This window comes from Martes martes, assembly GCF_963455335.1.
Source record: "Martes martes genome assembly, chromosome: X".
Taxonomy (NCBI): Eukaryota; Metazoa; Chordata; class Mammalia; order Carnivora; family Mustelidae; genus Martes; species Martes martes.
The window spans coordinates 91056592-91128680 of NC_137897.1; the positions used below are offsets into that span (position 1 = coordinate 91056592).

Below are 72089 nucleotides of genomic sequence, written 5' to 3' on the forward strand. Positions count from 1 at the left end.
TTCTCTCAAATAAATAAATAAAATCTTAAAAAAAAAAAAATCCAGAAGTAAAATCGTGTTCTACAAATTCACTATTCAAAGGAACTAGTAGATCACAGTTACTCACTTAATGATGTACACATGTTCTGAATTAATGTTCAATTGGAAAACCTGATTTCGAGGAGAGTTCAATGGGATTAGCTCTGTGTGGCTAAGACAAAGCTTATTGAGAGGCAATATAGCAGATTTTAAGAATTAAAAATTTAACACAGAAAATCACACAAAATGAGTAAAGGCAGTGGCCTCAGAAAAAGGTTAGCAAAATATTACATTTAATACTAACATACAATGATTATTTTTCCATTATTCTCACCTGATTACCCTTGCTAACTCTTTCAAAATGCCAAGTGCAAAAATACTTTCCTCCATATGGCTTCATTAAAAAGACAGATAATTAGTACTTGGGACACCTTACAAGCAGCAGAGTGATATTCTAAAAAGTCTGAATCCTGGGGGCCCCTGCGTGGCTCAGTCAGTACAGCACATGGCTCTTGATCTTGGGGTCATAAGTTCAAGCCCCATTGGGCATAGAGCTTACTTCAAAATAAAATAAAATAAAATAAAAGGTTTGAGTCCTACTAGGGAAAGAAAATGTTCAAATGGTGAACCCATGACAGCCTTCTCCCACCAGAAGTACCATTTGGGGGAGATACTGAAAACATACCTTACAACCACCAAGCATCCTCCCTTGAAGAATTCAGCACTTCCTATGCTCAAAGGTCCACGTATGGTTTGTGGATCAGTGTTTTCAAGCATATTTTCCTCCTTTACAAAATGCAGTGGTCATGAAGCACCTGGGTGGCTCCGTCAGTTAAGCGTCTGCCTTGTGGTCAGGTCATGATCCCAGGGTCCTGGGATTGAGCCCCACATCGGGCTCCCTGCTCAGCTTCCATATTGTAATATTCATTGTGTCTCTTTGCTCTTTTCCAGTCTGTAATTGTCCTTTAGTATTTGACTTTCATGATCCTGAGGCCTTTTTCTAAAGATTTTATTTGTTTGAGAGAGTCAGAGCACACAATCATGGGGGAGGGGCAGAGGCAGAGGGAAAAGCAGGCTCCCCACTGAGTGGGAGCCCGATGCGGGGCTCGATCCCAGGACCCTGAGATCATGACCTGAGCCAAAGTCAGATGCTTAACCTACTGAGCCACCCAGGTGCCCCAATCTTGACACTTTCGTTGAGTACGAGCCGGTTATTTTTTTTAATATTTTATTCATTTATTTATTTGACAGACAGAGATCACAAGTAGGCAGAGAGGCAGGCAGAGAGAGAGGAGGAAGCAGGCTCCCCGCTGAGCAGAGAGCCCGACGTGGGGCTCGATCCCAGGACCCTGGGATTATGACCTGAGCTGAAGGCAGAGGCTTTTAACCCACTGAGCCACCCAGGTGCCCCTACGAGCCAGTTATTTTGTGGACTAGCTCTCAGTTACATCAAATCACTTTTAGAGAAATCCAAATCACACGGTTCAGTAATGTGGTGCCTTCATTTTGTATCTGGGTCAGGCCCATATGTTTTACCACTCACCGCTATTTAAATAATACCTGTTTTGTTTTGGTTCGGTTATTGATTGACCACTCCCTAAATGATCAGAGTCAATTTTATCATCCCTCATTTGCCAGAATTAGACGGCCTTGTCTTCCAGTGTCTCCGGAGAATCAGCTTGTGATGCCTTATGTGTAATGAGAGGCACCGTTGGGATGAATGATGTGAAACTGATGAATGTGTGAGTCGTGAGTCTGTGCTGTTATCTGGCCCGGATTAATGAGGACGGAGGACTGTGATGAAGCAGAGCAACTGGACATAGTGGTGCAGCCAAAAGCCATGAAAAGACAATGTGTTTGTTCCATGCAAAACTCTGGAAGCACAAACCATCGGAGGACCAGGCAGTGTTAACTCAAGCCAGTCATATCCCAAGACACCAGAACCCTCAAGTTCTGGGAGATGTTGGGCATGGCAGACATCAAAAAACATGCCAAGGGCACCTGGGTGGCTCAGTCGATTAAGTGTCTGCCTTTGGCTCAGGTCATGGTCCCAGGGTCGTGGGATCGAGCCCCGTGTCGGGCTCCCTGCTCAGCGAAAAGTCTGCTTCTCCCTCTGCCTCTCTCTCTCTCTGTCACTCTTTGTCTCAAATATTGATAAAATCTTTTACAAAATATAAATAAATAAAAATTAAAAAAAAACACTCGAAAACAATGGGTATCTCTTACATTCTCATTACATTATTTGAGATCTGATATGTACCCTCTTGGAGGGGTGGTGCCCCATGAAACCCACATTTCCATCTGTTGTGTTGAGATATTGAACAGATTTCCTGGCTTACGTGGTTGAGGAAGCTGAAAGGGCCAGTCAGAGCTCCTGATCCCAATGGTGGTAGAACATAGAAGAGGTCAGTGCAGAGAGCTGATGCCTTGGTAAAAGTACCATAGATTGGGTGGCTTATAAACAGCAGAAATTCATTTTTCACGGGTCTGGAGCTGGGAAGTCAAAAATCCAGGCACTGGCAGATTTGGTATCTAGGGAGAGCCTGTCCAGGTCACAGAGAGCCATCTTTTTTCTCTGTCCTCACAGGGCCAAACAGACAAGCTAGCTCCTCGGGGTCTCTTTTATAAAGGCACTGATCCCAATTACGAGGGTTCTGCCCTCAGGCCCTCATCGTCTCCCAAAGGCCCAGCCTCCAAATACCATCACCTTGGAGATGAGGATTTCAACCTCAGAATTTTGGAGGGACACAAACATTCAGACCATAGCTGCTGGCTTGCAGGGAATCCACGAACCAAAACGATTCCTGGAGCCCCCCACCCCCACCCTCCGCCCCAGCTCAGAAGGAAAGCGTTGGAATATACCTTCTACATATTTAATGAGGTGGAAAACCCAGAAGAATCCCAAAGGGTACAGGCATCCTGAGGCCTCAGCAGCCACACCAGACTTGACGTTTCCTCCTTCTTGGGTCCTGGCGTGTGCCTCCCAGGCCCCACGTACGTTTTACTGAGGTACGTTTCTCAGGTCAAGGAGTATGAGGCAGGAGGCCTGGCGGCCGCTCAGGGTGGACCAGACACGAATTCCTCCTAACTGATATATGCTCTCTGCTTTCTAGAACTACTAGGACCAAGATCCTCCTCCCCACCTGTGGCCTTCCCTGCTCAGTTTTTCTGAGAGTTACTAGACTCGTGCACGCGAGACGGTCCAGCCCCAGGCTGCCTGGCTCCCTCTTGACGCATCTTCTACTTCATTTCTGCCATGGTCCAAACCCGCAGCATCTTCGCCCTCTCTTAAACCCTGAGGGTCAGAGGTGTTGACGGTCCCCTTGTTCTGTGTGGCCACCTTGACGGGCTTCAGGCAACTCCCTCAACTCCTTCTGTCTTTGCTCAGAGACCACACACATTCTGCCTTGGACTCAGAGAGCGAAGGCAGACACAGATGGGATTTCATAGTTTTCTCGCCTCTCTGCGGACTCCAGGGACCGCCTATATGTTACCTCAGACAGGCCTGGAAACAGTAGTAAGAACAGCCAATATTTCCCTGTCTCTTTGCAGCCCCTTTAAGAGTGGAAGTGACCCCAGTTTTCATTTAGTCGCTATTCCCATCAGAGCCTCTATCTCTTGTGCTATGCAAGAGGTTGGGCGGAACTTCCACCACTGACCAGTCTTGAATTATGTCCTTGTTACCATGCTGGGTCCCTTGAAGGCCCTGTCACTTTCGCGGAGGCCTCCCTAGTTCTGATAATGGTCACTAACAGCCACGGGGCAGATGTTCGGTGAAAATTTCCTCAAGAGATGGCTTCCCATCTAGTGTTGCTGTTGCCCCCAAAGGTACTCTAGATGGGGCTCGTCTCAATCCTTGTGAAGGACTATGAGTCTGTGGCCAAACATTTGTCAACCTGGGGCTGATTTAACCTTTCCCCTTCCACTCTCAAGAACCCAGAACAAGGGGCGCCTGGGTGGCTCAGTGGGTTAAAGCCGCTGCCTTCGGCTCAGGTCGTGATCCCAAGGTCCTGGGATCGAGCCCCGTATCGGGCTCTCTGCTCAGCAGGGAGCCTGCTTCCTCCCTTCTCTCTCTGCCTGCCTCTCTGCCTACTTGTGATCTGTCTGTTAAATAAATAAAAAATCTTTAAAAAAAAAAAAAAAAAAAAAAAAGAACCCAGAACAAGCCTAGGTCCACTCTCACTTAACAACAGAGTCTTTTTTTTTTTTTTTCCTAAGATTTATTTATTTATTGGGGTGGGGGGAGAAGGGGCAGAGGGAGAGAGAGTCTTAAGCAGACTCTGTGCTGAGCACAGAGCCCAATGTGGGGCTCAATCTCACGACTCTGAGATCAGGACCTGAGTAGAAACCAAAGGTCAGATGCTTAACAGACTGCACCACCCAGGTGCCCTCCAAAGAGTCATTTTCCAGAGACATCCAGGTGGTGGAATGGGCTCATTGTTCTTACATCTGATTCTTAGTCCACCCCCACATTCCAGCACCCCAGGCCACACAACCGTCCTTTTCCTACATCTACTTAGAGTCTGAGCAAATTGGGTGTGGGACTCACTGGGCTCCCGGTTCTTTGTGAACCTGTCTGCTTGCTCTAGAGAGGGAAATAACAGATCGAAGGCTCCCTGCAGAATGAAAGACATGCTCAGTGGGGCACCTGGGTGGCTCAGTGGTTTCAGCCTCTGCCTTTGGCTCAGGTCATGATCTTGGGGTCCTGGGATCGAGCCCCTCATCGGGCTCTCTGCTCAGCGGGGAGCCTGCTTCCCCCCCTCTCTCTGCCTGCCTCTCTGCCTATTTGTGATCTCTCTCTGTCAAATAAATAAATGAAATTTAAAAAAAAAAAAAAAGAAACACAGGCTCAGTGGGTAGCTTCCCTACAAGACACCCGTTGCTTCCTCCCTGATACTCTGTGGGGACATTTTAATGATCTCTGGTGTTTTCTTGGATTTTTACCTATTGCAAGATAGCCCCTGGGTGTCCGAGTGGAGGCAGGAGTGGTGTGGCAGGATACCCCACATGCACGGGGGCCACAATCTTATCAGGGCCGCCCTCACAGACAGGTAAGAACAAGAGTGGTGTGTGCAAGACTCGACTTACGTCCTTAAGTATGCTGTCTGGGTCACTCAATGAAGAGGAAGGTAGCAGATCTAGGGGTGCCCTGCCCAATGTGTTATTGAGGGACTTCTCCCTGCTGCCTCACCACCTTCAGACTCCCATGAGATAGGTGGCTCCTCAGAGCCTCTCTCTACAAAGGGATCTGTTCTCCCGTCCATTTACATGCCCTGCCCGCTTGCTGAAAGCTGTCTTCTTGACCTGCGAGCACACATGATTTTTCCCTTGGAAGCAAAATTGGTGGTGCCTTCCCCACAGACGAGTGCGTGCTCTTTCGCCTTCCAAAGTCTTCCACCCTTTCCATGGATCCCCACTCAGATCTTTCTGTCAGATGGAAAAGAACAAGATCTGCTCAGACACATGACGAGGTAAGTGACTGATGGGGGTTCATAATGGGAAATCTGTCTGAGGGAAGGTGCCAGATGTCACCAATGTGCAGAGCCCTGTATTCCAGCCATGCCCCACGTGCCCGTGACACAACACTCCTTCCCCGTCCTCTTGGGATGGAACTCCAGTCGTGAAGATTTCTTGTTGGACAATAATCATGGGCCTTCTTTGAAGCATGGGCCTTGCTGGCCCAAGAGTCTCCCTCAGGCTCCAGATACCGCACTCAGACCCTTCTAGGTCAGCGGTTCAAGTCCTCTGAAGCTTCCCTATGTGACCGGCTGACCAGGACACCATGGCCATGTCCTCCTCTTGACTTCTGCTCACTGAAGGGCAGTTTGTATAACTCTCTAGGCTTCCTGGGGCCGGAAGGCTGGCCAGTGTGCTGAGGACTGGCCTGGTGTGGCCTCCCTTACCATAGGAGCTTGCCTTCTCAAGACTCCCAGCCACTGCCCCACAGAACCATCCATGCCATCGGCCAGGTTCTCCCCACCCTCTTTTCCTGACTGATCCTTCTAGAAGATTGTCCTAGCTTCTCAAAACACCCAGGCTTCTTACCTATAAGAGTTGGCACTCCTTGGGGCGCCTGGGTGGCTCAGTCAGCTGAGCATCTGCCACTGCGGGGCAAGGCGGAAGTTCTCTGAGCTCCCATGCATGGGCGCCACCATGTCAAGGAAGCCGGTCTGCAGGAGGAGGTGGTGAATCTAACCCTCAGGGCAAAGAAGAATGACAGAGGGCTGCCAGTCTCGAAGTCTTTGGGTTCTCCCTGCGCCCCAGCTGCAGCTCTGGTCTTGCTATGCTTCCGTGACTTGCCCCACCACGGCTCTAGGAGTTTTTCCCTCTTAACCTCAGCTGGTCAGAGTCTGGTTTCTTTGGCTTGCATTCGGGCCTTTTGTTCACTCCTTATTGATTCATGTCTACTACGACTACTGTTCCTTTGGGGAAATGCCTAAATTAAGAGATTTGTAGAAGGAAAACAAAAAGCCTGCTACCATGATTGTATCACCGATGCAATGTTTGGGATGTGAGTTCTCTTCTAGAGTGGCTGTTACGCCAACTCCTGTACGGCTAAGAGCGACTTAATAAGTGGTTGTGGCTGCCTGGCTTTAATTAGTGAGGGAACAGGTAGGTTTTCAGGCAAGACATGAGAATGGAGAAATCAGACCGTAGGTGATCTATCTTTCGGTGGCAGCACTTCAAGTAATCCTCAGTGATGGTGCCAAGAAGGCCTTTGTGACATGGAGCGTGGTCAGGGGCCGGCGAGCAGCCCTTTCAACCACTCTCGATCAGGTCCTACATGAATAATTTTATTTATATTGTAACCACATACACACACACACACACACTCTCTCTCTCTCTCTCACAGGCATAAGTATTGTTTTGTGAATTTTATTAATTAAAATTAATCAAATCAAATCTTTTGATATTAATCAAAAGAAACATTCACAAAACACTTGAACTAATATACGGGGCACACTATTTTTTATTGCATTTCTGTAAAAACTGCTGCTAAAATTGATTTGAGGACTGATCTAGCAGTTCTCAAGCTTTTATGTCTCAGGACCTTTAAAATTTTTTGAGGACACCAAAGAGTGTCTGTTTATGTGGGTTGTATCTATTGATACTGTATTAGAAATGAAAAATGAGTTTTTTTTTAAAACACAAAAATACACAAAGTCATACCCCATCTCTAGACAGATGCATCATCACGCATCCTTGACCCTCTGGAAATCTCCAGTGTCCACTTGGGAGGGAACGAGAGTGAAACAGGGAAATGATGTCTTGGGATTCTGATGACAACAGTTTTGACCTTGTGGGCTCTCTGAAAGGGTCTCAGGGACACCAGGTGCCTAGACCACACCTTGAGACTCTTCTGCGCTTTATAGCATGTGATCCAGACTTTGAAAAACACTCATCTAGAAGAAGGCAATTACAGATAAATTGAACCAAGTCAATCCAATTAGCTATATTTCATCCTCTGTGTTTCCCTCTTTTTCTTCTGGAGTGGGGAGGGTATTATGGTTAACTCCCCAACAACAATTTCACATCAGATAATTAATCTACGCCAATCCATGCGTGGCATAGCAACCAGTCCGGGGGCAGTCATATGTCCTGGGTTGGCTCCCTCGGTCTCGAGAGGAGGATTTAAATTCCACAGTTGAAGATTTCCTCTCTTCCTGAATGTGAACAGAATCACTACCGGCAAAACAGAATGTTGGCAATGCTATTGCAAACAGAGTGGGGAGATAAAAACCAAAATAAACAAAAAACTCCAGGTATTTGAGGACAGAGCTAATTCTAGCACATCTGGGGCCTCCTTTCCCTCCAGTGGGCTTTGCAGTTCTGTGAGTTCTTTAAGGGACAAGTTCTGTGTGACCCGACCCGGCACTACCCAGCTGGTGGTCCGGGTAATCAGTGAGACTTTGTAAGATCAAGTTGAATCTCAAGGGACGGGAGCTAGGATTTCAAGGATAGGTGGCTCCTTCCCTATGGGTACTCTTTCATTTACAGCTGTATTTATTAACACAGGCACTCTACTTTGTAGCCTCCCACTTTGTGAACTTCTACGTATGTTACTGAGCTCAGATGTTGCTTCTTTACATACCCGTCATGGCTCATGGCCATTAGCACGCTACATCTGCTAAGCTCCACGAAGCACCTTGAGGGCAGGGATTAATTTGCATTCATCTTTGTCGCCCGAGGACTTTTCATTGGCATAAATATGAAATAGGTTCACAATAAATGTTTGCTGAGAAAAATAAATGAACGATAATGAAACACGCTCTTGTAACAGTAAGAGTCAGCAAGGGAGAGACCATGGACCAAATCTGGTCTGTAGCCTGTTTTTCTTTCTTTTTCTTTAAGTTTATTTATTTATTTATTGGTAATCTCCACACCCAACGTTGGGCTTGAACTCACAATCCTGGGATCAGCAGTCACATGCTCCACCAACTGAGCCAGCCAGGCTCCCCTGCAGCCTATTTTCCTATGGCCTTTGAGCTAAGAACAGTCTTCCCATTTTTATTTTTGTTTTTCAAGATTTTATTTTTAAGTAATCTCTACGCCCAGCATGGGGCTTGAACTCGCAACCCTGAGATCAAGATTCACATGCTTTACTGATTCGGCCAGCCAGACGCTCCAGTCTTCACATTTTTAAATGGCGGAAAGAAGTCAAAAGAAGAGTGGTATGTTGTAATCCAGGAAAATTCTATGAACTTCAAATTTCATCATCCATAAAGTTTAAGTGGAACACATCCACACTCATTCATTTACGTACTGTCTACACTCTAGCACTAACATCAGCAGAGCTGAGTAGTTGCTACAAGACCATATGGCCTCCAAAGATTAAAATATTTACTGATTATTTACAGAGCAAGTCTGCCACGCTTGTTATTTCCTGGGGTTTTGGGGGAGGATGTTAATTGAGGTATGGCCATTAGTCATTTTTAAAATTTCAATCTCCATTTTATCTTAGCCACTTGGCCAAATAACACACGAAAGGGGAAGAAGCATTCAATGATTATATGGCAATACATGATTTGTGTATACACTAAGGGACACTAAATTTAAAATTAAATTTAAAATTAAACAGAGATTGAGGGACACCTGGGTGGCTCGGTCAGTTGGGCATCTGGGTCGCGATCCCAGGGTCCTGGGATCAAGCCCCACATCTGTATTGGGCTTCCTGCTGGGTGGGGAGCCTGTTTCTCCCTCCCTCTGCTGTTTCCCCTGCTTGTGCTCTCTCTGTCAAATAAATGAAAAAAATCTTTAAAAAATGTTATTTTTGTAAAGATTTTATTTATTTGAGAGAGAGAGACAGATAGCCAGAGAGCATAAGCAGGGAGGAGAGGGAGAAGCAGACTCCTTGCTGAGCAGGGAGCCTGATGTGGAGCCTGATCCCAGGACCCTGGGATCATGACCCGAGCCGAGGGCAGGCACTTAACCGACTGAGCCACCCAGAAGCCCCTAAAAAAAAACTTAAATAGAGATTGAAATATTCACTTTGAAGTCTGGATTATACAAATTACTTAGACTCACTGATTAAAATAAATATTTATAGTGTCCACGATCATTATTAATTCTGCAAACACCGGATATGACATTAATGTTTCAGTATTTCTAAACTGATGAAAGCCCAAAACATTGCCCAGTAGTTATACCTCGCTTAATAAAGGGTTTTAGAAAATCTTATTCTAGATACTGCATTGATGTATTTTGTATCAGAAATTAATGCACTGATATATCAGAACATATTTTGTATTAGAAAATGTAATTTAGTATATAAAAACGCATGGTGCATACAGAATTTTTTTTTTAAAGATTTATTTATTTGACAGACAGAGATCACAAGTAGGCAGAGAGGCAGGCAGAGAGAGAGAGGAGGAAGCAGGCTCCCTGCTGAGCAGAGAGCCCGATGCGGGGCTCTATTCCAGGACCCTGGGATCATGACCTGAACTGATGGCAGAGGCTTTAACCCACTATGCTACCCAGGTGCCCCTGAATTTTTTTAAGATTTTATTTCTTTAGGTCATCTCCACATCCTACATGGGGGTCAAACTCATGACCCCAAAATCAACAGTCTCGGGCACTACAGACTGAGCCTGCCGGGTGCCCCTATTTACTCAGATTTTAAATGACAGTGGTGGAAAAACCAATATCCTTATATTTAGCAGTAGTTATCTTGACATGGGGGAGTTAAATAACTATTTTTCTTCCTTCCTGTATTTTCCAATTTGTCTATATTTTGCATGTTATAATTACCAAAAGAGTTTTTAAATAGGGCATTACTTGACCAATTTAAAATTCCCTTAATCCTCATGAACTTGCTTTGCATTTACTTTCCTCCGGCCTAGCCAAAGAGCTATCTGATGTGGAAGGAAGTAAACCTGAGGTTTGGCAGTCTGAAGATGAAAAACAAAAGCAAGTCACAAGAGCCAAGAATAAAATTAGAGGCAGTGCCAACTTAGAAAATCTGCTCACTGTTCTTGGGGGGAAAAAAGCACAAAGGCCTTTGAAAAGGCAGGGGGAGGGGGACAGCGGGGGTGGTGGTGGAGAAAAGTTCACATGGTCAAAGTTATTAAATAAAACCCTACTTAATTGCCCTGTGGAATTCCCTGTCCGGGCTAAAGTGAGGGAATTATTTTAGCAACCTGCAAAGAAACATTACATACCTATATATTTTCCAAAATCCCTCCAGTACTATCAGACAGAAAATAGCTTTCAGGTCATAATTTTACTTTTCAGAGCAAAACCCAATTATCGGGTGCATTTGTAAAAAATTCTAGAAATAGGCAAAGTAGATTTGTTTATTCGTCTTTCTCAGCCTACCAGCACTGGCCAAGAAGGAAAATTATGAACCTTCTGAGAATTAATGTGTTCTAGAACTCCTTCTGCAAGGAGATCGAGAACCTAAGATAGACAAGTTTAAGAAAAGTTTGCGAGGCCAACTGGTGACTGGCAGGTGTTTTTTATAAAGACAAATAGTTCATTGTGAAGGAAAATGTGTAATCATTTATCAGCTGTTGGAACTATTTAATAATAGCACCATGTGACATTAATTGCTATTCCAAATAACACGTGGCATGGATGCAGAAAAGGTAAGCTGTCAAACGAAGCTGCGTGCGCTTTGCCTCATTCCCAACAGCAAACTACGAACAGGTCACCAACCGGATTCCCTTCTTTCTGGGTACGCAGCTATCTGCTAGTTCCTTGACCCGCTCTGTGCTTGCAGGTAATCCCGGGACTGACTTCCGGCTGGGAGCATGTGGGTAGACGAGATGTATGGCTCTTTCTGGCCTGACCCGTATGGGCCTCACGCCTGCCAGGCTCCGTGTTTTCTCTGCTGACTGACTGGAGAGGACTTCAAGGCCGGAAGAGGCGGAAGAGGCAACAAGGCGCAAAGACCCGTTGCTGTTCCGAGGAGAGCCACCTGCCAAGGACACCTACACTGGACTGTGACAGGACCAGGAATCTGCGCATACGCACCCCTGTCTTGAGGCTGGTGTTCACCAGGTGTGAAGGGCTAAGTGCTCGCTGCCTCTGAGCACAGGACTGAAATCACTTGACCAGTGGCTCTGAGGGGAAGGTAATCTTTTTTTTCCAAAGATTTTACTTATTTATTTGAGAGAGAGAGAGAGAGAGAGAGCGCACAAACAGAGAGGGAAAGGGAGAAGCAGGCTCCGCTGAGCAGGAAGCCCAATGCGGGGCTCCATGCCAGGACCCCGGGATCATGACCTGAGCTGAAGGCAGACGCTTAATGGACCGAGCCACCCATGTGCCCCAGGAAGGGTAATCTTTTTTTTTTTTTTTTTTAAAGATTTCATTTATTTGACAGAGAGGGAGATCACAAGTAGGCAGAGAGGCAGGCAGAGGGAGAGGGGGAAGCAGGCTCCCCGCTGAGCAGAGAGCCCAATGCGGGGCTCCATCCCAGGACCCTGAGATCATGACCTGAGCCGAAGGCAGAGGCTTTAACCCACTGAGCCACCCAGGCGCCCCCAGGAAGGGTAATCTTGACGAAGGGGGTCTTTCAAATTCATACAGGGCTTCTCCCAACATTCAAGCTACCACAGATGGAAAAATTATTTTCCTCATTATGTTTAACTCAAGAGAGATGTAGTGAGATCTGCGCTGCCAATTCCTCACTGGGGAGGAAATCCGGTGACACTCTCGTTGTTTGGGAATAGCTCAAAATTTTTAGTTCTGACTTAGTGGGGTCATTTGCAGATAAAGGCAGCAAGATCTGGCACAAGGCCCTGACAGAATCCTCATACCATCTTTCCCCAAAACATTATTCCCTTACAATCCTAGGTCAAGAACAAATCTCTTAGGTCATTTCACAGAATGTCTTCTCACTAGACAAGATGGATCTTCTCGAAGATCAGGGAACCTTGACCTCAGAAATGTAACTCCTCTTAGCGTTTCCACATGTCTAATTGCACAGAGACAACCAGCACTGAGTTTCGACCAATGAAGTTAGGCCTGGTCAAATGACTGTACTTCCTTGGATAAAAGTCATTAATAGTAATCCAAACTGTTCGGTGCTCTCAGTTCTGATCACCTGAATGTTGCCCCCCCCCAATTAATGAGAGTCAAATCAGACAGTAACAGGATGCCTCAGACCAAAATGACATTAAATGCTTTTTTATTGAACAAAAAGAGATAAAACATGGAAGTTGAAATCACTGAGCAAAAGCAGCTCCCCAGGGGAGGCTGCTACACTTTGTGCTAAATAACCTTATGAATTGAGAGTATACAGAACACGGATAATATGCAAGTTACCTCAACAGCAAAGGAGAAGGCGTAGATTACAGTTTTGGAAGGAAAAATTTGGTCAAGTGACAAATTTAGTTGCTCAACATTTCTAGCCCTTGTCCACCTAAATTCAGTAGGATTCTCAGTGTGCGCTACTGAATTCCCATTTAAACGGAAGCTGCTTTTTGGTAGAAATTTAAAAAGATCATTCATGTTTATTTGATGTGCCATTCCATTTTTAAAATTTTGTGTCTGCTCAATGTACGTGTGTGTATGTATTTATACACACTTTAGAAACCCCGAACTCTTGTTTCTAAGTAGAGGGGTCATGCTGTTTCTTTTTATTATTATTATTATTATTATTAATACTGGTGAATTTCAGTTATTATTTCTCCTGTGTGTCTAAGAAACTTCATATGTTTTCAATGCGCCCACGCAGATAGGTGGGTTGACAGATATGTCAAAAATACTTTATGAAAAGAGGGAGGTAGCTCATGCGAGTTGGCAACCTTTTGTCTATTGTTTCCTGTTGGAGCAAGCTGCCTCCCTTCGACATCTCACAGTCAACGATGAAAGGAAAACTTTTTACTTTGAAGCCGAGTTAGCACAGTTGTACACTTACTACAATCCACCTTCGAGTTGGTTCGCTGGGCTTTCTAATGTAAGATGACGAATACCTTACACCCAATACACAGCATCGAAAAAGTACTGAAGAAACATTTTATAGACAATATCTTGGGTTGTTTTTTTTTGTGTGGTTTTTTTTTTGTGTGTTTTTTTGTGTTTTTTTTTTTTTTTGTATGTTAAACATCAGCTTCAATGGGATACATTTCCAGAATGGTTTTGTTACCACTTTATAAACACTCTAAGCCAAACAAACAGCACAAATAACATCAATGTTGTCTTTTTTTTTCCAATATCTGTATCAATTACTGGAGGCTAATCCTAACATACACTACTAAAGGGGGCGCAAAAGAAGAGAATTCATGACACGCTGCAAAGATAGGACCACAGCATCTTAGTCACGGGGTGGGGATGATCTTAAGGTGCAGAAAGGGGGGACTCTCTAGAAGGTGACGGTGTGGTTTCTTCGGGTGGGAACACCGTGAGTGTACAAGCTCGGATGCCACCGAGGGACTCTGGGAGATCAAACACCTTATGCCACTCATCTTTGTCGGGGTCATATTTCTGCACTATCTCCACCATACAGCGATTATTCCAGGAATACCCACCAACCACGTAGATCTTATTTTCAAAGACCGCGACCCCAACATCGCTCTGCCCCCTTAACATGGCAGCAATTGGGGTCCACTGGTCAAGGATAGGTGAGTAGTATTCACAGCTTAGGACATCATCATAATCACTTGTGCCTCGGAAGTGATTGCCGCCAATGACGTAGAGCCTCTCGCCCACCGTACACATGCAGTGCAGGCCTCTGACCGTGGTCATCGGCGCCTTCTGGATCCATTTGTCGGTATCAGGGTCAAAGCACATGAGCTCCTTTTGGAAAGTGTCATGAGTGATTCCTCCTAGAGAATGAAGGTAGGCACAAGGGTAAACAGATTATGATAAAGATGCAAAAGTAAATAAAAGGCTCTCTATCCTAGATGGCAGATGTTGAGCCAAATGTTATGGATCTTATGGCTTATCACTAGTGTTCTTATAAATATCTGCCCTCCAGACGTACTTTCTCTGGGATTAAAAATCCAGAAGGTAACACTTTCAGCTTCTTAAAGAACAACAACAAAAAAATCTAGCTTATGTTATTGCAAGGACTTTCTCAAGTAGAGAGCCGTGGAATTTAAGAGGCTTTGTTAAAGGAAAAGAGATTTGGGCCACTTTTAGAGCTGGGTCTGCTGTAAATCTCATGTCCAAAGGATCATGCATTTCTTTTAAAAAAAAATTTATTCATTTGTCAAAGAGAGAGAGAACAAGTAAGGGGAGTAGCAAGCAGAGGGAGAAGCTGGCTTCTTGCTGAGACAAAGAGCCTGATGTGGGACTTGATCCCAGGACTCTGTGATCATGACCCAAGCCGAACTCAGATGCTTAACTGACTGAGCCACCCGGGTGCCCCCAGAATCACGTACTGCTCCTGCTTTGGGGTGGGCACACGCTGGCAGCTGAGTGCTGGGCTCAGGCATCTGAATTCCAGTTGTCCATTTCCGTACTTAACCATCCAAGAATCTCTACTCCTGTTACCTCATTAGCATTGAGACTATGAAGTCAAATCAATCAAAATGCTTGGAAAAGTTGACAATATTATGCAAATGTCCCGGCATATGAGACTACTCAGCGTTGTTTGTTTTTGTCGAGTTTCTGTTGGGTGGGTGCAGGAAGGTAATGTCATCTGCTCTCAGAACGGACAAAACTAGATGCTGAACATGTACGGAATCTATGATCATTTCTGAGAACAGTTGGTAGATCATTAGCAGTCTGCTGTTGACCCACTGAGTCCGTATCATCTACAGAGCATGTTCTGAGATCACACAGAAATCAGTCTACAAGGAAAGTACTGGACTCTATGTTTTGTGGATTGGCGAGAGAGCTACACAAATTTTCAGTCATATCAATCAAAGTGCTCCTATCTGGGGGCCAGTCGGCAATCACTGTTTCCTCTCTGCTTTTAACTCTTTTTTTTTTTTTTTTTTCCAGTTTGAGAGTCAGCTCTGGTCCTATCCTATTCTTGGCCAGGGAGGTCATTTGTGAAATGCACGTTAGCTATGGCGAAGTGTCACGAGAACAATTTCGTGTCATCCCCCACAAGGACTTGGAGCTCTCATTATTACGGCATAGCAGCTATACACATGAAATAGGTAGAGGGTGTAAGTCATTGATTAGTGGAGCATATGATTTCCTGGATGGCTCTTTCAATAGAAGACACCCCGTAGTTTCTCATAAATTTAACTCCCCAAACCTGTCAATCACCCATTCAGGGCCTTTCGCTGATCCCTCCTGATTATAGCTTTCATAAGGCAGTAGCGTTCAGAGACCCAGACCACCACCATCACCTTAATGCTTTTGCTTTCTAATAATGTAACTGCTGGCCTGGCACCGGCAAGCTCTCAGGAGAAAAATGTGTCAAAAGTAGACCACGTCAGGGCCAGATGAGAAGAAGCAGCCTAACAAAGTAAAATGTCAATAGTGGAGGTGAAGATTACATTCAAATGAGACTCCTTTCTGCATCTGATGGAAGGATTATTTCAACACTAACAGTCTGGGAATGAAAGTTGTTACTGCAACAAATGGTAGCCATTTTAGAATCTGTTATCAGAAAAATATATGCGCATGTGGCCAACACATATATAGGTAATCAGCATGGAATCATTCACACAAGGACACCACAGTCAAGTCCCCTGATAATGCTGAGGAAAAGGGAAACCCCTATAATTGGTTGCACTAAATGAGGGTGTGACCATTATTACACATTATGTATATTATCAGGAACAAGCTTACACACAGTAGAGTTTATGTGTTAAATGATGATATATTTCCTTATAGACTTTGGCTAAATGTAAGCTCAAAATGAATTAAGTGTCGCTACAGGGACTATGAATGGGGGTTGTTGGAGTACAGGGTTTATTAGATTGTAGAGCATGGGCACCAAAAGGCAAGCTGGAAAAGCTGAAGGCTTTCCAGTTTCTTCCAAGTTATGCATTCATAGCATGACTGGTTTGCTGCTAGTCTTATGAACTCTTAGAATACCAAAGGCATCTGTACGCAAATGCACATGTACAACATAGCTTCTAAAATCACCACAAATTATATTTTGATGATCCTTTTTTCTGGATTCTTTTTTTTCTGGATTATCTTTCTACTACTGTAGGAAAGATGGTACCATAGTTAAAAGTATATGTATTATATTAATCACATCTGTGTTATAATGGTTTACCTGAAATATACATGACTCCTCCATACACAGTCCCAGCATGGCCATAGTGGGGTTCACTCATTTTGGCAACATAGGTCCACTCATTTGTTCTTGGATTGTAACACTCCACTGTGGCTATTGTTTATAAAAAGAAAAAAAAAGAACAGACAAGAAAATAATTTAAAATTTCAAATTTAGCAACGAGCTATTTTTCCCTTTAGGTAAAAGAATAATATTTAAACAACGAAACCCTATCTATTACAGATATGAGATACTCTTTGGGAGGTCTCTTTTTTCACTTATTGAGATTATATTACTAAGATGAACCATTAATACACTTTACATTAGACTAGAGGCTCATGTGATAATCTAACACATCTCCGTCACTGCAGAGGTTGCTAGGATTTCTTTCTTTTCTTCTAGTATCTTGTTACATCTTTGTAATTTGACATTCCTCCCATTTCCTTGCTCTAAGTATGTGGGAAGATGAGGGTGCCTGGGTGGCTCAGTCGGTTAAGCGTCTGCCTGAAGCTCACGTCATGGTCCTGGGGCCCTGAGATCGAGTCCCGTCATCGGACTCCCTGCTCAGCGGGGAGTCTGCTTCTCCCTCCCCCCTGCCCCCGGCTCGTGCTCTCTCTTGCTCTCATAAAAATAAATAAACCGAATCTTTAAAAAAGAAAAATATGTGCGAAGATGAGAAAATCATAAGGAAGAAGAAAGGTCAGTTCTGATCCACCACCTAGGAAACTAAGGTTCATCGACAGGAAGCAAAATCTGAGGTTGAGAATGAACGTATGTATGTACACACACCACGTGGCCTATGTTCTGGCTGCCTCTTGCTTTATTTCACATCCGGACTACACAATAGACATTGGCAATAATTCTTCTACATTTATACATTAAGGCCAATATCATTGTAGCCAGTCATGCTCCTACTAGAAGATGACTGGCAGCGTGGTATGACAGGAAGATTTCTAACAGGGGCACTTCCTTTCAGTAATAAATTTATCATCTTTAACAGAAAGTATTTTGGAGAAGTGACCTCAACCTATTTAATTATCACTCTGTTATAACCTCAAGAATAGAATGACAGATAGAAAACATAATCCTTTTTTAAGAGGCAGAAAGATGTGCTCGCTTCAGCAGCACATATAATAAGAGGCAGAAAGAAATAGGGCTGTTCCGAGTACTCTGTTCAAAGACACAAAGTCTCGGGGCACCTGAGAGGCTCAGTCAGAAGAATGTGTGCATCTTGACCTTGGGGTTGTGAGTTCGAGCCCCACGTGGAATGTAGAGACTACTTAAATAAATTAAACTTTAAAGAAGAAACAAACAAAAACCCCATACAAAGTCTAGGTAGACTTGAAAAGTTTATACTATTGGCAACTTGATTTCTTATCTCCCCTAACCCTGCTTTTTTCTTAGGAATAGAACCACGACACTGCACACAGAAGCGCCCTGCTAGACTCAACACTCAAGTTTCCTTGAACCTGGAGTTGACCGTATGATGTAGTTTTAGGCGATGGAACAGAAGCAGAAATCTACTGAGTGGGGCCATCTGATCAAGCCACTGGAATGCCTAACAGACGAATCATCCCTTGAACAAGGTTTCTGATTTAAAAAAAATAATAATAACATGAGAATGAGCGATGCATTTTCTACTCTATTCAGTAATTTCATTTCTGTACGAAATTGACTACATGGAGCACTTATTTCTCACCTAACAGCTCCTACATTATACCACTTCTCATATCCCTTCACTGATTGCCTTTTGCACTGGCTTCAGCTTTACATTTTTGGGCTCATCTCAAAGGCTTTTCCTGTTCTCATTTGATCTACTTTGTTGGTTTTGTTCATTGCTTTAGGCCTGGATCCTAACCAACTCTATTTCTTCTTCTTCTTTTTTCCCCCTCCCAACTCTATTTCTTCTAAATCCTTCCATTAAGTAGCCAGATCCTGCAAAATCCACCCCCCAACAAGAGCTATTGCCACAATTCATGGCAAGCTGAAACTGATTGATACCGGTTTTGGCCATTTGTAGTCACTGGGCGTCTTCTCTAATGTTCATTTCCATTTGCCTTTAGCACGACTTTCACTTAATTGACAAGCACGATCCTAATGGACATACATTATTATCTCTTTCTCTCTCTCCCCACTTATAGAGGATCTAGTATATTGATTGGTACTTGGCATCAGCAAAGTAATTAATGGTAGGGTTTTAGCTGATAAAAAAAAAAGTACTCTAATCACACATCCTATCAGTGAAAGGGCTTTAAAAGACTTCCAGAGATCATCTTTTCCACGTATCTGATGGCAAAGACAAGTTTTACTATAGTTCTATGCTTTCCTTAATGGAAAAATTCTGCCTTGAACTTTGAAATTTCTAGAGTGTCACAGTCTCTCCTTATGTCTAATTCAATCTATTCTGATGGAGTTTCCATTACTTTCCTCCTATTCCTTTTGGAGTGGAGCTAGCAATTGAATAGCTATTCACTCTTTATGATTATTAAAATTTTCCCATGTAGAAAGATAATGCCATTCTTCTGTCAGTGAATTAATTGCATTTTTTCCCTAATAGGGGTTATAAGAATCCATCTATATTTTCTCATACAGGAGTAACCTAAGTGTAAGACGGGTATTAACCACCAATAATATAAAAACTATGTAATAGTTCATCATCCCTCAACTTTTCTTCTTCAAGCTAAATCATTCGTATCCTTCAGCTTTTCCTATCATTAAATATTTACTCTCAACCTCTGGACTGTCTCCATCAAGTACTGTTGCTCTAAGTCAAATCAAGAGTATTTAGTTTTAAAATAGAACACATCTGATTAAAAGTATATACACACACAAGTCCTTATTTTCCATATTCTCAAGGCAATGGGATATAGGCTCGTATCAAAAACCTTGATAGGGGAAGGGGGCAAGGGATGATGCAAGGGACAAGACAGTGTTTCTGTCATAGTTTATGAGAGGTAGGAATGGCAATGAACTAATTAGGAAAATCTAGAAGAGGGTTGGGCAAATTACAGCCGATCAGCCAAATCCAGCATGCTATCTGCTTTCTGTATGGCCCACAAGATAAACATGTGAATGGTTTTTTTTTTTTTTAAGATTTTATTTATTTATTTCACAGAGAGAGAGAGATCACAAGCAGGCAGAAAGGCAGGCAGAGAGGCAGGCAGAGAGAGAGAGGGAAGCAGGCTCCCCGCTGAGCAAAGAGCCCGATGCGGGGCTCGATCCCAGGACCCTGAGATCATGACCTGAGCCGAAGGCAGAGGCTTAACCCACTGAGCCACCTAGGTGCCCCAAACATGTGAATGGCTTTTTACCTTTTTTAAAGAGTTGGGGGAAAAAATCAAAGGAAAAATGTTTTGTGACTTATGAAAATCATGTGGAATTCAAATGCTGGTTTTCCTATAGAAAGCTTTATTGGAACACAGCCTCACCCGTTTGTTTATAAACCGTCTGTGGCTGCTTTTGCAATATGACAGCAGAGGCGATTCGCTGTGACAAGATCCTATGGCCTAAGACGCTGAAAATATGGACTTTCTGGCCCTTTACAGAATTTCACTGACCCTTATTCTAGAAAGTCACCTTCAGTGACGTGCAATTTCAGTTAGAGACCCTCTCCAATTTGAGAATTACATGTAGGTTGCTTAGTTCACACCAATCATGAAAGGTTCGTAGTTGGCTCAGGTGATTCTACTGGAGTCCAGAATTGGTCCCAAGGGATGTTGTGGGACTTACTTGTTCTTTTTGAGAGTAGGCAAGGGATGAACCCTGAATCACCACTGGAACCACTGGTGCTTAATGAAGAAAACTGCAAATCCATGAAGGGATATAGGGGCAGTTGATAAATTTCAGTCATTTTACTGCATATTTATTTGGAAAAAAAAAAAAAAACCTAACACGTTTTTCTGTATGTTACTTCATTATCCGAAAGCTTGGCTTATTAATAGTTAACAGAAATGAAACCTATCTGAGCTGTCATATTTCTCTTCAATATAGAAAACCTCAATGGAAGATCGATTTCTTAAATTACAGAAGTTTGAAAGATGCCAGGAATAATGGACTCCTCTTCCACTGAAGTGACAGCTCCTCTAAGCTTCACGTAGCTTCCAACTGTACCCGGTGTCAAAGGAAAGCAGCATTTCTAAGGAATTCTACTGTAGCAATATACCAGGCTCACACACACATTAATAAGATCTTTTTGATGTACTATGGGCGTAGGTCCATCCATACACACTCCAAGAAGGGCTTTTAAAAGGCCGAATGCATTAAAACGATCTAAAACGTCTTGCAAATGCTGCCACTCTTTTCTTTTCAGAATTACATCTAGGAGATGGTCATTGCATACATGCCGAATAAATAATATAGTGGCACTAAATGAACCTAACTAATATTTTTAAGAGAAGATTTTAGTTTTAAGTAATCTCTACACGCAACGTGGGGCTTGAACTTATAACCCCAAGATCAAGAGTCACATCTTCTACTGACTGAGCCAGTCAGGGGCCCCGAATCATTAAATTGTTAAATGACTCTCCCATTGATCCCCATTTGCCTGCCACCCCCTTCACCCCCCTTCTCTATTTACACAGGCATATTAATACAGCAATGTAATCAGTTAAGATGGGAATGCGAAGTTACTATAACAGATGTTCTTTTTTTAAAAATATTTTATTTATTGGACAGAGAGAGACACAGTGAGAGAGGGAACACAAGCAGGGAGAGTGGGAGAGGGAGAAGCAGGCTTCCCGCTGAGCGGAGAGCCCAATGCGGGGCTCGATCCCAGGACCCTGGGATAACGACCTGAGCCAAAGGCAGACGCTCAACAACTGAGCCACCCAGGTGCCCCTATAACAGATGTTCTTGTGTGTGTGGAGGGCGTTCCCATAAAAAAAAATTATGGAGCAGGAGAAACGTTAAAAACCCAGCCTCTGGGGGCGCCTGGGTGGCTCAGTGGATTAAAGCCTCTGCCTTCAGCTCAGGTCATGATCCCAGGGTCCTGGGATCAAGCCCCACATTGGGCTCTCTGCTCGGCGGGGAGCCTGCTTCCTCCTCTCTCTCTGCCTGCCTCTCTGCCTACTTGTGATCTCTGTCTGTCAAATAAAAAAATAAATAAATAAAAATCTTTAAAAAACACACACACACACACAAAACCCAGCCTCTGGCTGGAACATTCAGAAATATAAGCAAGAGTCTTTTTAGGACCTAAATCTGCTATTCTACGAAAACCATGGGTCCAAGAAAACTGGAAAGGGCGAGAGACACATATACAAAGAGAAACATTATTGATAAAGAGAATTCAGAAGAAGTCAACAGCACAGAATGTGAGGAGACTGTTTTAAAACAGTGTACTTCTTGCTCCCAAGTACGCTTAAAATAAGGAGAAAGTCAAAGGAGGTGGGGTGGCTTGATTTCACTGCACTTAAGCCAATCAACTGATTTTCTAAAAACAAACAAACAAACAAACAAATCCTTCCAATATATTTTAACTTAAAATATTTACTACAGATTGGCTTTTGCTGGGTATGCTGATTTTAAGGTAAACAGTCATTTTCTATAAAAGCATACTTACTTATAGATGACAGGAGGTAATTTCAAAGGGAAAGAAATGTCATTGGCCTTTAAATGGAATCAGAGTTGTTTCTTGGTATTGAGGGCTTGTGTCTCTATTACAACCATCTATGTATTTGTGAAACATGCAGTTTACAAATTTAGATAAAAATGGGCCTCCATTTACCATCTGGAGGGGTAATCATTTTTTAGGCTATGTAAGTCATTATCCTTAGGTTTAAACTCTGGGAGATTGTGATGTCAAAACCTAAATAGAATCAAATAGTTATTATGAATTAGGAATAGCTCATGAGAAACATGCTTCTCTTGTTTCTTTTTACTTTCAAACTGAAACGCAGAAGGCTATTTTTAATAAGAGATAGAGGGTGTGATTTCTGAAGGTCATGAGCAAGGAAGGCAGCCGCCTGCCCAACGGGGTTGTCTGCTTGTTCCCAAATGAGTCTAACATGGCAAGAGCTCAGCAAAAGAAAGCCTCTAGCTTCTTGGTTTTATGTAATGACCGTCCTTGGCCTGAAGAGGATAGATTCTCAGAAGAATAAGGCCTCGTTCCACCTATTAATTAGAGGGGATAACGTCGATAAGGAGCTCTTTCTCCTGAGGAAAGAAGGTCTGAAATGGCCACTCACGGCCAGGACTGATGACCTACCATTTGTAAACTGGCAGAGATGATCTCCTACGAGTGGTTCTCCTAAGAAAGAGCCAAATCGCTCGTTACAGCTTCTGAATATTTCCAGACATCCCCTAATTTAAAATAGTATCACAACATGAAAATAATGTGTGTGGGTCAAGTGAGGAGACCTGAAATGACAATTCGACGCTAAGGGTACTGGTGCCTCAAATGCTTTGAACAGCCTGATTATTACAATAGATCGGGCAATCTGTGTGGCTCATGATGATGCCCCCGAGTCCAACCATTTCGAAAGCCCGGTCTTGGGAAAAATATTACTGTGACAACAAAGGAAAAAAAAAACTGCAGGTAGGAAAGATTAGTCACATTAAGATGCCCCTAACAAGAAAGGGCTTGATCAGGTAGAGAGCGTAAGAGCTGAGAGCAGTTCTTTTTGCCTCCAATAAATAGCTTATTCTTAAATCCATTAAGCTACCAAGAAAAAGATTCTGATAATTACTCTCAATTTATCCAGAGCCAAGGCCAATATTTTCCACGTCCCCACCATTACAGAGCCCGGAATACTGGTCAACTACAAGGACGCTATTCATCGCAGAATAAAAGAGTGGTGAAAAAAACAGGCCAAACGATGATGGTAATGACAGATATGGAAGGCGTGACAGAAAATGCGGTCTTCCTGACTTCTTTTTGGACAGCTACCTTATTCCAATTTCATCTAAAATAACAAAATTAGAGTACATTTATGTAGCCAAAGTACTGCTCTATGTTAACTGCACTTGAGACCAATCTTTGATTACGGAGACAAAAAAGTGGCCATCTAATAAAGCTTACCAGAGCAGTTTACGGTGAAGAAAATTGTTTGGTATTTCACTGAGAGAATGATTTTTTTTTTTTAAAGATTTTATTTTTCATTTATTTATTTGAGAGAGAGAGAGCAAGAATGTGTGAGTGGGGTGAGGACAGGGGAAGAACAGAGAGAGAGGGACAAGCAGACTCCGTGATGAGCATTGAGCCTGACGCAGGACCCGAGCTCATGACCTGGAGATCATGACCTGAGCTGAAATCAAGGGTCAGACGCTTAACCGACTGAGCCACCCGGACACCCCAAGAGAGAATGATTTTTAAAACTAATACTCACAGATCACATTACTCACGGTAAATACATTTGGGATAATAATGAACTTTGTACATTTAATTGACAAAGAAAATTACCTTTCTATGTGGTCTAGGTTCTAGGATAGGGTAAAAGATTATGTAAAAGAAGAAACGATAACAGTCCTCTGTAAGGAAGGATTTTAACCTGTGCAGTAAAATATTATGTGGGCTTTTAAAAATGGAAAATAAGGAAACATGCCAGACTTCTGTCCAAGATTCTATTAGAATTTAAATGAGCAGAATATACTTTGTAGTTACACTGTCAAGATGAAAACCATACACACTGCCAAATAAAATATTCTGCAACATACTGATATATTCCTAAGATATCATTTGTACCCTGGCCAAAAATATAAATCCGGATTAGGCATACAGATTGTCTCCGATATTTCCTGAGCAGAACAGTTTAAATGAAACCCTAGCTACATTTTTGTCTTTAATTTTCCAGAACTGCTTATTTTATGATTTAATGAGAATTTGGGGGTAAAGAAATTAGCCTCTCTGTTTAACATAAATGCACACACTTACGCAGTTCACCAGCTGCATTTCGCCCACCGACTGCATACAGATATCCTTTGAGGGCACTTAGGTGGAAAAAGGTGCGCTTTTCATTTAAAGATGCAACCTGCATCCATTTATTGTAGCGAGGATCAAATCTGAAGACCGTATCGACTGCCGTTTTTCCTTTTGTGTCATAATTGCTCTGTCCGCCGACGACATAGAGGAAATTTCCAATGACAGCAATGCCATGCTGGTACCGTGGGGCATCCATGGGGGCTAACGATTTCCATTCATGGGCCTTTTCATCATACATGCGCAATTCCTTGCTGACAACCAGCTGCTGCCTCAGAACTCCTCCGAGTGTGACCAAATGGGTGGTGTCAGAGCGAATGGCAGTCCTGTCTGACTGCATCACTGGCTGCATGTATGGCATCATTTGGTAATTGCTGGCTTCCAAAAGGAGATTCACACAGGTATTGTCAGTTCTCATGAAATCCACGGTTTGCACATAATTGATGAGCTCCTGCGGTGTCATCAGTGGAAATCGTATGTTCTTCATTAATTTGGCAGCAAAGTCCATCCGAGGCTCTTCTAGGCGTAGCCAGCGACAGGTAGCCTTAAAGAGCTCAAGTTCAGTGCAGTGCTTAAGGCTATTACTGGAAAGCACAAAGGCAAGACGCTCAAAAGGGAGCTTCAAGAACTCCCCAGTGCTCAGCAATGCAGGAAAATTCTTCAAGACAAAACTGTTGACATATTTATCTACTTCTGTCAGATTGTAGGTGTTGGCAATCCGACCAACTTCGACACAATTGTCTAAAGTGACCTATTAAACCAATAAGAAAAATTAAAATGCTACCAAGTTCATGACGCTCCCAGTCTGGATAACATAAATACCTGATCTAGAAGAAGAGTAAACTAAGCTTTTTACTGTCCATATAGATGCCAATCAAAATTCTTATCTAAATACATTAATAATCTAAAGAGAATTCACAAACCACCTTTACCTAGTCCCATAGAAAGGTAACCAAAAGAAAATTATCCACATCACATCAACAAGAGAAAGGATAAAAACCCTGTAATCCTTTCAACAGATGCAGAAAAAAGCATCTGACAAAATATAACATCCATTCATGATAAAAACCCTCAACAAAGTTTCTTTAGAGGGAACAGACCTCAAGCATAATAAAGGCCATATAGGAAAAACCCACAGCTAACAACACACTCAATGGGGAAAAACGGAGAGCTTCTCCTCTGAGATCAAGAACAAGACAAGGATGTCTATTCTCACCACTTTTATTCAACACAGTACTTGAAGTCCTAGCCACAGCAGTCAGACAAGAAAAAGAAATAAAAGACATCCAAATTGGCAAGGAAGAAGTAAAACTATCAATATTTGCAGATGATGTGATATTATATATAGAAAACCCTAAAGACTCTACCAAAAAACTACTAGCACTGATAAATGAACTCAGTAAGGTCACAGGATACAAAATCAATAAACAGAAACCCATCGCATTTCTATATACTAACAATGAAGTAGCAAAATAAGAAATTAAGAAAACAATCTCATTTACAATTATACCAAAAATGATAAAATACATAGAAATAAACTTAACCAAGGAGGTAAAAGACCTGTACTCTGAAAACTATAAAACATTGGTGACAAAAAATTGAAGATGACATAAACAAATGGAAAGATATTCCATGTTCATGGACTGCAAGAATAAATATTGTTAAAAAGGCCATACTACCCAAAGCAATCTACGCATTTACCAAAAACCCTATCAAAATACCAATAGCATTTTTCACAGAACTAAAACAAACAATCCTAAAATTTGTATGGAACCACAAAAGATCCTGAATAGCCAAAGCAATCTTGAAAAAGAAAAGCAAAGCTGGAGGTATCACAAGTACAGACTTCAAGTTATATTACAAAGCTGTAGTAATCAACGCAGTATGGTACTGGCACAAAAATAGATACATAGTTCAAGAGAACATAAGAGAAAACCCAGAAATAAACCCATGATTATATAGTCTATTAATCCTTGACAAAGGAACAAGAACATGCAATGGGAAAATGACAGTCTCTTCAACAAATGGTGTTGGGAGAACTGGACAGCTGCATGCAAAAGAATGAAACTAGACCACTTTCATACACCAGACACAAAAGTAAACTCAAAATGGATTAAAGGCCTAAAAGTGAGACCTGAAATCATACAAATTCTAGAAAGAGAGCACAGGCAGTAGTTTTTCTGACATCAAATGTAGCAACATTTTTCTAGAGATATCTCCTGAGGCAAGGAAAAACACAAGCAAAAATAAACTATTGGGACTATGTCAAAATAGAAACTCCTGCACAGCAAAGGAAACAGTCAACAAAACAAAAAGACAACCTCAGAATGGGAGAAGATGTTTGCAAATAACATATCCAAAAAAGCGTTAGTATCCAAAATATATAAAAATTTATACAACATGACACCAAGAAGACACAAATAATCTGATTATAATATGGGCAGGGCAGAAGACAGGAACAGACATTTCTCCAGATAAGGCACTCAGATGGCCAAAAGACACATGAAAAGATGCTCAGCATCACCCATCATCAGGGAAATGCAAATCAAAATCACCATGAGACATCACCTCACACCTGTCAGAATGGCTAAAATCAAAAGCAGGAGAAATAAGTGTTAGCAAGGACACGGAGTAAAAAGGAACACTCATGCACTGTGGGTGGGAATGCAAACTGGTGGTAGCCACTGTGGAAAATAGTATGGAGGTTCCTCATAAAAGTAAAAACAGAACTGTCTTATGATCCAGTAATTGCACTACTGGGTATTTACCCAAAGAATATGAAAACACTAGCTTGAAAGGATACATGCACCCCTATGTTTATTGCACCATTATTTACAATAGCCAAACTATGGAAGGAGCCCAAGTGTCTGCCAATAGATGAACAGATAAAGAAGATGTGATAGACACACACACACACACACACACACACACACACAGAGGAATATTATTCAGTCATAAAAAAGAATGGAATCTTGCCATTTGCAACAACATGGATGGATCTAGAGTGCATAATGGCAAGTGAAGTAAGTCAGAGGAAGACAAATACCATATGATTTCACTTATATGTGGAATTTAAGAAAGAAAACAAGTGAACAAAGAAAAAAAGAGACAAAACAAAAAACAGATTCTTAACTACAGAGAACAAACAGATGGTTACCAGAAGGGAGGTGGTTGGGAGGATGGGGGAAACAGGTGAAGGGGATTAAGAGTATACTTATCTTGATGAGCACTGAGTAATGTACAGAATTGCTGACTCAGTATATTCTACACCTGAAACTTATATAACACTGTATGTCAACTACATTGGAATTAAAATTAAAAAAAGAAAAGTGGACAACAAATATTTACTGAATATTGAAGAACTTAAAAAGTATCAAAATCAGTAGATCAGAAGTTGCCCTAAGAAACAAAATTATAACTTGATTATGGCCAAAATAATTCCTTTTCTCTTCTTGAAAAATGTATGTTCCCTCTCAAAAAAAAAAAATACTAAATGAAATTCTGGCTAGATGGAAATTTTGGAAAAACAGAGGGTTATTCTATTGGGGTTCACCTTAATCCACTTCTCAGTCATGATTCTTGAAAGGTACATTGCTAGCAAAAGCAAACTGAAAACCTCTTATATGGGATCTCTAGATCTCTCTTTCATGTAAACAGTCATGGTTCATTACTGTAATGCATTTTGATTCCTTCAAAAGTCATTGTTTCTAATGAAGGGAATTTAATAAGGCAATTGTTCCTAGGGTGAAGTTATTTTCACATTATTTATGTGGCAATACAAGGAAAGGAATCACTTCTGTGAGGATTGGAACAGGTGTAGCACCGCCAAACTTAACTCACGGCACAGTTAATTTCTGGCGTCTATGATGATGGCTTGCCACGGTTTCCCTTGCCATTCTCCTACTCCCAGCATACCCTAGCTCTGCCTGGAGTCAAAATGAGCCTAGAAAAGTCTCCCCTGCACAGAGGACAACGCAGCAAAAATGGAAAATAGGAAAAGAAGACAAGCGATGGAGAGGCTCATCTTTAGCAAGATGCGCCTTTCTTTCTGATGCTTTCATAACTGGTCAAAAGTGAAAACAGGAAAATCATATCAGCAAATATTATGCGAGGCACAACTCACGGAAATAAGGCTACCATACAAGTACCTGTGTGTCTACAAACACACGAGCAGGTCACAGGCAAAGGACTCAACTCTTTTCTCTTAATTTTCTCAGTGTGTGTGTTCACATATGTCACGAAAACTTCACGGACGCAACTGAATCGTTAACAGGTTGGCCGGTGATTAAGAGAAAACTGGCTACTCCTTGTATTATCCTTTTATTTAAAAGCTGAAATGAGACTGAAATAATTACTCCTCCGCATAAAATATCAGCCCAGGTAAGACATATCATCACTGAACGCTCTAAGGTCACTGCACACACACAAGGCTATTTTCATAGATTGATTACTCAGGAAGAATTTGAACAATTTTAAGCATCTGATCTGCTTTATGGGAACTGCCAAAAAATTTTAATTGCTTTGTATCCTTAACAGCTATATATTAAAAAGCTAGCTAAAACAGAACTGCAACACAAAAGAAGTAGGAAAAATAAATGAAATTAGAAGTCTTTTGAAATACACAGTTTCACTCCGTTCAGTACCTTGCATTTCCAATGCAGTTTAATAAAAAAATACATTTCAATCCAATTTTAGGTGTGGCAACGTTGGCGTCTCATAAAAGTTTGCATTGTGTAAATGAGGTTACAGTCCATTCCCAGGTGCCCAAATCACCTCGGGTGGCAGGAATTAGTGTCTGGGGTAATGAGTCCACTTTCTGAAGCATGAAAGACGGAGCCTTTCCCCAGAGCAAGGGTAATTTGCACTTTGGAACCCACTGACTAGTATGGATGAGCAAAAACTGATGAGAACACAAAAATAATTATTCCCAGATATGCGGATTCTCACCATTAGGGATATGATGGCCAATAAAACCCACAAAAAATGGGAACTTCAAATAGGCAAAATGATACCGTCAGTTGCTGGTGACCAAATGTAAGTCTCAATTTGTAGCATATAAAATGAACAGAGAGAAAAAACTAAAAACCAAACTATATAATTTAGAAATGTGATTAAGGTATTTAGTTCCTTCCCCTTTTCCCCCTTCAACTTCATCCAATAAGAAAACAATTAATAAAATGACAGTATTAAAAAAACCTACCTTTGATTTAAGGGCATTTGGAAAATATCCTCTATGTATCAGTATCCTCAGAGACAGATACACAAAACTGCAAAAGACCTTGACAGAACTCCTAGTATATCCAGATAGCTGCCTACTCTTTTCTTAAAAACCACCAGAGAAAGGTATTTCATAACCTCCCAAATTGTCGTCTTCTTGACGGAAGGACTAGCATTTTCTATACCCCATGTACAACAGCTATCTCACTGTGGGTATATAATGAAGGTTAAACACTCTAATTATCAGCAATATAAAAATTAAGATGTGAAAAGAGATACAACTAAAAATAGAATACATTCTGAATTAGTATAAAATATTACTAGACCCTTAATTTTTAAAAATGAAACCCAGATAAAAACTATGTAATAACAAATTAGTTGTTTATGAAGTTCGTGTCATCAAAGCTAAAACAATTAATCATAGATTATAGGGATTATAGAAGCAAAATCTAGAATAACAGTTAACAATATAAGCAGATCAAAATGATGGGATAATGGTAAACGATCTTGGAAAAATATGCGATTATTCAATTATGGCTCATTTTCATCCACCTCTCAGTCATGATTCTTGAAAGTGCTTCAGTTAACATATACCCAAATATTTAGCCTAGATAGTATTCAATAATGGATATGTGCAGTAATGTAACATTTAATGAAATTCATGTATATATTAGAATTCATTACATTTTAAAATATAAAATACCAAGTTTAAAGCTTATTTTAAAAAAAGCTCATAAGTGGAAAGAACTCTAATTTCATCTGAATATATAACCTGGCCAAAATTCCAAAGAAGAGGGATTACAGACATGAATTCAAATATACATTAGTGTTTTAAAGGATAGAGAAGCAAAAAAGGACAAAATTTCTCAACCACTTATGAGAACCAATAAAATTGTTTTTAAAATAATCAAGTGCACATCTAAGTTTCCTCGATATAAAATATTATAAATTATTCTATTGTAATCAAGCCACCTTCCTAGGTCACCCTAAAGGCAGTTCCAGGCATCATAATTTTCAAAGTGGTGTTCTCATTAACACACTGTTACTCATTGCTGCTATATTAAATTGTTCAAATCACACTCAGTGCACCTAAACATTTCATTACCATCACATGATATTTTAATGACAGGTTTCATCAGCAATCTGCAATGTTATTTTGTTGAAGATCACTGTGTTCTACAAATAAGCTTCCACTTAGGAGAAAAGCAAAAACAAAAACGAGTATCTGCTTCTATACCTTCAAGGAAAATGCAAAGACTAAGAAGTTAGTTGGCAAATTTGGGGGGACTCCTCAGATAGTCAATGCACCAAATTCTCCTTGGTGGCATCTAGTTTATTAAGATGGGAGCCTGACATCAAGAACAACCAATGCAGAGAGAGACAAAGCGTGTCCATAGACTGGGAAGAAGTCAAATAAGCTACTTTGGGGAAGGGGGAGCAGATGACGGAAGAGACATCTTGTCCCGGGCCTCCTTCCACAGGTGGGAACATCACAGGACACAGGGAAGGGACCTTCTGGTAAGAAGAACAAAAAGACGATTAAAAATCAGAAACTTCCTGTCTCAGGCTTTGTGTCTCTTCACATTCTAACTGCCATCTGAGGGGAATAATGATGGTGTGTCTCCAGCTTGGGGGGTCCAATTGTCTTACCACTTTGCACTTTGAATGCACATCCCTTCTTGGATACACTATTACATATTATAATGGTCATGGGAGAATGGATTGGTTTGAGCCTAGGTTGGGCCTCTGCCTCCCCTACAGAGTCCCACATGGCAGATGGGCAAGGATGCAGTGATTCAAGTTACAGGGAGGAATAATATTTAGGATATTTAACAACCAGCACAGTGTGGTACCAGCTAGTGAGAACAGATGCTCAACCATAGACAACCAGTATCTGGGTGTGACTGGCTGAACATCTGCCTTGACAATGAACTCAAGAATGGTTTGGTTGGGGGAGGGGAGGAACAGTTTTGATTCATTGTAAAATTATCTATAGCAGTTTTCCTCTGATTTGCATTAAACCTCCCCAAAGACAAAAAAAAAAAAAAAAATCTGAAAAGACATGTTTGTTAATTTTTATGGGAAAATCCAATTTAGATCAAACAAGGAATGTGAAATATAATTACTATATAGGAAATTCTGACATCAAGAACATTCCCAAAGCTCGCTGTTAATACCATCACTGAATAGCAAAAGAAACTGTCTTTTCCAATAATGTCTTCTGATTGCCTTCATTTTTCCCTTGAGAGAACTCCTTTTTCCTCTGCCTTTTGCCTCTCCTACATATGCATCTCCTTTCTTTTCATTTTAAAGATTTATTTATTTTATTTGAGAGAGAGAGAATGGGTGGGGAGGGGCAGAGGGAAAGGGAGAGGGAGAGAGAAAATCTCCAGCAGACTCCCTGCTGAGCGTGGAACCTGATGTGGGGCTTGATCTGGTGACCTGAGCTGAAACCAAGAGTGGAACTCTTAGTAACTGACTGAGCCACCCAGCCACTCCTCACCTCTTTTGTTTTCCACTGTCACTAATTCTTTTTTTTTTTTTTAAGTTTCTTTCTTTTTTTTTTAAGATTTTTTTTTAATGTATTTATTTGACAGAGAGAGATCACAAGCAGGCAGGCAGAGAGAGAGAGAGAGAGAGAGGAGGAAGCAGGCTCCCCGCTGAGCAGGGAGCCTGATGCAGGACTTGATCCTAGGACCCTGAGATCATGACCTGAGCCGAAGGCAGAGGCTTTAACCCACTGAGCCACCCAGGCGCCCCTGTCACTAATTCTTTATTATCCTCGGTTGCCTCAATAAATTTTCTCTACATTTCATTGTGACTTCCCACCCCAATCAGTGATAATAAATGTACAAGGGGAAGCAATGTTATACAGGCATCAAGGAAAAAACACCACACAACTTTAAAAAGAAATGAGTTTAAAGAAAGTCTAAAGCACAATGGCATCTTCATTCTCTGATTAAATATGCTTTTATATAAAAAGAAAATGGTTTCTTGCTCACCTTCATTCTGGTTTGTTTATTCTGGATAATTGTATATTTAAATTATAATATTTCAGTTCAATGACAAATGTCCTCCTTAAGCAACCTCATGTTAAAAATTGGGGTTTGTGGACTAGCCTGTAATCCTCTGTAACAGTAATTCCATGGGGCAAATGCTAGATGTTACACGTTCCAAATAGCAGACAAACGATAAACAAAAAATTTAACCACAACCTGTTTGTAAAGCAGGGAATGGCTACACACTATTTAGCATGCTGTAGTTATACAATGTCATAAAGACAAAAACAAATACAATTTTTAGGCCTGTAACTAAAAGAAGGCCATTTTCCATCATCTCCATGAGATAGTTGAGCAAATGTTTTTCGTTGAACAGATAATTTTACCTACTCTGCCTTACATCCTTTGCTGTTATCCCTTTGTATCCATTTCATAGGCCTCTTTTCTACAACTGGCAAGAAAGAAGCATAGCAAGAACAAAAGCGCCAGATTCCATAAACTATAATACTAATTAACACCTTAAGAGAAAAGCATTACTGTAAAAGATGGCAAAGTTGGGAGGGGAGGGCTTCTTGTTCTATGGAGCCTGATGTTCTGTTCTAGAACACTGGTGCTTCTACCTCACCAAATGTGAGCGTGACTTTATTATCGTATTTAAAGTTATCGTTCAAGGGGCGCCTGGGTGGCTCGGTGGGTTAAGCATCCAACTCTTGATTTCAGCTCAGGTCATGATCTCAGGGTCATGGGATCAAGCCCTGAGTGGGGCTCTGCGCTCAGCAGGGGGTCTGCTGGAGATTCTCTCCCTCTCCCTCTGCTCTTCCCCCACCATTTGCACTCTCTCCCTCTCTCACATAAATAAATCTTGAAAGTTGTCATCCAAAACCACCATAAAAATGCTTTGTGAGTTATTCGCCGAGTCACATTTTCATCTACACAAATGATTAAGAATGGGATAGACCAAAATTATATTGGAAGCTAATTTTTCTTTCTAAAAACTCAATCCCAAGCAGTGTTTGGCTTATGTGAAGTATAATCACACCATATCACTAAAAACATAAACCGACTCACTCAAAACCTTTGGTTTAAGCACAGAATCCTTAAAATATGAGCTCATTCGGTTTAAAAACTATCCATAATCTTAGCTTGTGGGAAAACTCAAAACAAATCTACCTTTGAAAAATACATTATCTCGAAACTTCCAGTTCTTATAAGTAGAAAAGACACCCAAGGGCGACTCTTCCGCCTGATCCACTTGATTGCTGAGAAGGAAACAGGAAATAAACAGGGTGAGGCTGAACATTTAACTAAGAAATGGAACGCCTGCAAGAAGGATGAAGGAAGGGGTGCCTGGGTGGCTCAGTAGGTTAAAGCCTCTGCTTTCGGCTCAGGTCATGATCCCAGGGTCCTGCTCTGCTCCGCAGGGAGCCTGCTTCCTCCTCTCTCTGCCTACTTGTGATCTTTGTCTGTCGAATAAATAAATAAAATCTTTAAAAAAAAAAAAAGAAGGATGAAGGAAAAGCTGGATTTTATATAATCCTTATGCTAATAATCTACCAACTGTTCTAAAAAATAGAACAGTAGAGTAGATTCTGAGATGGAATTATTTCCACAGTAAAATCACACAGACATATCCTCTGCAAGCAGGATGAAAGACAGGTTAAGTAGAATGGTGCTAAGAAAAGAGGTGTTTCCTCTGAGCTTGTAGAAAGTTCTAAAACCAAGAGAGGGAGGAGTAAACGATACCACAGGTAAATCTTTGTCAGAGATAAGCCTCTTCTCCATTAGAAGTGGTTTTTAGGATGCCTGCAGAGGACACTAGAAATGAAGAACATAATCTTTAAGACAATATTAAGTGTTCACAAAAATGAAGAATTTTCCAAACAGGTAAAACACAGTTATAATAAATGCTTCAAACAGGTAAAAGAACCGACATTCTGATTATAAAAAAATTGTCACTATTGCAAAATTACTAGGATATCTTCTTTAAATAAACTTGTTTCAGAGTTTTCTAGAACAAAATTGTTTTCTAATGCTGTTACTTTGACATTTGTATGCTTTTATGACTTCTCATAAATCATGATTTAGGGGCACCTGGGTGGTTCAGTCAGTTAAGCTGCTGCCTTTGGCTCAGGTCATGATCCCAGGGTCCCAGGATCGAGTGCCGCATCGGGCTCCCTGCTCAGCAGAGAGCCTACTTCTCCCTCTCTCTCTGCCTACTTGTGCTCTTTATCTTTCTGTCAAATAAATAAATAAATAACTATAAAAAAAAAAGTCATGCTTTATTCCATTTGGTCCGTCTCTTTCAGGTAAAAGAACAGATCACAACCAGTATCTAAAGTTATAAATACTAAACTCTGGTATTACAGAAGAAGTCGACAATACATGTCTATTATTAATGATTAGTTCCAAAGAAATAACCACACTGTACCAAGTTTGGCTCGGGACGACCACGTGTTGCTGGGATCAGTGTGAAGGACTGTTAAGAGTCTATAAATATAAGCCTTCAGGTTATTACTAAGTTCATTATTGGCCTTGATACATTTAAAAAATACATGTAATTCAGTTCGGGTTTTTTCTTGAGATGAAGCTGTCAGATGATATCAGTGGCACAAAACTAGAGGAGAGATGCTTATAGGTCCTAAGGGGAAGGATCTTGTGTGCTTAAGTTAAAAGGAAATTCAGTGTTCAGATTCAGTAAGGATGACAAACAGTATCACGGGAAATAAGCAAACTTCATGTGGTTACTTATACAGTAGTGAATAGGGCAACACAGAGCAATGTTGTAACACCAGACTGCCTTAAAAGTGTGAAAAATAGCAGTTAATTTAAAAGTTTATAAATAATAGTGAGACAGTAGTCTGAGTCCTTTAAAATGGAAATACAGGAACGAAACAATTTTTCAATAGCCCAGCTAAATTAGCTGTGGGCTGACTCTGTAAGATAAGGAGTAGCTTATTAATAAAATCACTAAGGACATGTTCTCTTGAAACTTAGGGTTTGAAAAGCTCAACAGCAATTATTTACCAATATAAGAACTGATATGAATTTAAATCAATTATAGAAAAATGTATTACCCACTAATTTAACAAATTGGAAAATATATCAAAATTGACCACTGCCATCATTTCCAGTCACAAAAGGCAGCTCTATAAGCTCTAGAAATCTTCTTGGCAATATTTCTTTGCAGCCAAAGCATTTCATTTCCCAGAAGTCAATAATTTAAGGATCTCCAATAGGGTGGTACCTTCAGGAACCATGTGACTGCTATGGAGTTCGCTGATTGGTAGTTGTGCCCCCTCCTATCTCTTGAAAGAGGCAAAAATGATTCAGTGGGTGATGTGTTTCTATGGAATTAACATTTGTATCTTACAGGCTGTCACACAGGTGTTACTTCTTCTCAAGACCTAGCTCCCATATTGAAGGAAGAAAAAAAAATTACTGAGCCTAGTCTAAAAGACTTCGAGAAGTTCAGATTATGCTTTCATGGAATCCCACCTAAGAAAGCTTGCCCACCTAAAATCATGAAGGCAAACAAAACCAGATTAAAACATATAACGTCAGTAAACAGGTTAACGTGTATATTGTTATCAAACACTATTACTGTCTGATGTCATGCGATTACGCGGAAGGCTTTTAGGAAATGAATCTGTTTTGTAAAAAAGACACCTGTACTATTTCGCTCTCAACTTCATTCCAGAACACACACTCCCTGAGTCCTCTCTCTTAAGGGCCAAAGTTTCACATGCCTACATAACCAATTCACCAGGCTTTCCACAGGCTACCTCAGACCGTATCGCAGGAAAAGATTTGAAGATTTGAAGACGGCTTACCCCAGATATGAGAAATACTTTGCAGAAGTCCAAAACCGGCAGAATCTGAAGAAAACTGGCAGCTTCCAGGGTGTCTTGAAGGTTGTCCATGTTAAGAGAAAGCTTTGCAGTATAAATGAAATCAATAATTTTCCTTAAGCCGACTTTGCTCACACCGTGAAGCTTAATGCACATTAAATCTTGTTCTTTCATTCCACCTTAAATAAAAAGACATTCAATGAAAGGAGGGTGGGTAATTTAATTAAGGTCAAACTCACTTCTGCTGCTAATTAGATGCAATAAAATCAAGGAAGAGTTTTATTCTATGTAAGCATTCATATCAGAGTCAGACTTCTACATATTTTACAGTTAAAAGAAAGTCCTTAAGAAGGAATAGCTCTATACTAATGGAAGTCGTATATAACGCGAGAGCTTCCAAAACGTTCTCCTGTCACTTCCTATCTTTTGATGGGTTCAAGATTGTCTTAGTCAGACCCAGAACCTCTGGTAGAGTATCCAGATGTGTAGCTGGAAAAAAGGAGTTGTGAAACAAAAGTGGACAGAAGTATGAAAAAGGCACATCTGGTTCCCAAGTTTTAAAAACCACCACCTACATGTACTGGGTGTATATTCCTTTGGAAACGATTTCTTCTTGGAAAGGCAAGATCTAAAGAACTGAATTTCACTTTAGAAACAAAAATATGGAAATCTGCCTTTTTCAGGTTGTTTTAATGGGGGTGCAGAATTTAACAAGCCACCCTACCTGTGAACATTGCCTTGAAGTAATCACTAGCAGAGGCCATCATGACTCTATGCACAGGGAAGGCATCATCTGTGTCACCAGGCATCAGGGTCACATCACAAAGCAATCCTTCAAGTCGAAGCTGGTCAAAGCCCTACACCAAGAGCATGAGTTGAGCCACAAATCAGAGTGAAATGGGTATGCCAATTCTTGCCCACTAAAATTCTGTATATACGTTTGATGGGTGTTTTAGAACATAAAACCAATAGAATAATTAATTACTCAGAAGAAACCCAAACAACTTACTTGATGTGTGACAACGTCGATTTAATTCAAAGTAGGAAAAGGTAAAATTAAGACCAATTTAGATTAAGAGCACATATGGGAAGAGTATATACATTCACTTCCTTATGCAACTACTGGCTTTATCTTATTTTGAAAAGAAATTACCACATACGCTTTCATTTTCCTGCGTCCAGGATTAGGGTGGCAAATAACACGCTTTCTGTAATAATGTATTTATAGTTCTTCTATTGTACATTCTGGACACACCCTGTTCTTTTTAGCTTTTGTGGGGTTTTTTGCTTTTTAAGGATTTGTTTTTTATTTGAGAGAGTGAGGGAGCATGGGGATGGGGGCGGGGTGGAGGGGCAGAGGGAGAGGGAGAGAGAGAATCTGAAGCAGGCTCCTCGCCCAGCACAGAGCCCACATGGGGCTTCATCTCATAGCCCTGAGATCAAGACCTGAGCCGAAACCAAGAGTAGGACACTTAGTGGACTGAGCCACCCAGACGCCCCCAGTTTTTGTTCTTTCTGAGAAAGAAAGGTATAGAGAGTCTGTGTTAATTGCTAGACAGGAGTTCCTTTCTACTAACTAGATTGTTCCATCTCTTTGAGATGCGGTAGATTGCTGCTGCTTGGTCAATTATCTTTCAGGTATCAAGTTTGGACTTTAATTAGCTTTGGAAAAAAGAGCTCAGGTAGTGCTAACATGGGACATAACTGTTCCCAAATGCCTAAAGTTCAGTGGAGAATTAATAGGTTGTCACCCACAATTCGGGGCCCTTGTGAGAAGAGGCCCTATTGGTTAGCTCTTTTGCTCACTCCCATGATGATCCCAACCTATGACAAATAGACAGTTGTTCCTTTGGTCTCTTCTTGGAAGAATGAAACAATTTAAGATGATAATAGGCTGGTAAAATGCACAAAAGGGAGACAATAAAAAGTAATTTAATACTGAGGCTCAAAAATGAAGATTTTAGCAAGATTTACTCTATAGTTCCAAATAGTAATAAATTACTATTAAAAGTCAGGAAGGTCTTCATACAAGTTACTTTCTAATATATATTGTAATGTAATAATGTAACATAACAAGAACTAACAGCAAGGAGTACTCCATCCCCTTCGCATTTTAATGACCCCAAATAAAACTTTTATTTAAAGTTGTGTTTCACAGATTTAAGAAGCAAAAGGCATGACATACTGAAGAATGCAGTTTGAGAAATATTGATCCTCCCCATATGTAAAATATAAATCTCAGCCTAAACATCTTCTCATCATAATTTTTAAATTGCTTTTTAAAGAAAATGCTTGAATCTACAGAACTGGAACTTCAAAGAGATAATGTGATCCAGCCACTTTCTCTCTGGAGAGAGATATAAATATTTTTATTCCAAAAATATTTATACATTATACATATACTTTAGAACAGGATTATGTATCATATTTTTCTTTCTCCAACAGTGACTGACATATGTTTTTGTTCACAAATATCAAATCTTTCACAAATGCCTCTTTTCTTCTATAAACACAAACATTCTATACCCCGCCCTTGATAGTTTCCATTTTTCCATTGCTAAATGATCTCCAGCCTATGTTATTTAGAGAAGTGAAGGTAAAAAGCGATGTCCATTGTAGGGGAATAGTCTCATGCAGAAGGTAAAAAGTAGCTCTTTGAAAATTCATATGTGGGGTCTACCGTGCAGTAAGTTTAAGGGGGACTGCCTTTCAAAGGCAGACGAGCACTGGGAAGTACTGAAAGTGACCATGGGGTGGGGCCGGGACTGTCAAGAAATTGACTGAGATGGAGGGAACCATCAGGTAGAAGAGTTGAGGGACTAGCATGTTTGCATTCCCTGCTGCCTGGTACACAGTTGGCACTTAATATACGTTCGATTTATGTTCAGTTACTGCAGGAACAAACAACCCTGATTTTACCAAGAAGCCGCCACCACTTGGTATTTTAAAACCATGGGGTCATGTTGAGCAGAGTTCTAATTTTGGGCCAAGCTGATAAGAAACCAGGAATTTTATTTGGGAAACTTCTCCCAATAAAAAAAACCAATTGTGCCCATGGTGCTTCTTTGTATTAAACTGTAATGGCTAAGAAGAGAGAAGAGGAATTGAACCAGGGTTGGGGGGGAAGGGTTGACTCACAAGGGCTTGGCCTTTTTCCTCCCTCAGACAAATTGCAGGTTTAAGAAAAATGAAATATATGCTTGTTATAAAAATAGAAGATATAAATTGAAAACTAAAACACCATTTTTACATATAGGAAGTAATTATTGTTAACAGTTTAATACATATATATATGTCCAGGCCCTCCCTTCCTTCCTTCCTCACTTTCTTTCTTTCAAGAATTTATTTATTTCTTTGACTGAGAGAGAGAGAGAGAGAGAGAGAGCACGAGCTGGGAGCGGGGGGCCGGCAAGGAGAAGGAGAAGCAGGTTCCCCACTGAGCAAGGACCCTGACGTGGGACTCGATCCCAGGACTCTGGGATCATGACCTGAGCTGAAGGCAGATGCTCAACATACTGAGCCACCCAGGCACCCCTCCAGGCCTTTTTATACGTATGCATAATGTACTGTTTCCTTGTATGTATAATGGGATTTTAAAAAGTAGAATATGCTACATATTATTGTCCCTGTTAAAAATTCACATGAGCACATAAAATGGACAGTATTCTACACACACAGATCTACTTCATTCTTTTTAGGGGATTCCATCATGCTGGCACCATTCATTATTCATCTGTTCCCCTCTGGACATTTGGGCCGACTCTCAACTTTTGCCATTACAAGCAATGTTGCAACAGACCTCCTTGTGTATATACTTACCTGTGTAAGTAGATCTGTGGGAGGTATTCGTAAAAGTAGAATTGCTGGTTTGAAGACGACGTATTTTTAACGTTTTAATAGCTACTGGCAAGTTAAAGCATATGGTTTATCTTGGGAAACTGATTATACCTTGGGTACTGGCAAAAAAGATGTCAAAATACCAATGAAGTGAGACTAGGTACTGTATGCCACCTTTCTTCATTTTTAGTCATGAAAAAAATTCCTGAATCTTCTCTAAGGTGTATACAGATAATTATCTGTGAAAGGCAATCATGACTTATCCTGTCAAAAGCAGTGATTGTATCCAATCCGTTATTTTCTTCCACTAAAAACAACAAAAGCCGAAGCAACAAACAAACAAAACCCTCGGTTCATTTGCTAGCCCTTCTGCCTTTAAACCATTCATACAAGTACTTCATACTTGGGAATTGAATGATGTTACTAGGCTCCGTTCCTACTCCTTATTATTCCTCCTTTTTCCTTTCGAACAAAGGAATTGCTGATACTTCCTGTATCATTATCTGTGTCCTTTCTCATTTTGTCCACATTCTATTAAAATATTGCTTGTTGAGGTATATACTCAATCCTCAAAATCTGGATGCCTCAGCTAAGACACAAGGAGTTTTTACACGCTTCACAAATCTGATCATTTTGCTTCCCTTTGCACCATCTTAAAAAAAAAAAATCCTCTGCCCTTCCTCAGTATGATCTGGGATCCCCAAAGAAAGGAAGCTGAAGCTCCAAGACCACGTTCACCACATTCTGAGTCTCTCTTATTCTAAGCTTAATTTATCTATCTTTGCCAAAATGTCTCCTTCTGTGAGGTTCTGCATTTATTTTCACCGCATATGAAGCAGTTTCCCTTTCTGTAGATTTCACAACCTTTATTTTCAACTGCATAAATGAACAATCCCAACATCCAATTCCATATTTGCCAATTTTATTCCTGATTATTGCTATCTTTATCCAAATAAGATCTGTCAATTCAGATTGTTTTCATACAGATTCTAAATATCTTGTTTGCATGCTGTTATCTGTATATCCCCACTCTGTCTCAAGAGAAAAAAAACTAGAGTTCCTTCTACCATATATTATGTTGTATAGAAGACAATCATTTCTCTAAACAACTTTTATACTCTAATTTTGTGAAGAAGGCACACATTCAAAGAAAAGGGGAGGTTATTCTCCTCCACAATTCTCACCTGCCTTCTATATATCTACCTTTAGCTTTCACTCCCATAAATCTCTGGCCCTATTTAACTCTAGGAAGACCCTCAAAGATATCCTGATGGGCAGCTGGCTGGCTCAGTTGGTGGAGCGGGGACGTGAGTTTGAGCCCCACGTTGGGTGTAGAGATTACTTAAATAAAAAAACTTAAAAAAAAAAAAAAAGATTGCCTGCACACTTAAAATGTGCCCTTTTATTATAAAATCATTTTCTTTCACCAGATTTGTATTCATTCCTCTTGTCAAAATTCTATAAAGTCTGTTGTCTGTCTTCGTGTTCGAGTTCACCAAACACAGATACAGCTCTGCTTTACCAAAATGGTGCCACGTTTCCAGTGAGTCTTTTAGAGTATCTGTAAAATGGTTCCTGTTGCTTTAACTGAACTTCTTTCTGCCCCAAGCCATATTTTAGTTCTTTATTTTTCTATTTCTTTTGGGCCTTGGGTTCCACTGACACAGAGATTATTATCTGTTCTTGGTTTCTTTACTCTAACATTTCTCTTTCCCTCTCCTATAAAACTCCCCACAACTATTTTTTTCTTCTTCTTCACATACTTTTGTTGGGGGGGGGGAACCTGAGCGTTAAAAAAAAAGGGGGCTTTTCTGTTCCCTGTATTAAACTTACCCAATGTATCAAAACTTCAAATCCTATTAAGTAGAGGAACGTACGTATGTAATACCCTGAAAGACTGAGCCATTTTAAATGAGTTTGATAAATTTTTAAATGGTCACATTAAAACACAAGGGGATATGCACTGACATTACACAACTATAGTATAGAAACCATATGAGCTACAAATAATTACCACCAAAAGTTGGTTGGATGTCAATAGCTTTCACATTCAATATAATGTCATTTTGAAAAAAGCTAGATTGATAATTTGGGGTATTAAAAAGCAATCTGATAAGCAAATATTTCCAATAAATTCTGCACGAAGTAACTTACTAGCATATTGTATCAGTTTTTATCAGTATAATATTGAAAAGGAAGTGGGATAAAGGGAAATGTATCCTGAAAAGAGCAATAAAGATTATTAATGGAAAATGTGTTTTATGAACAAAGATAAAGGAACTCAAGAAAAGGTTAAGGAATGGGCTTATTCCCATCTTTAAGTAAATGTAATAATGTATTTGATCAAAACAATACCATATCCATGTTTTTATGATACTGTTCTTCATTTAATTCAGAGGACAGAAAAGGAACAGATGCATGTTTAAGGCAAAGAGCTATACAGACTGGATATAAAAGTTTTTATTAATCTGAATTAAACTCTGCTCTTACTATGAAACACTGTGTGGAGTAAAAAACTCCCAATGACTTTCTATCAGTGTTGTATCACAACATAGAAATTTAAAGATTTTCTGCTTTGTATTGCTTTTTTAAGATTTTAAGTAATCTTGGGGCACCTGGGTGGCTCAGTGGGTTAAGCCTCTGCCTTCAGCTCAGGTCATGATCTCAGGGTCCTGGGATCGAGCCCCGCGTTGGGCTCTCTGCTCAGCGGGGAGCCTGCTTCCCCCTCTTTGCCTGCCTACCTCTCTGCCTACTTGTGATCTCTCTCTGTCAAATAAATAAATAAAATTAAATTAAAAAAAGATTTTAAGTAATCTCTATACCCAACCTGGGGCTCAAACCTAAAACCCTGAGATCAAGAGTTGCATGTTCTACCAACTGAGCCAGCCAGGCACCCCTGGAATTTAAAGATTGTTTTAATCTGGCCCCAGCTCAACTGTTCAACCTTATTTTTCATGATCTCCTTAAGTACTCCGACCCACTTTATCAGGTTGTTGTCTAGACTGGCTCATTGGTAAAAACCAGGCTTACCTCTTTTCTAGTACCTTTATTTATGCCATTATTTTTCACATAGAATATCCTCCTTCCTTCAAAGCCTAGTTCAAATTTGACCTCCTTTGTAAAGCTACCTCTAACCAAATCTCTGAAATAATCAGGCACCTTTAGTTGGAGTCTTACAATTTAGCATTTAATTATATCCTATATATTTTTTGTTTTCAGCGAAGATGAAATAACAGGGACTGGACCTCTTGAAACACCTTAAAACCAGACAAAATATATGAAAAAAAAAAGTTTAAAACTGCATGAAGGAGAAGGATCTGTGACAGATGAGAGGCAAGTTAGATGAGCCCCATGATTGTTCTGGACTTTCCAAGAACAGAGTAGCAACCCAGGCGAGGCCCAGCATTCTCTCCTAATGAGTCCTGTGGGAGTCAAGGCAGCTAGATGTAGGGAAGAACACAGGAGAAGAGATCTGCATAGAGAGGGGGCTATGGAGATCAAAAAATAAGTAAAATAAAGTAAAATAAAATGAAATACAATTTAAAGAGTCTCCCTCAAGTATTCAGGTGAGTACTGAGAAGTGTACTTGTCTGGGGAAAGAACCACCCAGAGGGAGCCCAAGAAAACACTGCAAGGCTCACCAAGGGCTGAGCATAATTCATTCCAACCACCAAAATGGAAACCTTATCTTTCTAGGGCCTTAGAGTACTCGTAAGTATTTGCCCCAGTACTGGGAAAAAGTTTGCCCTAGAATAAACAAATGGTGTTTTGGTGCGACCCCACAAAGCTTAAAAGTTAATGAAAAATAGGTTAATAAAAGCAAAAGAATTAGGGAAGGATATCAGAATGCAAAGTATGATCAAACTGAGGGCGAGTGTTCCACTCTATCCCCTACTTTTCCCCCCAATATACCCCAAACTGGAGCTAAGGTACCATGTCACCTGGGGGCAGTCATCGGGGAGCAGAGAAAAGTCCCAAAACTCAGAGAGAGCAGGCAAAATCCACTTTACTTTTATTTCCCTCTGCTCTTTTGCGTCCTGATCTCCAGGCAATTCCAAGGCCCTTGGAATTGGGGGTGGCAAAGGCCGGAAACTGAGGGAGAGGAAACTTCCTCTTTGGTCAGAGGACCTGTGGTCATTCCTCTGCAATAGATGCGTCTCTGCATTTGGACCAGGCTCTGGGTTCAGCAGTGGTCAGTGAATGGCAGACCAGGATGAATAAAACCCAGCTTTCAGGCCAGAGGACCACAGAGAGCGCCCTAGAGAACGGGACAGTACTGGAGAGATGGTCAAGACGGAGGAGCATGGAAAAGAGACCCTGCAAAGTTCTACACCATGGCACACTTCTCAACAATAAAAAGAAACAAATAACTGATACGCACAACAAAGTGAATGGATCTCAGAGATATTAGACGAAGTGAAAGAAGCCAGTCTGAAAAGCTTCCAGAGTGTGTGATGCCATTTATGTAATACTCTCAAAAGGACAAAACTGCTGTGACAGGAAACAGATCAGCTAGAGGCAGAGATGAGTGTGACTACCAAGGAGTAACAGAAGTTAAATGTATTTGTTAAAACTCATACATGAAGGGGCGCCTGGGAGGCTCAGTTGTGATCCCAGGTCCCGGGATCGAGCCTCGCCTTGGTCTCCCCACTCAGCTGGGAGCCTGCTTCTCCCTCTGCCCCCCGCTCATGCTTTCTCAGCTGAATAAATAAAATCTTTAAAAATAAATAAATAAAACTTGTAAAAGTAAAACCAAAACCAAAAACCAAACAAACTCATAAAGGTACAGTGCAATAAAAAAGTCCATTTTACTGTATGTTAATTTACAAAGTAAAGATGTAGAAAGATGACAAAAGATTTGTCAATTTAACACTAATTAAAAGAAAGCTGGCAAAGGGGTGCCTGGCTAGCTCAGCTGGTAGAGCATGCAATTCTTGATCTTAGGGTTGTGAGTTCAAGCCCCATGTTGGGCATAAAGCTTACTTAGGGGGGGAAAAAAAGCTGACATGAGTATAATATCAGACAAAACAAATTTCAGAGCAAAGAACATTTATTACCACTCTAATGAAAGATCTCAGCTTCCTCCTTCAGAAACTAGAAATACAAGAGTGGATTAACCCTGGGGCACCTAGGTGGCTCAGTTGGTTAAGGGTCCAACTCTTGATTTCAGTTCAGGTCATGATCTCAGGGTTGTGAGATCAAACCCCATGTCAAGCTCTGCACTGGACACAGAGTCTGCTCGAGACTTCCTCTCTCTCTCTGCCCTTCCCTCCCCATGCCTGCATGCATGCTCTCTCTAAAATAAATGAATAAATATTTTTTAAAAAGAAGAGCAGATTAATCCCCAAAAGCAGGAAGTGGAGATAATAAAGACCAGAGAGGAGATCAACTATGACACAGAAAGAGAAAAAAATGATAAAACCCCCAAACCTGGTTATTTGAGAAGATCCATACATTTGATAAAACTCTAGCCAGACAGATTAGGGAGATAAAGAGAAAAAATGCAAATGATCAACAACAGGATTGAGAGAGGTGATGATACTAGAGATGGCATAGCTTTTAAAAGGATAATAAGTAAAAACAAACAACTGTATGCCAATCAATTAGACAATCAGTTGCAATGGATAAATTCCTTGAAAGATACAAGCTGCTAAAGGTTACTCTAGAAGAAATCCGTAACTGAATAGCTATGTCTAACTATAAAATCAAATTTTCACTGGTGAATTCTATCAAACATTTAAGGAAGAAATAACAGCAATGCTACACAAATATATCCCAAAAATTAAGAGGAGGGAACATGTCTCAACTCACTGTATAAGGCCAGCTTCACCCTAATACCAACACCAGACAAAGGTAAGAAAACTAAGAAAACTAAAACCAAAATTCCTCATGAGCATAGTTGCAAAAATTCCTAAAATTTTAGCAAATAAAATTTAATAATATATAAAAAGGATAATCCATCACCACCAAGTGGGGTTTATTCCTGCAGTGCATGATTTCTTTAGCGTTCGGAAATCAGTCAATATAACTTATGATAGTAACAAATTAAAAAGAAAAATGATGAGATCATCTCCATAGGTGCAAAAAAGTATTTGACAAAATCCAACATCCATTTCTGATTAAAAACATGAAACCCAACTCTCAGCAAATAGGAACAGAAAGGGACTTCCTCAGACTTATAGCTAACATACTGAAAGGTGAAAGAATGAATGTTCTCCTCCCTGACATCAGCAAAAAAGCAAGAATGTATATTCAACCACTTCCATTCAACATTTCACGGGAGTCCCTGTGCAGTGCAATAAGGCAAGAAAATGAAATAAAAAGCATCAGATTGGAAAGAATGAAATAAATATCTTTATTCACAGGAAAAATGATTGTCTGTGTAGACAATCCTACAGACTTTACAAAAAGAGTAAGTTGGTTTATCGAGGTTGCAAGATACAAGATCAATAATCATAACAAACTGTATTACTCTGTCCCAGCAACAAACAATCAGGAATTGAAATGATGTATTACAGCATATCTAACTACCAGTTGGTATGTGCTAGTTTCTCTATTACTTTAATACATGCTAAATAACAATAATAAAACCTCATTTAAGAGAGCAGGGTAATAATATACTAAAGGAGACTAAAAGGAAAGGTGGTAGGCTGTCTTCCAACTGGTATCTTAATGATACACAATCAATTGTGGGAGTAGTAGGATAATTTACTGTACTCTATCCTGAGTGCCAAAAAAGCTATTCCCAAGAAAAATAATATATTCATTTCTCTATATTCTAGCTGCCCTTTAGGTAACTGAAATAAATAAAAAGTTTCATTTTGACGAAAACTTCAACAATCTAGATTATTGAGCTTTTCTTTTATATAACATAATTTATTCTAAATCTTTATGCCTTTTTTTAAAATTGAAGTATAACTGACACAGAATGTCACATTAGATTCAGGTGTGCAATATAGTGATTTGACAAGTTTATATGTTACTTTGTGCTCATCACAAGTTTCGCTACCCTCTGTCACCATACGACACTACTACAATACCACTGACTGTATTCCCTACGCTGTGCCTTATATTCCTGTGACTTATTTATTTCGTAACTGAAAGCCTTTACCTCCCACCCCCCTTTACCCATGTTGCTCATCCTCCAACCTTCTCCCCTCTGGTAACCATCAGTTTGTTCTCTATTTATCTGTCTGTTTCTGCCTTTAGTTTTTTTGTTTTTTTTGGTTTTGGGTTTTTTTTTACATTTTACATTTAAATGAAATCATATAGTATTTGTCTTTCTCTGTTTCACTTATTTCACTCAGCATAATATACTCTAGGTCCATCCATGTTGTCATAAATGGCAAGAGCTCATCCTTTTTTATGGCTTAGTAATATTTCATCATATATATGATTCATATATTCATATTATGTTTCATTATGTATAATAGATAATAAATTTTATTCTTAGCACAAATAGAATTATGCAGAAATATATATGTGCATATAAACTATTACTATATATTATACGTAATATATATTAAGTATACACGTATATTAATACATATGTATATCTCCTTCATCTTCTTTGTCCATTTATCTATTATGCCTCCCTTTCTTATGTTGATACATTTTAATTTTTAAAATTTTTAAGTAAATTCTACCCCCAACATGGGGCTCAAACTCACAACCCTGAGATCAAGGGTCACATGTTCTTCTGCCTGTGCAAGCCATTGGCCCCAACAATATATATTTAAAGTTGTTTATTTGATGATCATGAGGTATTAAAACTGGGCATAGTTCATCAACATGACATGATAAGCAACCCAAATGTCTACCTTAGCATCAGCATTTCATAAAGTTAGCCCACTGGAAGACAAGACAAGCTAATTTGTATAGGCTCTTGGGATAATTCATTTGTTTAACATTGTATTATACATATAATAATGTGAGACTATAAAATGATCTTTTATTGGCCTTACAACTAAAATTGGATAGAAAAAAATAGTAGATAGAAACGGAGGAAAATACAGGAAGAACAATCTAGTAGGCACCAGTCTTAACATGAGAAAATGCCAATTAGGAGTTCAGACATCCAGAGCAAGGAGGCATTTGAAACTCTACAGGTCTGAGTAAGTATAGCCAACAATCAAGAAATAGTTTGTTTCTACGTAGGTAACATTCTACAATTAATACACACTGCTACCAGCTGAAAAGGGTACTACAGTTATGGCCCCCTTATCCTAAAAGGGATGTGTGCAACTGGCAGTTAACATTTTTTCTGTTTTGTTTTTTTGTTTTTGTTTTTTCCAATTTTGATAGGGGAAGGGAAGTAGAGCAGACAGGCAGGAAGACTTTCTTCCTAATTCTATTATTTCTATTAAGAATAAAATCTTTATGCAGCACCTGGCTGGCTCAGTCAGAAGAGCATACAACTTTTTTTTTTTTTCAATTTAGTAGACTTTTCATTACAAAGCTGTTAAGCATAGCGGGGCCTGGGTGGCTCAGTCGGTTGAGCGTCTGTCTTAGGCTCGGGTGATGATCCCAGGATCTTGGGATCGAGCGCCGCATTGGACTCCCTGCTCAGCAGAGAGTCTGCTTCTCCCTCTCCCTCTGTCTGCCACTCCCCCGTCCCTCTGCTTGTGTGCTCTCCCCCCCACCACCCTGTCAAATAAATAAATAAAATCTTAAAAAACAAAAAACAAAGCTGTTAAGCATAAAGTGATACATCTTTTCTCTCTCTTTAGTTAACACGGGTAAATGTTCATTTAGTAATGTTATCTCAACTGGTTTATTGCTGACACTTATTAATGAGTATGTAATATTGTGCTAATTGGTAGGCGCAAGTTATAAGCTAATACTTTGAGGATAGCTCATCTGTATCTTCTAGATCACTATTTATCTTGGGGTTGTGAACTCGAGCCTCGCATTGAGTGTAGAGATTACTTAAAAAAAAATCCTTAAAAAAAAAAAGAATAGGGACACCTGGGTGGCTCAATTATTTAAGAATCTGACTCTACGGGGCGCCTGGGTGGCTCAGTGGGTTAAGCCTCTGCCTTTGGCTCAGGTCATGGTCTCAGGGTCCCGGGATTGAGCCCCACATTGGGCTCTCTGCTCAGCAGGGAGCCTGCTTCCCCCTCTCTCTTTGCCTACCTCTCTGCCTACTTGTGATCTCTCTCTCTGTCAGATAAATAAATAAATAAAATCTAAAAAAAAAAAGAATCTGACTCTCCAATTATCATATGGTTTCGCTTATTTGTGGAGCATAAGGAATGACACGGAGGACATGGGGAGATGGAGAGAAGTGAGTTGGGGGAAACTGGAGGGGGAGAAAAACCATGAGAGACTGTGGACTCTGAGAAACAAACTGAGGGTTTTGGAGGGGTGGGGGGTGGGAGGTTGGGTGAGCCTGGTGGTGGGTATTATGGAGGGCACGTATTGCATGGAGCACTGGGTATGGTGCATAAACAATGAATTCTGGAACACTGAAAATAAATTTTAAAAAATAAATAAAAATTAAAAAAAAATCTGACTCTTGATTTTGGCTCAGATGATGATCTTTGGGTCATGAGATCATGCCCTGAGTCAGGCTCCACAATTAGCAGAGTCTGCTAACGATCTCTTCCTCCACCCCCTCCCCTCTCTAAGTAAACAAAATCTTAAAAAAAAAAGAATAAAATCTTTACTATATCATTCACAACAAATTATCTGTTCGCTTTTGTTAATACATGTTTTTAAACTTACAGTCAATGAAAACTTAATATTTACAGACATTATACTTAAAAAGATAATACAGTTTAGAGCAAGATTAAAGAAACAAATTACAAAAACAGATTATAAAAACAGATTTGTAGTCAAAACCTGTGTTCAAGTCTTAGCTGTTGTCAATTACCAGCTGTGTGATCCGGGCAAGCCTCCCAAACTCCCTGAGCTTCAGTTTCCTAATCTATAAAATGGAGAGAATAATTTCGGCCTTTTCTTCTTTCTTTTTCTTTTTTTTAAAGATTTTATTTATTTATTTGACAGACAGAGATCACAAGTAGGCAGAGAAGCAGGCAGGAGAAAGGAGGAAGCAGGCTCCCTGCTGAGCAGAGAGCCCGATGCGGGGCTCGATCCCAGGACCCTGGGATCATGACCTGAGCCGAAAGCAGAGGCTTTAACCCATTGAGCCACTCAGGCGCCCCAATTTTGGCCTTTTCTACCTCACAATATTGTTTAAAGTATCAATGAGGCAAGTATATATGAAAGTTTTTATAACTGCCAGCGAAATTCATTTATTCTGCCAAGAATACAAATAATAGCAGTGAAAAGCACTGAGTATTTCCTCCGTGCCAGGTGATGGGCTAGGCTCTTCGTATGTATTTCCTCTTTGAATGACAATAATAAGTCTTACAATAATAATAATAGTGGGTACTTATGAAGCAGTCACCGTGTAACCTAGCACTCGATCAGAGGCATACAGAAACAACAAATTAGATCCCACATGTAGTGAATCTCACTGATAGGTCACATTAACAAGGGCTAAGAGGGAGGACTAGAAGAAGCTGGAAACTTTGCCTGGCTCCCACAGACTCTAGCTTCAAAAGCCAATTAAAGTAGCTGTCAGGGGGACAGACCCATGGGGAGTGACTGTTTTCAGAAGTCCCACTCTGCAGGGTTATCCATTATATAACTGTTGTGGGAAGGACATGAGTTTAGGGCAAAGCTAGAATTCTAGTTTTATCACTTACTGCTTAAGATGGATCATTATGAATAAACAGGGGTTTACCAGAAACAAAAAGTAAAATAAGAGCATTTTAGGGATAGGAAGTGGGTGCAAAGACTGAAGAGTGGAAAAAAATATACATTTAGAGAATAGTGAAAAGTCAGAAGTCTTCAAGCCATTTGCCTTGACCATCTGTCCTATGAACTCTACTAAGGTTAAGCAGAAGCAAAAATCATTATGACTGAAATGAAAAAGGACAGGGGACTGGCCAGGCCAGTATAAAAGGGAGTATAAAACAAGGGAGTATAAAACCAAAGGTGCTTGGCAAAAATGCTGGCAAATCATGTTCTCATAAGGAATTTATATCTAGGATATATAAAGAACTCTTGTGACTGAATAAAAAGATAACCCAACTACAAATTGGGGAAAGGATATGAATAGACAGTTCTTAAAAGATGACGGACAAATGGCTATAAGCACAAATGAAAAGACGGTCAACATCATCAGCCATCAGGGAAGTACAATGCAAAACCACAAGATACTGTGTCACACCTACCAGTATGGCTACAATCAAACAGAGATAATTAGTGTTGGCAAGAATGTGCTAAAATTGGAATCCTCATGCACTGTGGGTGGAAATGGAAAATGGGGCAGCCACACTGGAAAACACCCTGGCAGTTCTTCAAAAGTTTAAAACACAGAATTACTGTATGACCTGGCAATTCCACCCTTAAGTATACATGAAAGATAAATGGATAAATGAAACCATGTCCGCACAGAGACTTCTCCCTGAAGGTTCACAGCAACATTATTCATAATAGCCAAAAAGTAGAAAAAAAAACCCCAAATGTCCATCAATGAATGGATGAATTTTTTTAAAAAAAGGTGGTATATCCACACAATGGAATAGTATTCAGTCATAAAAAGAAAAGTAGCACTGATACAGGCTACAACATGCACGAACCTTGAAAACATGATGCTAAGTGAAAGAAGCCAGACACAAAAGACCACATATTATGATTCCAATGGTAGGAAATGTTCAGAATAGACAAGTCTACAGAGACAGAGAGTAGATTAGTGGTGGCTTAGGTTTGGGGAAAGAGTTGGAAGGAGATGCGGAGTGACTGCTAATGGATACAAGGTTTCTTTTTGAGCAGACGATAATGTTCTCCAATGGATTGTGGTGATATTTGCAAAAGCCCATGAGTATACTAAAAACTAAAACCACTGAATTATGCACTTTACACGGGTGAATTAGATGGTATATGAATTATATCTCCATAAAGCTGTTTTTAAGGCACAAAAGTGCCAAGGAAGAGTATGATGCAATCAAAGACCATAAACTGGGGCAGTAAAAGAAAAATGCTGACAACCTGGGATAATAGGTGAAGCCAAAGGTTGGAAGCCTTCCATAGGAAATAACCAGTAGCACTAAAGGAGTGAAGAAAATGAGACAGTCCTTGATTTTACCAGTTACTACTCAAGCAAACCCTGGTTAACCTTCCTTAATTGAGTGAAGGCAATTTGCTCTGCTAACTACATCATGGATTCTCTGGAGATCCGTTCAAGGTTCTAGGAATCCAAGCCTAATAGGTATCGCAATTCTTTAGGCCCTTTCTTCGACAGCTGAGTTTGCAAAAGCCTGTTTAACAGAGACGACTAATCTGCAGGAGCAGTTGAAGCCAACCAGATGGATGCCTTCCATCTTTGGCTCAAATGGAAGTAAAATAAAATGGATATTTATGATGCACCTCACTTTCCCATCAATTGTCCCATTTAATCCTCACATCTCTTAACTATTTTATAGATAAGGAAACTGGCCCAGAGAGGATGGAGGGCTCCCAAGGTCATATAACTAGGGGTAAAATTAGGATTCCAGGTTTGGCCTAAACTCATGTCTGTCCCACTAGAGGTATGCAGTGGGTAACCCTGCAGAGTGAGACTTCTGAAAAACACTCTCTCCCCATGGGTCCCTTCCCCTGAGAGTGACTCTCCATGCCTTTTGAAGCCGACGTTTGTGTGACTGCTAATTTTAAAACAATGATAACTTTTACACATTAAACACTTCTCCAACTTGTTCCCTTGACAACCACACACCTAAGATTAGATACAGGGAAAAAGTTCTCTGTTACTGCTGCTACTTAAAAATCTCCATTTGTGGGGCGCCTGGGTGGTTCAGTGGGTTAAAGCCTCTGCCTTCGGCTCAGGTCATGATCCCAGGGTCCTGGGATCGAGCCCCGCATCGGGCTCTCTGCTCAGCAGGTAGCCTGCTTCCTCCTCTCTCTCTCTGCCTGCCTTTCTGCCTACTTGTGATCTCTGTCTGTCAAATAAATAAATAAAATCTTAAAAAAAAAATTTAAAAATCTCCATTTGTGAGAACATCATCTTTAATGGACTTTTAAAGAGAGCAAAGTTCGGCAATAATGATAGGCAGTGGGTAGCTCCATGCCACTACAGAAAATAGTATAATAACAACAACAACAACAACAAAAGTCAGCTCATGAAAGATCACCTTTACTCCATACAAACTCTCTTGTTACTTTCACCAGTCAGGACCAACAAAGGCTGAACTACAAGGTAATATCGCCAAGTGTCTAAGTATCTAAGACCCAGTCATACTGGTTTTTGTCAATAATTACATATATATATATAAAATATATATAATTGTTATATATATTATATGTATATAATAATGTATAAAATATATATAATTTTTAATTTCAATTCAATTTAGTTAACATAGCATAGTATTAGTTTCAGGGGTAGAATGTAGTGATTCATCAGTTGCATTTCATACCCAGTGTTCATTCCATTAAGTGTCCTCCTTCATGCCCATCACCCAGTTACCCCAGTCCTCCACCCCTCTCCCTCCAGCAACCCTCACTTTGTTTCCCATAGTTAATAGAACAATTATCTTTTTTAAAGTACACAGGCTATACACAAACATATTTCCATTGTAAAGAAAATTAAACAGTGCAAGATTGTACAGAGCAGAAAGTATAAGATAACATTCACCAGCCACCCTAATGTTTCCAGACCTTTTGCTGTGTGTTTACATTCGTATATATGTATATATATCGTATAGTCTTTTTCTTTTTTAAAAAAGTGATTGATTTGAGAGAGAGAGAGACCATCTCAAGCTGCTGAGCGTGGAGCCCAACGTGGGGCTCAATCTCATGATCCTGAGATCATGATCTGAGTCAAAACCAAGAGTCAGGCGCTCAACCAACTGTGTCACCCAAGCACCCTGTTTGTTGTATAGTTTTTCTGCCAACAGATGGGATTACACACTACATACTGTCCTGTAACTTTAACAGATTTATTGAGATGAATCGACATACTATACAATTCACTTATTTATAGTGCAGAGTACAGTGGCTTTTAGCACATTCACAGATAATGTGCGCAACCAAATCCACAGTCAATTCTAGGATATTCTCATCGTCTCAAAAAGAACTCCTAGAGCCTTTAGCACCTTCATATCCTCGCATTCTCTCCAACTCTAGGCAACTACTAGCCTACTTTGGGTCTCTATATATTTCCCTCTTCTGGCCATTCTGTCTGAATGGAATCATATAAAATACAGCCTTTTATGACTGGCTTCTCTCACTTAGCATAAAGTTTCTAAGGTTCCATAGCCTTGAATAATCAACAATTAAACCATTTACATAGAGATCTCCTAGTCAAGACACATTTTGGAGATAAGACAAATGACGCCCAGAAAAATTACAAGCTTCTCCCTCCTGACCCTTACATTTCTGCTGATGAGACCCACAGCACAACAAAACCATAAAACCTAGCTCTCATTACAAACCAAAATAATGGAAGATATGGAATTACATATGGGAACTAGAATGGAATTTAGAGATCTCGTAGTCAAGACACATTTTGGAGATAAGACAAAAGAAGCCCAGAAAAATTACATGACCCAATAAAGCCATATAACAAGCAGAGGGTTCTCTTATTACATTATATGCTATACTGCCCACCAAACACCATACACTATATACTGCTTTACCTTAATGGTCATTGACCAGGAATATGCATGAAATTCACCTGGGGAGATTGCTTTGAAAAATACATGCAGAACAATTTTTCTTTATCTTACTAGAGGGAGCACTAATATAATTTGGCTCTATCTAGAAGACATTGAGGAACATCCAGTAGTATATTGTTTCCTAATTCAGCCATGCAACAGAGGTCAGGGGGTGTCCACAATTACGGGAAGTACCAGGACTGCTTGTCCTTGTGCTAATTAGCTCCAGGTTGCAGTTTTTGATAGGTTGGGGTTTTGTTTTGTTTTGTTTTTTGCTTTTTATTATATTTCTGTTCTCTCCTCTGATGTCAGTTATTACCTCTTACATCTCACAATGTGTTTGCATCCAGCCATCCTTATCCATACTCCCACACCTACTATCATCAATGCAAGCTGAGATACCAAGTATGATCTTCAGAACTATGATAAAGGTGTCAGTAAAACAGGTCACGAGTGAGGAACCAGGAAATTCAGCGTAGGGACTTGGTGATATGTATATCGGCAGAGACAGAATGGAAAGTCAATGTTGCCAGACATAATATTCTATAAGAAAGTGGCCAACAGCAAGACCTCCCTCATACAAACCAAACAAAGAGTACACTCTGGGTTTGTTTTTTTTGTTTTTCTGTTTTAACATCAGGAAGGTATGTAGTTTTCCCCTCAAGGTTTCTTCCTTGATGTTTGTTTGCTCTTTCTTTAATTAATGAACTTAATTTTTTTTTAGAGCAGTTTTAGGATCACAGCAAAATGGAACAACAGGGACAGAGGGTTCCCATGGGCACCCCGTCCACACACATGCACGCTCCTCGCCCCCCACTACCGACATCCCACACCACAAACACCCTGGGTCGTTTTTAAATCCATTTAAATATTATACAAGGGACAGTTTAGATTACCTGTAACACCACCGAACTGTGGGTATTGCTGGTAAAGATGCGTGTGGTCCCTGCCTTGGAAGACTGCAGATGGGATGAGAGACCCATTTCGCTGCTTCCAAGGGACAATTTCATGTGCTGGTCCTCCTCTTCCACTAGAGATCTGAAAAGGTGGATAAATCAGAAGGAAAGGCAAGTTAAAAGTTGCCTTTTATATACTATACTTTTATATACTATAGAAGTATAATTCACAATAATGGCATTGTTTAGAGAAATAACCAGTCACTAGTGCCAATCATTTGACTACGATATAGACGGAATTTTGTTTCATTGTGCTTTAGGCTGATGCCATTGTACACCCTAGAAGAAATTATCTTCCATATTTGTAAAAAACTTTTCAAGGTCAGAAAAAAAAAAGTTAGAAGTGAGAAATCAACCTAAAAGCTGATTCAAAACTACATACACAAAGGGTTGTTTTTTTTTTTTTTTTAATCTCTAGTGCCAGAGAAATTGCTTTTGGTATTGTGCTGTTTAGGTAGCAATAACATCAAACTGTGTTATTCACAGTTAAAAGTACTTTGGAATACCTACTTTGAGAAAGGTAAAAACAATAGCTATCATTTACTGAATGGTCACTGTGTATCAGGTACTTGCCCAGAAATTTACACACACATAATCCTTAAAACAATCCAACCCAATAGGTACTATTATTATTTCCTTTGTATGAGCTACAGTGTTTAATAGTTTAAAAGTAAGTTAGCTAGGGTCGCAAATTTATTAAAAGTAGTTGGGTCAGGATTTGAATATAAATCTAGTGTGATTCCAAACTCCAAAGACCCCATTAATAAAAGTCAAAGATTAACTGTGACAGTAATACAGTGCTTCCTCTTCTGTCATTAGTTATAGTTCTAATCAACCCCCAGTGGAACGAAAACTCTCACACGTGAAGTAATTTCTTTTTCTAGCAATATCTCTCACTCATCATTTTGGGATTATTCAGTTAAATCGCTATCATCCAGTGGCATTTCCATCTTTTCTAAGAAATAAAAAGTAAAAATAATGAATGCGAGCTATGCCCATGTATATACTACAATTCATAATTTTTCGCAGGCCATAAAAAGGATTGGAGAACCTGTAGTTAACAGGTCAGCTGGTTTCACAGAGATCATGGAAAATATTTAATGAAAGACTTCAGGTTACACTGGATACTGACTACCACAGTACGACCTTTTATTACCCCTTAGACTAGGCAGGCCTGGGTTTCTTCAGGTACACACTGCCAAAAGTGTCTCGGAATCACCTAAGAGCAGGGAGCGGGGGGCTCGGAATGGGTTTGTGTGCTCATGATGTAGACGGCTAATATGGACACTGGGAGAGGAAGAGGAAGAGGACATCTTCAAGTGCTAGGAACTCCACTTTTGCTATTTACCTCAAACTTCCTACATGTTGAATTATTTGTTTTACTTTTTTCTTTTTTTTAATGATTCTCTTTATTTGAGAGCGAGAGAGAGGAAGGGAGGAGCAGAGGGAGGAGAAGCAGAGCGCAGAGCCCGACGCGGGGCTCGATCCCAGGACCTTGAGATCATGACCTGAGCCGAAGGCAGACGCTTAACTGACCGAGCCACCCAGGTGCCCCTTTCTGTTTCTTTTTTAAGGTTTTATTTTTTAAGTAAGCTTTACACCCAACATGGGGCTGGAACCTACAACCCCAAGATCAAGAGTCACATGGTCTACTGGCTGAGCCAGCCAGGCGCCCCAAATTGTTTGTTTTTCTAACTCTGGCCTATCCAAAATCGTGAAGATTTCACTTGTTCCTTACCATACCTCAGTTGACCAGTCTGAACAAGAAAAAAAACTTTAAGACTACCATACTTTAAAATCCTGCTTTTTGAATCCGGACATCAATGAGATGGCTTTAAATCTTGTAATAATTAGCAAAATTCCGGCCTCAAGGGTGAGATCAATTCTTCTTGAGGATATTAGAGCCATAGTATAACCAAAAATGAATTAATAATACATGACAATGTTTTATTCAACCCTCATGGATATTTAATAAAGAGAATAATTTAAATAAGATTTTAACAAGCATAGCAGAAAATGAATATGGCTTTCTACTAATTTCAGAAACAGCCTTAAAAAGAATTAAATTCTATACATGACATATAGCATACACACACTTACCCACCCTTTTAAACAGCTTTTGCAAACATTTAAAAGTACAGAATTTTTTTTAAAGCACGTTCAGTTTTGTTTTTTTTTTTAAAGATTTTTCATTAATTTATTTGACAGACAGAGATCACAAGCAGGCAGAGAGGCAGGCAGAGAGAGAAGAGGAAGCAGGCTCCCTGCTGAGCAGAAAGCCCGAGACTCGGGGCCTATCCCAGGACCCGGAGATCATGACCTGAGCCGAAGGCAGAGGCTTTAACCCACTGAGCCACCCAGGAGCCCTAAAAGTACAGAATTAATGGGACAAGTGGGAAATAGACTGATGGTGATTGGGATCCCTAACCAGAAAATTTCCATTCAAACAGAGTAATTTTAATGAAATATCCAAGGAGAATGTTTTATTATTTTCTGTATTCCCTGCACAAAACCTAGCACATGAGAACTTTAGCATATGTCATTTGAATGAACACAGCATCTCATTTTTGTGGACATTTCTTCCTCACGTAGTGCTTTCAATGACCATCAATTATGATTTTTATAGAACCACAGATGTAAAAGAGACAGGAATGAAGCCGAAGCCACATTGTGCCTATGACATATCCTGGAAATTGCATTTTTTGAAGAAATCACAGATAACAACTTGTTTGCTTGTCATTTGTCTCTAGCTCCTAAAATCAAAAAGCAGAATGTGAAAATGTAGCCCTTTCTTGGCAAGATGATATGGTTGGCTTTCTAATTAATTACTTCAAATGCTGAAGAAGCCTTCACTAAAGTCACCTTCTTCATGACTTTTTATCAACATACTTTGACTTTTTAACATTCAGAGCCCTCCCCGTTATTTCTGCATCAGTAACAACACATGCCATGTCAACCTTCTCAGCAGATTCAATATTCTCTTCCATCTCCTTTTCACTAAGTTTACTGACTGGATGTGAAGAGCACTGTTTTCCGACACTGCAAGGAGGTAAAAGCTCTCCTTAAAGGAATGATTCTCTGAGTAATTCCAAGGACAAACAACAGTTTTTAAATATTCATTTTTCAAGCCTTGGGGTTCAAAGCCATAAAAAGACCAGGGGTTCTCAGAAGGGGTCAGGGGACGAAGGGGATTTTGTTTCTCTCCTCCCACATTTGGGGACGTCTGGAGCCGTGTTTTGTCCATCACAAGGCAGGGGTGTGTGCTTCCTTCTTCTCGTGGCATGCTGCTAAACCTCCCACCAAGGCACAGGAAAGTTCTCCACGGCAAAGATGTGCTTAGGCAAAAATGTCAAGAGTGCCAAGATTGAGAAACCCTCATACAGAGGGATTAACGCACTCAGGAAAATTTTTCTAAAGCAATTTCATGTTCTAAATGACTTCCCGGTCTGAGGGTTGACACTACATGACAATGTTGGCAGTAAGAAACACAGTAGGATTATTAATTACCACTAATTCTTCTAAAACTACCTAACAATAAAATACCTCTGTTTCCTCCAGCCCCACAACTTGAACAAGCAAGTGTTTACAGTAGATAAGTAGATAATGGCTTTGAAGCTTAGAAGACAGTTGTGCAGGAAAGCTTTTGTTCTACGTAAATTCATGTAAGAATAAGAATTTCGGAGTTCTGCTTAAAACAAACGCTATTTGGGTTCACTTTCACACGCTGACTTCGAATCAAGCAAATCCAGCCTGGATCAATGCTATAAAATTATTCATGGGAGAGAGTATGTTCGTCACTTTTCTGTCCCAAACTCAAATCTTCTTGCTATGTCTGTACAGTGCATCGGGCCTTCAAGCCCATCCCCCTGCCACTGGACACAGCTTATTTTCTTAACAATGACCAACCACAGAGCACCAAAGCCATCTTTCACAAAGTGTACATGAATCACTCGACTGTATGCTTGTTCAAAGAGAACAATTACTTTTTCAAAGAGCATTAGGGGAGAGACAGAAGCACCGTCTGATCATTTTACTGAAAGCATTGCAAGGGTGGTCAAAAGAAACAGAAAGTCGAAGCAATTATCAGGCTAACGGGGTGATGCTAACGTGCTGATCTTGCCTAAAAAAATTTCCATAATTTAAAAATCACCCCCAAGGGAAACGTGTAGATGCTATGAGCACACAAGTCAGAAAGACGTAAGTCCAAATGGTTAACAGAGAGAAAAATGTTCAAGCTCATTAGAAGTCCAGAATATGCAAATTACAGCACAGATTCCCTCTTTAAATTTATAAATGTATGGAGGTGAAGATACACTTTCGAAACTGCTAGTGGAAACACGCTCTGTCTACGTGGCACTGTTCACCCAAACGGATTTTTAAGTTTTTAAAAAATCATCAAATGGACGCAGTGAACACTGGAACGACCGTGGGTTGTGTGTTTCACGTCTGACCTGGTAGGTAGGTTGCAGCCAGAGTGTTCTGTCAATCTGGCTGAAATGTGTTTTCTATAGTGAATAGTTCTGCAGAGGTTAATAGTTTGGTATGCGTTCTATAAGGAAGCCATACTCTCAGAATTCACTGCAGCAACTGGGCTTGTTGGCGTGCAGTGTGAGTAAGGGAAGAACATCTCACAATTGCATCATTTGGCTCCAAATACTCAAACACTCTTCCAACGCTCCCTACCTAAATAAATACATAGGAAAAGAATTAAAAATTTAAAATTCACCCCCAACCCACTAGGATGAGTACTTTGGGGGTTTTTCTTAAGATTTTATTTATTTATTTGACAGACAGAGATCACAAGTAGGCAGAGAGGCAGGCAGAGAGAGAGAGTGGGGGGGAAGCAGGCTCCCGCTGAGCAGAGAGCCCGAAGCCGGACTCGATCCTAGGACCCTGAGATCATGACTTGAGCTGAAGGCAGAGGCTTAACCCACTGAACCACCCAGGTGCCCCAGGACTTTCGGGTTTAAAAACTGGGGTCTTAGCTTGATAAATGAAGAAATGCCCATCTCAGTTTCTTGCTTTCTATCACTGCAAGCACTAGATGGTGTTACATAGAAAGCTAAGTGAGCGCTAACTTCCTTGTCGAGGAAAAGGGGCCGTTTTAGCGCTCTCTGAAATTATTAGCACAAAAACACATGAAACACTTGACTGTTTTTGGTAGAGATATTCTAGGTGGCTAGGGGGGATGAATCAGAGAAAACTACAAAGGTACAAGTATATGAATAACACTTTTAACTTTTCTCTGTTTAGTTCCCAATTAGCTTCATAGCACCATTATATTACAAAGTGGTTAAACCTATCAGTGTATTTTTTAAAGATTTTTAAAAAACTAATCTCTATACCCAACACGGGGCTCGAACTCATCACCCCAAGAACAAGAGTCCCATGTTCTGCCCCCATCAATGATTTTAATAACACAATTCCACCGTGACAAAAGAGCAGGGGTTTCTGAGTTAGTGTTAAGAGTGCTATACAGGGGCACCTGGGTGGCTCAGTGCGTTAAAGCCTCTGCCTTCGGCTCAGGTCATGATCCCAGGGTCCTGGGATCGAGCCCCGCATCAGGCTTTCTGCTCAGCGGGGGGCCTGCTTCCTCCTCTCTCTGTCTGCCTCTCTGCCTACTGGTGATCTCTGTCTGTCAAATAAATAAATAAAATCTTTAAAAAAAAAAAGTGCTATACAAATGTTGCAATTTCTCAGAGTAATATTATCCTAACCGACAGCACCCAGTGGGTTAGCACACAAGAACAGCGGGAATAACAAAACAACACAAAAGTAACAACAGCAACTGAAGTCATGAATGGGACAACAACGCGACAAATAGGGTTAGTTAATCAAGGCAGTGCCTCAAGCTTTCCACCACCCGTTCCCCCAGAAAAATAAAACACGTATTTGTCACACTCACAATTTAAAAAGAAAATCAAGAAAAAGGTTTTCTTCAAAGAAGTACTCCCCCTCCATTTGTTTTTCTGCTCTGAAACAGAGAAGTGTCTGCTAGCCGTGGCATTTGCTAAATGAAACATTTCTTGTGAAGTTGCATGGCAGGTGGGGGAGAAGTTTAGCCACCTGTTCTCATACTCATTTGAATTTGAGTGCTAAATCTGTCAAGGTATTTCCTTCCACCCTTGAGAAATAAATTAAAAACTTAAGATGGTAGAAGTTATTCCCCATAGATTTTTCTATAGATTCGAAGCATGCACACTGCCTTCAATTCTAAAGATCTTCTTTTTTAGTTCTAAAGATCTTAACAACCCTCCTACCTCACACAAGTTGGAATCTCAGCTATCCTCCTTCTACCCTTCCAAACAAAAACTAAATGACACACACACACACACACACACACTCTCTCTCTCTCTCTCACTCTCTCTCTCACTCAACTTCCATTAAAGAAATGAGAAATGGTTTTTAAAAAATCAGCAAGAAAATTCCAACTTATGAAATAAGGAAATGCATATAAAATAAGCCTGGTATTTTCACAAAAAGGAAGGAAAAAACCATAAAGACGTCCAATGCTTTAAAGCTGTGTCCCAGTGAAAATGGCATTCACAGCATCATTACACAAAGAAATTACAAATATCATAGCAATTTTTCCTAATAAGGCCTAAATTAATTGCTGTTTAAGAAACAATGGAGAACGGGGCTCTTCCTGAGGTGCTTGCCTGCAAGAAATAAAAAAAAGATAAAGCTTTGGTTAGCTATTTATTTGTATTTTTTAATGACATAAGTCTAAGTACCCTATTGTCAACTTGCAATGAATTCAGTAATGGAAATCTTTAGCATGTAACCTATAAAATGGAGGCTAATCTTTCCAAGGCTTTCTTTGTGCTGCAGCAATACCAGAATCCACAAAAGAGAAAAATGCTCGGGTTCAAGGTGATAGGGTCAGACTGCAAAATGACTTTCTAAAGTAAAGAGGCTTCTTATATGCATGTGTCTGTCACATTTAAAATAAAATCACAATAATAAATAGCTGATGTCAGTTTTAACATAGGAATAAGATCGTTTACCCCAGCACCTGCTATGTACTGGGCATTGTGCCAAACGCATTCTCTGGGCTACTTAATCCTCAGAGCAATCCCATTTTAAAGATAGGAAACTGAAGCTCAGAGAGTTTAAGGCTTCACCCTGAGTCTGGCAACTACGATTTGAACTTGAGTCTGATCCCAGAGCCCGTAATGTTCCCATTACACCAAGCCTGAAAAAAAAGAAAGAAAGAAAGAGAGAGAGAGAGAGAGAAAGAGAAAGAAAGAAAGACAGGACCTAAGCAATTGTCATTTCAATGCTTAATTGATAAATGCAAGCAAGATCTCAGAAAGACACGTTCTGTTACAGGAAAGTAATTTTTTGGTTGGATTAATTCAGTCTAAAAGCACCCACTTTTCCCACTTCCATAAAAACAATACCAATGCTAAAGATCTCTCATGCCATTCTCACGACACAGGGAGGGTAAGGAGGTAGCCTATCTCAGGATATAACTCAGATCAAATTTAGGGAGAACTTTACATTACTGATACCAACATTTAAGGGAACACATTCTGAATTCCAAAGCCACCCATCACTATCACAGAAATAGCACTACAACACAGATGAGGGAATCGGGCTAAACAAATGGAATGACAAATGATACTCCATTAGATAACTATGACAGGATGAAAGTTAATCATCCAATGCATAAAGCATTTGCACTGAGTACCTCAATCCTGTCCCTGAAAAACTTTAAAATTAATGTTTGTTCCCTCTTTCTACCATATTTGAATACTTTAGTCTTTCTTCATCTTGTAAAATTGATATACCAATTAAACTATATCAAGCCTCATGTATCTAGACCCAGAAAATTCTTCTGTTTAGAAGCTTGGTTCAAATACTATTTCTCATTCTTCACATTTTTTAAAAGATTTTATTTATTTGAGAGAGAGAGAGAGGGATAATGAGCAAGCAAGCATGAGTGGGGGGCGGGGAGAAAAGAGAGGGAGAAACAGACTCCCCGCCGAGTCGGGAGCCAGAGGTGAGGTTTGATCCCAGGACTCTGGGATCGCAAACAGAGCCAAAGGCAGATGCTCAACTGCCTGAGCCACCCAGGTGCCCCTCATTCTTCATATTTCATACTAATATTGTACTAAAGGCTATAGATAGATAGATACATACATACCTGAAGTAGAGAGAAATGAGTAAGTGAAAGAATTCCTTCCTAAATGCTGATTCCATACCTACTATATATAAAATAACTAAGTCAAAACTCCCTTGCCCTAAGAAGCCATACAGGGTAAGAGAGTCCACAAGAGATAGTAGTATAGGGAGATGGCAATATGTAGTTGTAAGCTGGGGAAAAGAGCATGTGCTCCCATCACTGTCAATAACCCCCTTCCCAGAACACAGATGTCTGGCCACACATAAGCCCTATGTAGGGAAGACCCACCCTACAGCCAGCACCAGACCTGCTCTTGAGAAGCCCTACTTAAGGCAGGGAGCATGCCTCCTTCTTCTACCCCCAAATGAAGAAACTACAACGGGAGCCCCAGTACCCTGGCCAACTTTCCTTGAAGGAGCTTTTTGCTTTTGCTCCCAGATTTGTTAACCAAGGCGTCATTTTACTTCTATTATCTGTAGCCCACCAACTTTGAAATTTGACTATTGAGCTATGGTGCATTTCAATGGAAGAGCATGTTATTAAAGAATTGGGCTTCTGCCTGCCTAAAATGTCAGTTTATTAAATACTCAAACATCCAAGTTACCCAATTTTTTGAGTTTACTATAAAGGCAGATTTCCACAAACTGAAAACCAATTAGAAATCACTGAGATAAGTCTCTTTGGGAACAGAAGAATCATTAATCAAGTGGTAAAAATCCTATCCTTTTCTGAATTTCCTAGTTATATTCAACTTCATAGTCAATAATTCATGACCAGATCTTAAGGGAATGTTTATTTCTCTTTTAAAAGGAAACATGACAAAAAACCCAAAGAGTAAGACTTTTAAACTTACAAAGTAATAGCCAATTGCCTTTGGTTTTAAGAATTATAATTGGCAGCTCTGAGTCCCAATGCCTCTCTGTCTTCAAAGCCTGTAATAATGTAACAAATATCAACCTTGATTTTGCAAGGACCTAGAGGCATCTCTAATCATTTCAATGAATTTGATAAAAATTTCACTATTGAATGAATCATGTTTTAATACAGCATGTTTAGTGTGATGTAATCAAATCAATGTTTCAATATCACAACCAGTATTTTTCAGACAGGGCAAGGTAATACAAGAAAAAGTATTAGACAACATACCCTCAACTGCATGGATCTGGGAATCACTTCTTTTAAGCTCATCTCAGATATGGAGCAAAGAACCAAATGAAAGCCAAGAACCAAATTTGCATAATATTTCATATTAAAATTATTTTCCATTTTGTACACCTCCGTGTCACCATTAAGTTTTTTTTTTTTAAGAGAGAGAGAGAGAGAGAGAGAGAGAGAGGGGAGGCAGAGGGAGAGAGAGCGAGAGAATCTTAAGCAGGTTCCGTGCCCACCACGTGAGCCCAACATAGGGCTGAATCTCATAATGCCAAGATCATGACCGGAGTTGAAATCAAGAGTCAGACACCCAAATGACTGAGACACCCAGATGCCCCAGGGTATTCTTTTTCTTCATAAAACTCTGAGTTAACCCTCTCATGCTGTGCGTACATAACCACTGCCTACCTAACTCTCTCAAGTTGTTAGGAGATGCAAAAAATCTTTACTGTCCTTTATAGCCCCTCCACCTATCCACAAATTCAAGTATCATAGTCTAAGGGTTAAAATGAAGTTTTTAATCTCAGAAATGGCTTCTGGTTTTTCTCCTCAAATACCATCAAGATCCACCACTTTCCTGGACTGCTAGAAAACTACTTGAGCAAGTTCATAATGTTCAGTTCCGTATCACAAGGCTATTTCAAGAACCAGCTACAGATATAACAAAAAATGCTCTGCTGATATAACAAAAAATGCTCTACAAAAATACTTTTTTAAGTTTTTTTCCACAGCACAGTAACACTATGGAAGGACTCCTTTGGGGAAAGTATTTATGGACCATGACTATATTTGTTTACTTTAAATACTAAATATTCTTTTTAAACAAATTATTTATTTGCCAGAAAGAGAGCGTGGGAGAGAGAGTGAGCGTGGGAGCACAAGCAGGGGGAGTGGGAGAGGGAGACGAAGGCTTCCGGTTGAGCAAGGAGCCTGATGTGGGACTCGATCCCAGGACCCTGAGATCATGACCTGAGGTGAAATCAAGAGTCAGACGCTAGAGTGACTGAGCCACCCAGAAGTGGCTAAGTGGGAATTTTAAGTAGAAGATAATCAGAGCATTCTCAGACTGTGTGTGTATGTGTTTTGCAGAAGCCAGTTATGAATTGTGAAGGAGTAATGAAGTACTGCTTTGATCTGTTTGAAATAAATAGGAAAGAGGGATATTAAGCAAGAAGACAGAAGCTTCCTTTCCTTCCTTCCTACAGTCTTTCATTTTTTTATTTAAAAAGTTTAAGATTTTATTTATTTATTTGACAGAGAGAGAGAGAGCACAGCAGGGGAGCAACAGAGGGAGAGGGAGAAGGAGACTCCCTGCTGAGCAGAGAGTCCGATGCAGGGCTGGATCCCAGGACCCTGGGATCATGACCTAAGCTGATGGCAGACACTAAGCTGACTGAGCCACCCAGGCACCACCCTATAGTCTTTTAAACCAGTGTTTCACACCCCACTTTATAATTTCTGACTCTCAGAGTATAGGTGAGAAGGAGACAGGGGAGAATCACCAAGTAGGTAAGGAGAGTAAAGAATAAAGGTGTTAAAATTCTGCCCAGCTAGTTGGAAAATGCTGCTATACGCTACTTCCCTCACTCACCCCATCTACACCAGCTACTTCTTGAAGCAGTAAGTCATTTTTTTCCTTTTTATTTATTTAAAAGTCTTTACTTATTTATTTATTTAGACAGAGATCACAAGTACGCAGAGAGGCAGGCAGAGAGAGAGGGGAAAGCAGGCTCCCCGCTGAGCAGAGAGCCCAATGCGGGGCTTGATCCCAGGACCCCGGGAACATGACCAGAGCCAAAGGCACAGGCCTTAACCCACTGAGCCACCCAGGCGCCCCCAGTAAGTCATTTTTAATCTCCAAAATCTAATTTTTTCATAGATCCCACTTTAATGAGAACATTGACTTATTTAAATGTACTCTCAATGGAAACCAATTCAACTACATAGTTCTTAAAGATTTTATTTTATTAAAGATCTTATTTTTTAAGCAATCCCTACACCCAATATGGGGCTCAAGCTCACAACCCCAAGATCAATGGCACGCTCCACCAACCGAGCCAGCCACTGCCGCAGACTACATAGTTCTTAGCGATCATTTTGGGAAGCTTGGTCAGACAGAAGAAAGTTCAGGAATCTAAGTGTCATGCATTCAAGAGAGCCATAGATAGGATATTTTGGATTCTAGAAGAAAATCGTTATCATCAAAGTATTTCAGTCATCTTTGACTCCTGTTTCTTCCCAATCTCCTATGTCCAGTCAACTGTCAAAATACTACTGAATATCTCTCAATATGTTCCTATCCTTCACTTCTCTATACTGTCACTGTCCCTACACCATGCTTCTGGCATCTATTACTTCTTATTTGGATTTGGTTATTAATACAAAGTACATATTTGTCACATCATAGCTACTTCACATACTGTGACTGTATTTATAACTCTGAAAGTCACTTTCTTGCTCAAAAGTATTCAATGACTCCTCACAGCTTCCTGAACAAAAACTGAATCCCACACTTGGGTTCAAGGCTTTTTTATTAGCCCTGTTTTTAAAAAAATTTTTTTTCTAGATTTTTTTATTTATTTGACAGACAGAGATCACAAGTAGGCAGAGAGGCAGGCAGAGAGAGAGAGGAAGGGAAGCAGGCTCCCTGCTGAGCAGAGAGCCTGATGCGGGGCTCGATCCCAGGACCCTGGGATCATGACCTGAGCCGAAGGCAGAGGCTTTAACCCACTGAGCCACCCAGGCGCCCCTTTATTAGCCCTCTTTAACCTAATATGCATTCCAGCAAATAATTCAAAATAAATACATATTTAATGGTTAGAATATAAATAAAAACCCCAATCTATTCACAAACTATCAAATGTTTTGTTTTAGAGTATGTTGTTTTCATTCATCGTAACAGCTATGCCTTATTTCTATTGTTAATCAAGTAATGTGTAAAAATCATTTATTTTAAATATTTTTATTTTTTTAAGATTTTATTTATTGATTTAGAGTGGGGGTAAGGGCAGAGGGAGAGGGAGAGAGAGAGAGAGAGAATCTCAAGCAGACTCCATGCTGAACTCAGAGCTGGATGTGGGGCTCGAGCTCACAACCCCAAGATCATGAGCTGAGCCGAAATCAAGAGTCAGACACTCAACTGAATGAGCCACCCACGTGCCCCTTTGTTATTTTTTTCAATTCGCATTCCAGTGTAGTTAACATACAGTGTTGTATTAGTTTCTGGTGTACAACAGAGTGAGTCAATAGTTCCACAGATTACTCAGCGCTCATCACGGTAAGTGTACTCTTAATCCCCTTGACCTATTTCACCCACTCGCCGCTGGTAACCATCAGTTTGTTCTCTATACTCAAGAGTCTGTTTCGTGGTTTGTCTCTTTCTTCTCCTTTGTTCATTTCTTTTGTTTCTTAAATTCCACATATGAGTGAAATCATGGTATTTGTCTTTCTCGGATTTATTTCACTTGGCATTATACTCTGTAGATCCACCCATGTTGGTGCAAATGGCAAGATTTCATTCTTTTTTTTATGACTGAGCACTATTCCAGTGTGTGTGTGCATGTACGTGCAGATGTGTACCACACCATCTTTATCCATTCATCTATCAATGGCTGCTTCCATAGTTTAGCTCTTGTAAATAATGCTGTAATAAACATAGGGATGCATGTACACCTTTGAACAAGTGTTTTCACATTCTTTGGGTAAATATCAGCAGTGTAATTACTGGATGGTACAGTAGCTCTATTTTTAATTTTTTGAGGAACCTGCATATTGTCCTCCACCCTGGTTCCACCATTTTGCACTGCCGCAACAGCATACAAGGGTTCTCTTCTCTCCACATCCTCACCAACAGTTGTTGTTTCTTGTGCATTTGATTCTGGACTTTCTAAATGGTGAGAGGTGATAGCTTATTGTGGTTTTGATTTGCACTTCCCTGATGGTGAGTGATGTTGAGTTATCTTTTCATGTTTCTGTTGCCTATCTGGATGTCTTCTTTGGAGAAAACATCTGTTCATGACTTCTGCCCATTTATTAATTGGATTATCTATCTTTTTGTTATTGAGTTATGTAAGTTTTTTATATATTTTGGATACTAACCCTTTATCGGATGTGTAGTTTGCAAATATCTTCTCCTATTCATTAACGTTGTCTTTTAATTTTGTTGGTTGTTTCCTTTGCTGTGCAGAAGCTTCTTATTTTAATGTAGTCCCAATAGTTTATTTTTGCTTGTGTCTCCCTTGCCTCAGGAGACATATCTACAATATTTCAAACATTTTTGATATAAGGACAATTTATTTAATTAAATCTAATATTTGCTAAACCTGGGCAAATGGGCTGAAGTCCTTTTTTTTTTTAATTTTATTTATTTATTTGATAGAGATCACAAGCAGGCAGAGAGGTAGGCAGAGAGAGAGGAGGAAGCAGGCTCCCCGCTGAGTAGAGAGCCCAATGCGGGGCTCGATCCCAGAACCCTGGGATGATGACCTGAGCTGAAGGCAGAGGCTTTAACCCACTGAGCCACCCAGGCACCCCATAGGCTGAAGTCCTTTTAAGTATAAAACAATTAAGTAAATATGGATGATTTTTTGAATATTAATTTTAAATTCATGTCTTCTAAGCCTTACTCACAGTTCCTTTCTTCCTAGTCTGCCATTCCTTTTTTCAAATTAGACACACAAAACATGTTATCATTCAAGTGCAAACATACTAGCTTTAAAACATAAATTTGTCTAAAATAGTTTTTCCCATTATGATAAAGAATATGTGAACACAAGTCAAATCACTCTTAAGTCTACGAGTGGCTTGCAGTCTTGGAACAGATTATAATCTTATTTTCTTTATCAAATTACTATTTGATGAACCATGACTAAAGTATTCTGGTCATTGGTAAATTGCTTCTACTAAAATTACTTTCAGTCTGTGCCAGCATCATGGTATTTATCAGCAAGCAAGAAACGGAATCAGGATTTTGGATTAGTTTTCTTCGTAGGAAAGATAGGCATAACTTACTCTCTAATGAGACTGTGATATATTAGATTACTGCATATATCAAATGAAGAAACTCAACACTCTTAAGGGAATGATCTGCACAGGGCTACAGACCTAAAAACTGCTCTCTCTAAGTTCATTCATCTAACTCAGGGTTTACAGAGTACTTGCTATAGTGCTTGACCTATAGGTCAAGACAGGTAAACAGATAGCAGGCAGAACACTTGCTTGTAAAGAAGTCACAGTAATAGAAATAATATGCACCATACCCAGTGCTCCATGCAATACGTGCCCTCCATAATACCCATCACCAGGCTCACCCAACCGTCCACCCCCCGCCCTCCAAAATCCTGTTTGTTTCTCAGAGTCCACAGTCTCTCATGGTTTGTCTCCCCCTCTGATTTCCCCCAACTCACTTCTCCTCTCCATCTCCCCATGTCCTCCGTGTTATTCCTTATGTTCCACTAGTACATGAAACCATATGATAATTGACTCTCTCTGCTTGACTTATTTCACTTAGCATAATCTCTTCCAGTCCCACCCATGTGATACAAAAGTTGGGTATTCATCCTTTCTGATGGAGGCATAGTACTCCATTGTATACATGGACCACGTCTTCCTTATCCATTCATCTGTTGAAGGGCATCTTGCTTCTTTCCAGAGTTTGGCGACTGTGGCCATTGCTGCTATGAACATTGGGGTACAGATGACCCTTCTTCTCACTACATCTGTATCTTTGGGGTATTTTAAAAGCTTGTTTGTCCCAGATTACATCACGTCATTTGAAAAAAAAAAAAAAGGCAGTCTCTAACCGCACCTGTCCAGGTAGTCCAGCAATGTGCTTATAAAAAATATTCTGATAATCCAGGTCTCCAGTCTCCTTAAGATCAAAATGTTGGTTTTGTTTAGCTTCTGTTTAGCTGTGACTCATTCAGAAATGATTACATACACACAACGTTTGTAGGAAAGTGCTCATAATGAATGAAAATTGTTTCATTTTGGTTGTGCTAAGGGACTGACTGGATAGCCAATTCACAACCTCGAACATCCACATACTTTTCAAAATTTTGTTTCAAATTTTTGCGGGTCCATTCAAAGTAAAGCTAGGTCAAACTAAGTGAGTTAATAAGGAATTGAGTGAGTTAACTGCAGACAAGAGAAAAGCTCCAATGTAGGCTCACCTAAAAGTCAAATCTAGTTGAGGCTTTTGTAGTAAACCAGTCTCAAACAGTAATTTGTAATACAGTTGATGGAATGGGATAAAATAATAAAAAGGAAATATAAATTAAGAATAGGTTGAATCATTAAATACAACCATGCAGGAAGGAAAAGCGATCCAACATGAATATCACATTCTCTTCCAAGGTATAAAGGTATGACAAAGAGTAATTTGTAAGGTTCCTTCTAGCTCTTGGATTCAGAGAACTCTCACTGAATATGATAATTACGTTCTTTTTTTTTTTATTTTTTAAAGTAAGCTCTACACCCAACGTAGGACTTGAACTCATAACCCCAAGATCAAGACTCACATGTTCTACCAACTGAGCCAGCCAGGCACAGTCTTTTTTAAAGTATGTTATTTTTAAGATGGCATGGTCTTATCCCACTGATGAGTGCAAGCAAAGTATTTTTGAAACTAGAGAAACAAAATGTGAACATAGAAGATGTTACAGGGCAAGC

At 40.1% G+C, this 72089-nt stretch overlaps 1 protein-coding gene across 1 annotated transcript; it reads right to left on the bottom strand.

Annotated features, from left to right (window-relative positions):
- Window positions 1-13554: 13554 nt before the first annotated feature.
- On the bottom strand, window positions 13555-56200 carry KLHL13 (kelch like family member 13). The gene is made up of 6 exons (XM_080795768.1): window positions 56081-56200; window positions 37349-37481; window positions 36607-36803; window positions 24516-25311; window positions 16646-16759; window positions 13555-14285 (listed from the first exon to the last, which is right to left on the bottom strand). Exons 1-6 carry the CDS (start codon window positions 56192-56194, stop codon window positions 13798-13800), a joined length of 1842 nt encoding a protein of 613 aa, XP_080651894.1. The 5' UTR covers window positions 56195-56200; the 3' UTR covers window positions 13555-13797.
- Window positions 56201-72089: the final 15889 nt, after the last annotated feature.

Excerpts from the sequence above, each read along its gene's own strand:
- KLHL13 (XM_080795768.1), bottom strand. The coding sequence starts at position 56,194 with ATGAAATTGTCCCTTGGAAGCAGCGAAATGGGTCTCTCATCCCATCTG. Across the intron at positions 37,482-56,080 it reads ACAGTTCGGTGGTGTTACAG|GGCTTTGACCAGCTTCGACT; the intron begins GTAATCTAAACT and ends CTCTTGGTGTAG. Across the intron at positions 25,312-36,606 it reads AAGTATTTCTCATATCTGGG|GTCACTTTAGACAATTGTGT; the intron begins GTAAGCCGTCTT and ends TTGGTTTAATAG.